Source organism: Mustela lutreola, chromosome 7 (genome assembly GCF_030435805.1).
Source record: "Mustela lutreola isolate mMusLut2 chromosome 7, mMusLut2.pri, whole genome shotgun sequence".
NCBI classification, from domain to species: Eukaryota; Metazoa; Chordata; class Mammalia; order Carnivora; family Mustelidae; genus Mustela; species Mustela lutreola.
In genome coordinates, this window is record NC_081296.1 from 58,287,031 (window position 1) to 58,359,119 (window position 72,089).

The 72,089-nt window shown below is 35.7% G+C and overlaps 5 protein-coding genes across 5 annotated transcripts; all 5 read left to right on the plus strand.

Annotated features, from left to right (window-relative positions):
- The first annotated feature begins 3,605 nt into the window (after positions 1 to 3,605).
- Positions 3,606 to 4,565, plus strand: LOC131837127 (olfactory receptor 4K15-like). Its single transcript, XM_059183387.1, has one exon. The coding sequence runs from the start codon at positions 3,609 to 3,611 to the stop codon at positions 4,563 to 4,565; it is 957 nt and encodes a 318-aa protein (XP_059039370.1). The 5' UTR covers positions 3,606 to 3,608.
- Positions 4,566 to 19,780: 15,215 nt separating this feature from the next.
- LOC131835259 (olfactory receptor 4K15-like) lies at positions 19,781 to 20,707 on the plus strand. Its single transcript, XM_059179620.1, has one exon. It carries the CDS (start codon positions 19,781 to 19,783, stop codon positions 20,705 to 20,707), a length of 927 nt encoding a protein of 308 aa, XP_059035603.1.
- A 20,546-nt stretch (positions 20,708 to 41,253) lies between these two features.
- Positions 41,254 to 42,225, plus strand: LOC131835260 (olfactory receptor 4K5). The gene has a single exon (XM_059179621.1). It carries the CDS (start codon positions 41,254 to 41,256, stop codon positions 42,223 to 42,225), a length of 972 nt encoding a protein of 323 aa, XP_059035604.1.
- A 13,697-nt stretch (positions 42,226 to 55,922) lies between these two features.
- Positions 55,923 to 56,858, plus strand: LOC131835261 (olfactory receptor 4K1). The gene has a single exon (XM_059179622.1). It carries the CDS (start codon positions 55,923 to 55,925, stop codon positions 56,856 to 56,858), a length of 936 nt encoding a protein of 311 aa, XP_059035605.1.
- Positions 56,859 to 70,257: 13,399 nt separating this feature from the next.
- Positions 70,258 to 71,865, plus strand: LOC131837128 (olfactory receptor 4K3-like). Its single transcript, XM_059183388.1, is given in 4 exon segments — positions 70,258 to 70,261; positions 70,743 to 70,934; positions 71,146 to 71,440; positions 71,442 to 71,865. Coding segments are annotated over 4 exon segments (915 nt in total).
- The last annotated feature ends 224 nt before the right edge of the window (positions 71,866 to 72,089 follow it).

The following is a 72,089-nucleotide window of genomic DNA, read 5'->3' on the forward strand; positions in this document are numbered from 1 at the left end:
TTGTACAATACAATATAGCAACAACCCAGTTATCAAATATTACCAGGGCATAAAGTTTTCCAGGCTAATACATTTTAAACTAGAGTTTACCCCTTTAAGGCAAAAGAATTAACAGTTTTGGAAAACAAAATACATATCACCCTCTTACCTTTGTAACTAGAAAGGGTTATTATCATCAAGTGCACTTATGATACATTTGGTGATAATTAATAGGGCTTTACATCAACTACTTTTTCTCATTTTCTAATCTTGATAATTCTACTTGCCTATTCTTCAACCATACCTTTAGGTTCCATTAGAGATTCCACTGTCAAGGACTGTGGAAAGAGCTTTGAGGAACTGGGATGAGGTTCTAGATTTGTTACTTGCTCTTTGTATAATCATGAACACATTAGTTAACCTTTCTGAGTCTCAGTTTCCTTAAATGAAAACTGTAGACAACAACCTCCGGCACACCAGATTGTTGTAAAAAGTTTAATGTTCACAATCCCACCCCCTTCTCCCCAAGTGGGATTATGGACATTGGGGAGGGTATGTGATTTGGTGAGTGCTGTGAAGTGTGTAAACCTGGTGATTCACAGACCTGGGGATAAAAATATATGTATATAAAAAATATATGTTTATAAAAAATAAAAAATAAAAAAAAAAAAAAAAAAAAAAAGTTTAATGTTCACATACCGCATGTAAAAACACTTTCAAACTAGTTTTTCCTATAGACATCATCCTTTTTTTCAGTTTTTTAAGAGACTGATACTTATCACTTCTAATTATCACATAAAATGAAAAGTGAGAGTCTTCTTTCTTAAAAAAGTATAAATTAACTGCTTTCCTTTCAATGAAAAGATTCTTGTGTTTCTAAACACAATTTAAAAAAAATGAATTCTCAAATCCTTATTTATCTCCTTAGAAGCTTTTCCTGCATTCTTCCAAAGAAGCTGCAAGAGAACATAAGCAGAATAAATTATCTAACAATCTATTTGCAAGTTGTTCATTATTTCAATTCTGTATCATGTTATTTATTTTTGTTCTCATTGTTCATTATCTCAATTTTTCCTTAATGAAAAAGTATGGTGTTGCCAGATATTTTTTAAAGAATGTACCTTATTTTATTAAGTGACAGAAATCCTAATCAAAGCCTACAAATTCTATATCCTGGATAAAATTATTTCTTTTGGAAGCTTTTTACATTGGTAAATAACATGTTACAGTTGACCTTCAAATGATCTACTCCCCCCCCCCTTTTTTTTTTTAAGATCATAGTCTTTTTTTTTTTCTTTTCCAGAATTCATTGTTCCAGAATTCATTGTTTATGCATCACACCCAGTGCTCCATGAAATATGTGCCCTCCATAATATCCACCATCAGGCTCACCCAACCCCCCCTCCAAAACCCTCAGTTTGTTTTCAGAGTCCACAGTCTCTCATGGTTCATCTCTCCCTCCAATTTCCCCTAAATTACTCCTTTTCAACCACTGTTAGTTACTAAATTAGATCTTTGCAATTCATTGCTATCATTACCTTATCTATCAGTATTGTATTCTGACATACTGGCCATCTCTGTTCACTTATTTCCACATAATACAACGTTAGCTTCAAGGGACTTCAAGCCAAAATAGCCATCACAACTTCAGAGAAAATATGTATTAAACATTTTTAATGGTGTAATTGTGGAGGTTAAGTAGTAGAAAAAGGACAGAGGCAAAAGGAGAACCACAGTAAAAAACAGGAAATTGAATGTAAACATGGTCTCTTGAGAATTCTCTAAGAACTGAAGCTGCCTGTTAGCAATCACAAGCAGATAATGCACAACAGCAGGACAAGGAAGTTAGTGCCAGAATCTGCATACTTTAGCTTCTTCTCTTAATTGTGGTTTTCATAATACAATTCTATTATTACTTTTTCTTTTTTTTTAAGATTTTTTTAAATGTATTTTTTATTTTCAGCATAACAGTATTATTTATTTTGGCACCACACCCAGTGCTCCATGCAATCCGTGCCCTCTATAATACCCACCACCTGGTACCCCGACCTCCTACCCCTCACCCCTGCAAAACCCTCAGATTGTTTTTCAGAGTCCATAGTCTCTCATGGTTCACCTCCCCTTCCAATTTCCCCCAACTTCCTTCTCCTCTCTATCTCCCCATGTCCTCCATGCTATTTGATATGCTCCACAAATAAGTGAGACTATATGATAATTGACTCTGTGCTTGACTTATTTCACTCAGCATAATCTCAGCCAGTCCCGTCCATGTTGCTACAAAAGTTGGGTATTCGTCCTTTCTGATGGAGGCATAATACTCCATAGTGCATATGGACCACATCTTCCTTATCCATTCGTCCGTTGAAGGGCATCTTGGTTCTTTCCACAGTTTGGTGACCATGGCCATTGTTGCTATAAACATCGGGGTACAGATGGCCCTTCTTTTCACTACATCTGTATCTTTGGGTAAATCCCCAGTAGTGCAATGGCAGGGTCATAAGGAAGTTCTATTTTTAAGTTCTTGAGGAATCTCCACACTGTTCTCCAAAGAGGCTGCACCAACTTGCATTCCCACCAACAGTGTAAAAGGGTTCCCCTTTCTCCACATCCCCTCCAACACACGTTGTTTCCTGTCTTGCTAATTTTGGCCATTCTAACTGGTGTAAGGTGATATCTCAATGTAGTTTTAATTTGAATCTCCCTGATGGCTAGTGATGATGAACATGTTTTCATGTCTCTGAAAGCCATTTGTATGTCTTTATTGGAGAAGTGTCTGTCCATATTTTCTGCCCATTTTTGGATATGATTGTCTGTTTTGTGTGTGTTGAGTTTGAGAAGTTCTTTATAGATCCTGGATATCAACCTTTTGTCTGTACTGTCATTTGCAAATATCTTCTCCCATTCCGTGGGTTGCCTCTTTGTTTTCTTCACTGTTTCCTTGGCTGTGCAGAAGTTTTTGATCTTGATGAAGTCCCAAAAGTTCATCTTCGCTTTTGTTTCCTTTGCCTTTGGAGACATATCTTGAAAGAAGTTGCTGTGGCTGATATCGAAGAGATTTCTGCCTATGTTCTCCTCTAGGATTCTGATGGATTCCTGTCTCACGTTGAGGTCTTTTATCCATTTTGAGTTGATCTTTGTGTACGGTGTAAGAGAATGGTCAAGTTTCATTCTTCTACATATAACTGCTCAGTTTTCCCAGCATAATTTATTGAAGAGACTGTCTTTTTTCCACTGTATATTTTTTCCTGTTTTGTTGAAGATTATTTGCCCATAGAGTTGAGGGTCCATATCTGGGCTCTCTACTCTGTTCCACTGTTTTTATGCCAGTACCATGCTGTCTTGGTGATCACAGCTTTGTAGTAAAGCTTGAAATTCTGTTATTTCTTTACCATCAGATTTAACCCATAAGTGTATAAAATGGAGTTATAGCTTTCCTTCATTAGTAAGGACAACTGAGAGAAGAAATATTTGTCAGAATTACAGATAAACCACTTCCTAACAGGACTAATTCTAAATTGTTTCAAATTAATGTTGAGATGACTCTTCAGTTCTGTGGTCCACTTTTTTTTGTTCTTGATAATAATCTATTAATGTTCTCTTTGTAGGTATTTCTCTTGTATCCTGAGACCATGGATCAAGGAAACTATTCTAGGGTGGCTGAGTTTGTGTTGCTGGGACTCTCTAGTTCCTGGGAACTACAGTATTTCTTCTTCGTGTTGTTTAACTTCTTGTACATCACCATTGTGCTGGGCAATCTCCTCATTGTCCTTACTGTGATTTCTGAACCTGCCCTGCACACACCCATGTATATCATGCTCAGTAACCTTTCTGTTCTTGATGTGTTTCTAGCCACTTATGCAACCCCCAAGATGATTCATGATTTCCTTCATGAATCTAAGACTATCTCCTTTGAGGGCTGCATGGCTCAGATATTCTTGCTCCATGTCTTTGCTGGTGGTGAGATGGTACTTCTTGTAGCCATGGCTTATGACAGGTATGTAGCCATATGCAAACCTCTCCACTATGCAACCATCATGAACTTGTGCAAGTGTACAGGCCTGGTGGTAGGATCCTGGGCCATTGGGATCATGCACTCCCTGAGCCAGTTAGCTTTCACTATAAACTTGCCTTTCTGTGGCCCAAACATAGTGGATAGTTATTACTGTGACCTTACATTGGTCATTAAACTTGCCTGCACAGATACTTATGTCCCTGAAGTGTTGATGCTTTTGGACAGTGGTCTCATGGGAGTGACTTCATTCTTACTCTTGCTGATCTCCTACATGGTTATCCTAATCACTGTACAACGTCATTCCTCAGTGGGCATGGCCAAGGCCCGCAGCATTCTGACTGCCCACATCATTGTAGTGACTCTCTTTTTTGGGCCCTGTATCATCATTTATGCATGGCCTTTCAGCAACTTCCCAGTGGATAAAGTCCTTTCTGTGTTCTCTACAGTTTTTACACCTATATTGAACCCCATTATCTATACATTGAGAAATAAAGAGGTGAAATCAGCAATGCATAAATTGAAGATCCGGTATGTGAGTTCCAAGCTGCTCTCCCAACTGTCTCTCACAAGATAGATTTGTTGAACTGTGTAGACAAGAAGAAACTTGAGGAAACATAGACTTACCTTTTTCTTGTGGCTACCATCATTTAAAAAAGTTATCTTATTTGTTTGAAATGATAAATGTATATTCTTTGTTATATATTTGAAGTAAAGAAACCTCACATGATTATGCAATTTCTAAGGTAAGAAGTTGCTTATGTTTGCTACCTAAAATCAGTGATAAGATGTTTCACAAATTATTATATAATTTTTAAGAAATTAATTTCATAAAAATTTAGGTGGATATCCATATTGGATAAACAAAATAGTGTTTCTTTTATGATCTAAAATACTGCAAGTAATCTATAATTTAGTTCCAGTAGTAAAAACAATCCCATTAGAATTCCTGTTTTCACACATTTAACATCAAAAGGTTTGTGCTATCAAAAAATCCAGTTAGCATGTAAAAAGTAATTTCACAAAAATAAATCCACCTTTATATTTTTTATATTCTTAAATCCACCTTTATATTTATATTTTATCTCACATACACAACTTAAGAAGCTTCACATACTATTTTGTAGCTTTATAAAATCACTTGATGTTAGTCTGGTACCATTTATTCTTTTACATTTTATTGGTAAAAACTATGTTGACATCAAAAGATGACAGCTCATGAAGCTTTAGACATCTGGCAATAAGACCACGAAAAATTGAATAAGACTCCCATCATCCATGCTCTGCATCAGGTATTTACTGGGTCCTGAATGGTGTTTGTACACTAGGTAAAGGGAGGCAGGAAATGCAAAGGTAAGTATTTTGGAGCTCACCAAATATTACGATCCAGAAACACATTATGATGTTACCTGAGTGTTATGTACCATCCCAATTTCCTCTAAGATGGTCTCAGTCTAAAATGTTAGGTTTAGCTGATACCAAAAAAAATCAGTGCAACATTTACTTTGTGGAGGAGTACTATTTATGTTATGAACTCACTGGGATTATGAACATAACTTGTCCCATGGTTGGGTGATTCATCAACCATGTACTTGTACTGTTGCTTCTTTTTTGGTATGACCGTTATGATTAAAGATTACCTGGACAGCAATGCCTACTATATGTCACATGCAATGTTTTTTGTCATAATGTGAAAACTATTTTAAATCTATAACTCCATAGTGAGGAAAAGTTATTAGAGTTGTCTTGTGTTCTTCCTTTAAATCACATATTATTCTTGGTTTTTCTTGAGGCTTGAAGCCAATTATTCTGCTCATTTTCACAATACCACAGTTTCTTTTACAAACACCCAGATCAGGCTCATCCATACCACTGCATACTTCAAGCAAAGTAGCAGGAAACAACATGCATTATAAACTGAACCCTTCTGTCCAAAAATAATAGGACAGGCTATGACATTATTCCATTAATCTTAACAACATTATTAAGGTAAGTCATAAACCCATCAGATACACTGAATATATTCCAATGAATGTACATTCCACCAGTTTTAGAAAAACCTTAAGTCCTGGACTAGGAAGCTGGGCATGATGTTTCGGAACCCTGTCTTTCAGAGTGTGAAATACAGCTTGCATTGTGAATAAGAAAAGTGCAGGTGAGATGATCAGCAGCAGGTGGCAGTTTACCAGCAGAGATGGAGGAGGCCAAGGGGATAAAAGCAGCAGGAACACTGAGCCATGTCCCCACCCAGGCTATATAACCAGGTAACAGGAGCAGAGGTAGGTGGCAATTGGCCTAGGACACCTCATTAATGGAGTAACATTGGAGGCAACTGTGGTCACTCGGGCTTTATATTATAACTATATTGATGTATTTCATACCTTGTATCATAAATATTGTCTAAAATATTTAAAAGTCCTAATACATTTGATAAGGGATTAATATCCAAAATATATAAAGAACTTACACAACCAATACCAAAAAACCCCAAGCAATCTGAACAATGGGCAGAGGACCTAAACGAACATTTTACCAAATAAGACATACAGATGGCAATGGCCACATGAAAAGATGCTCAGTATCACTAATTGGGGAAATGCAAATCAAAACCACAGTGAGAAATCATTTTATATCTGTCAGTATGGATAGCATCAAAAACACAAGAAATGTTAAATGTTTACAAGGATGTGGAAAAAAAAAAAAAAACCTTGGTGAAATGTAAACTAATGGACTGTGGAAAACAATATGGAGGTTCTTAAAAACATAAAAATAGAAATACCATATGATCTAATAATTCTACTACTGGGTATTTACCCAAAAAAAACAAGATCACTAATTTGAAAAGTTGGATGCATTCCTGTATGTTCACTGGAGCATTATTTAAAATAACCAAGATATGGAAGCAACCAAAGTTTCCAATGATAGATGACCGGATAAAGAAGATGTTATATATATATACAATGGAGTATTGTTCGCCATAAAAGAGATGAGATTTGGGGCACCTGGGTCACTCAGTCAGTTAGGTGTCCCACTCCTGATTTCAGCTCAAGTCATGATTTTAGGGTCATGAGACTGGCTTGCAATGGTTGTGGAGCCTGCTTAAGATTTTATCTCCCTCTCCTGCTGCTCCCCCATCCCTGTGTGTGCTCTCTCTATATATAAAAAAGAGAGAGAGAAATGAGATTTTAGAACTAGAGAGTATAATGCTAAGTGAAACACTTGGAGAGAGAAAAACGAATACCATACAATTTCACTTCTATGTGGACTCTAAAAGCAAATGAATGAAGAAACAGAGTAGAATCATACATAGAAAAACTGATGGTTGTCAGAGGGTGGGGGTCGGGGGTTTGAGCAAAATAGTTGAAGGGGAATGAGACATAAAGACTCCCAGTTAAGTAATGAGTAAGTCACAGGAAGAATAGGTACAGCATAGGGAATAGTCAATGGCATTGTATTAGTGTTGCATTGTAAAGATGGTAGCTACACTTGTGGTGAGCATAGCGTTACCTGCAGAGTTGTTAAAAAAAATTCAAATAATGAACCACTGAACACTAAAAACTAATGATATACTGTATGTTGGCTAATTGAACATAGTAAATAAAAACACTAGAAACGAAAACAAAAACAAATGTCATGGGATTCCTATAGTATAATGTAAATAACCATTCCTTTGCTGTTGTATAATGAGGGTTCCAATTTTGTTACCATACCAACACTTGAATAAACATGTTTTACTTATAAAAAAAATTGTGTCAGATCTCCCTGATATGAGGAAGTGGTGATGCAACATGGGGGCTTAAGTGGGTAGGAGAAGAATAAATGAAACAAGATGGGATTGGGAGGGAGACAAACCATAAGTGACTCTTAATCCCACAAAACAAACTGAGGGTTGCTGGGGGGAGGGGGTTTGGGAGAAGGGGGTGGGATTATGGACATTGGGTAGGGTATGTGCTTTGGTGAGTGCTGTGAAGTGTGTAAACCTGGTGATTCACAGACCTGTACCCCTGGGGATAAAAATATATGTTTATAAAAAATAAAAAATTTTAAAAAAAATTGTGTCAGAAACAAACTGTCAAATATGTTGCACCAAATTATAGTGTGGCTCAGTTTGGATTGCATAATTATATGAAACTATTTGTGAATTTTGATTTTATATAATATTCAGCTTCTTTATTTCTAGAATATGGCATTTTTTTGAGGTCTGATTTTCTTTTCACTTTCAGTAGATGTACTTTTATAATATAGTATGTTCTTTTATTAAATTATTTATTTATTCAAGTATGAGAAGTAAACTGAAGGGGATGATAAAGTAAGAATTTAACTATAATGGAAAATCTATTAATTGTTCATATTGTATTTACACTTATTAACTTGAAAATATATTCAATGGATTCTATGTGTTGAACACAATTTAGAACCATGCTTTATACAGCAAATGTCCAAAGGAGCACTCAGACTATTGAAGTATATTTTCCTTATCAACTTTCTTCAAAGAAATGAAGATTTAATTTTAATTCAAATGATACATGTTAAATACCTACTTAGTTAATTTAGGGTACTGACAATGATAAATTTTAAATTAATTAAAATTCACATATAGAAGAACCAGTCTTAGAGTAGTTTCCCAGAATAAATTTTAAAATTTACAATTACTGATTTGATCATATCTACACAAGTGTTTAAGACTTCTTTTGTCTTTCTTTAATGCCATCATAATTTGATGTTTCCTCCATATACAAGATTTTTTTCAGCATCTCTGTAATATTCACTGTCTTCTGAATTTTGAAGTACAAGTGTCCTTCACTTGTACTTCTGTACTGTTAGATTACTAAAAAAAAAAAAAAAAAAAATCAGTGCAATATACTATGACATGCTTACATGTTACAAAAAAAAAAAAAAACAACCCAGATTATATTTTTAAATTAATTTTTTTCTCTTTCATGGCTTCAAGGTTTCAAGTATTTCCCCATCTCTTCTACTTTTCTTTTTGGATGTTTTTTTTTATCTTTTATAGTTAGTTGTTTTTTTAAAATAAAAAGAAACAGGAAAAAAAGAAAATCCTTTTGTACTCATTTCTTCCTCTAGCTCTTGATCCATTTCTCACCTTTGTCCTTGTTCACAAGATACTAATGGGGAAAGCTCTGAAGACTCGTTCATACTGTCTCCCATAGCTCTCTTCTTTTTCTTTCTTGTGCCCACTCCAGTAAGGCTTTTATCTCCATATTCTACTCATATTGCTTCTTTAAAGGTTACTAGTGACCTCTCTACTGCTAAATCCAGAGATCATTTCCCAATCATCATCCTAGTTGATCAATCAGTTGTATAATTTTTTAGCATTTTTTTTTAATTTTTTATTTTTTATAAACATATATTTTTATCCCCAGGGGTATCCCTGGGGATAAAAATATATGTTTATAAAAAATAAAAAAGTTGTATAATTTTTTAAAAAGATTTTATTTATTTGACAGAGAGAGACATAGAGAGAAAGGGAACACAAGTGGGGGGAGTGGGAGAAAGAAAAGCTCTGCGAGAAGCTTGATGTGGGACTCAATCCAACAACCCTGGGATCATGACCTGAACCAAAGGCAAACACTTAATGACTGAGCTACCCAGGTGCCCAGTTGTACAATTTTTAATACAGCTGATCACACTCTCCCTCTTGAAACCCTCTTCATTTGGCTTTTAGAACACAATGCTCTCCTGGCTTCCTTCATATACTTTTGGAGGTGCCCGCTGAATCTCTTTTGGGGTTCTTCCTCCTTTTTCTGACCTCTTAGATTACACCAGAGCTCATTTCTTGAGACTCTACCATGTTTCTTTCTCCACTGGTGATCTCATTTAACCTCAAGGCTTTAAAAACTATGTACTGAGGAGACATAGCTTGGCATTTACACTGGACTCTCATTCAATTTCCAGACTTCAACACCCAGCCTCACTTGGATATCTGTCACCTGTCTCAAATTTAACATGTCTAAATCTGTACTCCTGATAATCCCTCAAACAACTGTTCCACCAGGTTAATGAAGAAATCCCTCTCTATTAATGGAATCTTCATCTTTCCAATTGATCAGTCCAATGGCTTTGGAATTATCCTCCCATAATGTCTCTTACCTCTTGTTATAGGTTAACAAATTTTACTGAGTCTATTTTCAAAATGTTCTCAGAATCTGACCACCCCTTGCAACCTCTAACCTCTACTGCTACCGCCTGATCCATGTTATGATCATTTGCTTGGATTATTACAAGTACTCATTCCTAGTAAGCTTCCAGGCTTCCCCACTTTTAAGTCTAATACATATTATATATATGTATGTATTTATATATAAATATATATGAATACATATGTGTTTATATATATTTATATATAAATATATAAATATTATGTATATATATTAGAATGTATATATTATATATACATATATGTATATATGCATATATATGCATATATAAAGAGGAACAAATCCATAGGAAAGTTCTAAGAAAAAATATTTACCTATATAGTGATATATAAGCAGCTACTAATGAGTAAGAAGTCTACCAAATAATCCAACTGAAGTAGGTACCTTTTTTCTGATACTGATGCTGGCTGAACAAATTTGTCCACTGTGCTGGAAAGGGCTGGACTTTCAGTTGGGAGACTTAGTTTTTAGCTTCGGGTTTATTCCAAAGTTCAACTTCCTTGAATTCCATTTCCACCTGTGCAGAAAGCACCTACTTAAATCAATTTGGATTAAGGTTTGGAGCCCCCATTCCCCTTCAGGAATATGTGGGGGCACCTGTATACACAATACTGCCAGTGCTCCATGGATCAAAGTTTAAAATGCCCTGGACTAGAAATCTCACTGACCTTTCCTGTTTTTTTTTTTTTATATTCTGATATCTCTCCCTCTTGGTACTTGCCTGTAGACAATGAAGTCTGAATATCCAATTCTTGACATTTGTATTCCCTTTATCCTTCTTTGTCTATACCCATTCTTGACTTCAGTAGCCACACAAGAAACTCTTGTAGTAGCCTCCAACTGCCACTATTCCCTTCCAGTGTTTTATACACTCTGGTTAATTCCCAACCACTGCCAGAATCATATTCCTAAACCATATTCCTCACTGAAATGGTGAGTAGCATTCCGTTTTCCAACAAATTAATTACAGAATCCTAAGACCTATATTTAAAATCCTCCAATGTATTGTCCAATAAAACTCTGACATAGAGTATACTTTAGCCAAGCTAGAGCACCTGTTTCTCAATTACTTTTAATTTTCTTTATTCATGCTTTTGTTTATGTTAGTCTATTTGTGCCGTGTAATCTTCCATCACTATCTCTGCCTTTCACAACATCATTTCTCATTTAAGGTCCTTTACAGATATATATTTTTGTCTGCTTCTGTCTCATTTTATTTTCCTCACCTTCTCTTCCACCCTCCCTTTTCCTTCTTTTCCTCCTGATCTTTCTGACAAAATATAATCTCTCCTGATGTTCCATACATCAGAATGTGTATATATGCATTATACCTATAGATTTATAATACATATATGTATATATGTACATACATTTATAATATGTATGGTCTTCTATTTAAATTTTATGTTACATTTTTAATTTTCTTTAATTGCCCTTCAAAATTACAAGCAACTTACAGATAAGCACTTTGTCTTGTGTATTTTTTAATTATTTGTGTTTTTGCATGTAGTACTTAATTTGTTAAAAGGATTTACTTATTAATTCAAGACAGAGAGAGTGAGCAAGGGTGCATGCATGCACACATTACTTGGAAGAGGGGCAGAGAGAGAGAAACCTCAAGCCGACTCACCACAGAGCAAGGAGCCCCACATCAGGTTGATCCCACAATTCATCAGATCATGCATGACCTGAGCCGAAAACAATAGTCAGATATATGCCCAACTGACTGAGCGACCTAGGAGCCCCATAGATACTCATTTTTCTTTAAATTTCTGAATTATATTTAATTGGAGAATACAGATAAAAACAAGACATATTCTGTGTGACCTAAGTGATTTATAGTTCTGCAATATTGTAGCATTTTGCTACACTTGTCTTTACAGTACTTAGAATGTGGCTTAAAACAATAAGTGTTACACAAAAAAAGTTAATAGTAGTGAATGGGGCAGAATTGAAACTTCAGAGAGAATGAGTTACTTTATAAGAACAGCCCAATTAAAACACTCAGCAATCTTGTCTATGGAAAATTTTCATAGAAAATGACTTCTATACCAGTTATAATACGGTATTAAAATAACTCATATATAGATATATTGGTAACATGATTTCTAGTAATGTGAATCCCTAGATAGAAATGACATTTACTCATCTCTAAAATAAAAAGGCTTGTTAGCGATGGCCCCAATGGGACAAAATTACACATCAAGGAGAAACATATTTTCAGCTTTAGTTCCTTTTAAATAAAATATATAAAGCATAAGGAGTATTGCAAGCCATATGAAAAGAACCTATTTCTCATATCACCATGATACCTCCAGGTATTTCTGTGGAACTTCTGAAATAAAAACAGTGGACAAATTCCATCGTCTCTTAGTGAGTCTGTATGTGAACTGAGGAATGAGTCATGTAAGTTTTAATACTTCTGCCACTTCAAATAGGTCTCTGCAAATGACCTATTTTAATACAATTTTCTAATTATATTGAAATAAGTCTGTATCTTCATGTTTGAGCTCCCTCTGAATGCTCTGAGTTCATTTTTCTATTTTTTCTTTTTTTTAAGATTTTATTTATTTATTTGACAGACAGATCACAAGTAAGCAGAGAGGCAGGCAGAGAGAGGGGGAAGCAGGCTCCCTGCCAAGCAGAGAGCCTGATGTGGGGCTCAATCCCAGGACCCTGAGACCATAATCTGAGCCAAGCATAGAGCTTGATGTGGGGCTCGATCCCAGGACTCTGAGACCATAACCTGAGCCAAAGGCAGAGGCTTAATCCACTAAACCACCCAGGTACTCTGAGTTCATTTTTCTGTATGGAAACTTCAGACGCTCTTCAGCCGACTCAACCACTGTTACCTCTAAGCTTACTTCCAGTTATATGGTACATAATGTAGTAACCCAGTTAATGGTCAATATATTTCTTAAATTGGATTGCTTCTTTACATACATAGGCACATACATTTTTTTTAGTTGTTGCACTGATTTCCATGCAAATAGTTATGCCAACATATTATTATTAGAATGCTTACCATACAATTTTTATGATGAAAATTTTGACTTTGTCACTTGCTTGCTATATTATTTGACTTAAGATTTGGCAGTGTAAGAATAGGGCTATATACTTGAAAGGTTATTGTGTGCATTTTAGATTTTATATATATATATATATATATATATATATATATATATATATAAAACATATAAACTTTATTTGGTGAAGATTGTGTCTACATGTATAATCTATATACATTACATTGTATCTATACAATGTATAGATATCTATATGTATCTATACAATGTATCTATATACAATACATTGTGTCTACATGTATAGGATATACTTTATATTTCTGTATGCATTTGTATGTTTCATTATTTCAGTTATTTTAATGGTATTTTTGGTTACTGTAATTAAAAATTATTGATGAACAACTTAAAAAAACTGTGTGTGCTCTGTGCCATTCTTAGTTTAGAGTGAACTATAGATATTATTTCAGGCTCTATTCTTTTAGAGATCCTATGCTATTTATATACAGGCTTCAGTGACTCAGCTAGTGGAGTAAAGTATCCAAAATTTATTGCTCAGAAAGAGTCAACTATGTACAAAGAAATCTCAACCTAACTTACATGCATTAAGAGAAGTTTGAGAGCCCATCTTCTTGCATATGCCTTTTAGCTTGCCTCTTATTAAACTTTTTTTCCCTTCAAAGATTTTTTTGTCTGTTTGATTTCTTTTACCTTTAATTTACCTTATAATAATTTGGGCAGAAGGTACATGCATTGTTTTTCCATTAGATTCCTATTAAGTTTGTAGGGTGCAGAGTTTATGGAATTCCTCCACATTAAATAGTCAAGGCAGAGATTTGAAGTAAAATTTCGTCGGGTTGCTAGTTCTATAGCCTAAGCACTGTGTGTCTTTCTTACAAATTATAGGACAAAGTGATCCAGGAATTCTATTTATATGAAAATACTCATGTTCCTTACTATTTATGAAATTTGTGAAATTAATAATAGTTTTTCTGCTGAATAAAGCTCTCCATTTAAAATGGATTAAGTAAATAGTGCTAGGCGTAGTTCCAGAGATTTTCAGTATCTCTACTTTTATCATACTATTTCTTAACTACAAAACAGGAAGAATGTGCTCATAATATGAAGACAAATGAATCAAATGGAGATCTTTATCTTAGATCTTGGAGGCCCCATCAATGCTCAGCAAATTAGCAGAAATTGAGAAAGAAATAGAAGCAGTGTGAATATGTTCTCCCACTTTTCATCTTTCCCTCCCTCCCTTCCTTCCTTTTCTCTGTCAGTCTCTCTCTGTTCTTTCAGCCAAGTCATGGTTTCAAGATGATAGAATGTATGTTGGAGTTTTAAAGGATTTATTATGTCTCAATGTCCAAAATAACCAATTAATTGCTTATACTCAATTACCTCTGTGACTTAGTTTGTCTATAAATGAGGACAGAATGATAATATATTTAATCAGCCATTATTCTGCCTGTTAAAACTGTAATGTGTTCATTCATTCATGCATATAATTATTCACATGATAATTTTTAAAATGTTTATTAATTTAGGTCATGATCATTTTTGTGGCCTTTTATAAACAAACAGGCCCTTTGTGAGACACAGGTTTAACTGTGAGGAGGAAAAAAGGCTGGATTCTTTTCCTTTTGGAGTTTAAACTATATTCAAACACTGGAGAGGTTATAATTCCAACTTCCTTATCTTAAAATAAATACTAGCTAAATGAGGAGTAAAACAAATTTTTATTAAAGTAATTTTTATTTTGAGTTGGTGGATATTTGGTCCTTCCTGATGTCTGAGAGTTTCCTGTGATCAGCAGATCTCTGGGATTTTAATCGTTCTGTGGAAAGTCTTTGTAGTAAGGCGTGGCTTATTTTAAGAGACTAAAGTTAGGGGTAATATACTTCCAATTGCAAGGAACTTGCAAAAGAGATTAGCTTATTTACAAGGTTCTTTAGCTTGGTATTAGGAAAAAAAGACCAGCTAGATGAGACAGAAATTTCAAGGAATTCAGAGGCATGCTGAGAAACCCTATCCATACCTTCCTTTAACCCTTTAGTGATAGTTGTAACTTCTATGACAGAATTTAATTTTCTTCAGTATAAGGCTTTGATATCCATAGAAATGCCATCCTTCACAATTACCCGACCCAACAGTGGCACTCCCTTTTGTCCAATATTTGCAGATGAGATCTTTCAAACTTTAACCCCCCCCTTTTTTTTTTTTTTTTAAATTTTTTATTTTTTATAAACATATATTTTTTATAAACATATATTTTTATCCCCAGGTCTGTGAATCACCAGGTTTACACACTTCACAGCACTCACCAAATCACATACCCTCCCCAATGTTCATAATCCCACCCCCTTCGACCCAACCCCCTCCCCCCGGCAACCCTCAGTTTGTTTTGTGAGATTAAGACCCCCCTTTTTTTTAAAGATTTTATTTATTTATATGACAAAGAGATCACAAGTAGGCAGAGAGACAGGCAGAGAGAGAGAGGGGGAAGAAGGCTCCCCACTGAGCAGAGAGCCTGATGTAGGGCTCCATCCCAGGACTCTGAGATCATGACCTGAGCCGAAGGCAGAGACTTATTAACCCACTAAGCCACCCAGGCGCCCCCAAATATTAACTCTTAATTACTCACCAAATTTACTTCTGCCATAGCCATAAATGTTCAAAATTTTTGTTTAGCTACTGAATTAAACAATATGCCTTTTGATAAATGTTAAAAACAATGTATAACATTATATAAAAACTTTTTAAGCAAGACATTAAGGGCAAAACTATTTGGGAAAAATTGTAGATCTTAGTTTATTCATATATTTTAACTAATTTTATCGAAAATTAAATAAATAAAAATAAAATGAAAAGAGTAAACTAAAATATTTGTGGAATATTTATTAAAAAAGGCAATACCTTAACACAAAAATATCTTTATATATACATATTAGGAAGATGAAGAGTTCAATAGTAAAATGGGTAAAAATATGGATAGGTAATTGAGAAGTAAAAATGTACAAAGGACCAATTCATGAATAAGTGTCAATTCCACTAATGTTCATTAAATGCACTGAAACATCATTAAGATACATTTTCCTGTGGCAATAAGTAAAAATAAAAGTTTTAGTACACCATCTTGTCAATAAAGGGTGAGGTGAAGAATAGTCTTTCTCATAGAACATTTTAGTGATATTAAGTTTTGGTACAATAACTAATAAACTTCTGAGTTCTAAAATTATAATGATATACCCTAAATAGTTATGCATAATCATAAAGTTTTAGCTAAATAAAAAGCAAGGTTATTATATGTTAATAACAGGGAAAATTAAAATCTTCTATAAAATAAAAATACCACAAGTACATTAAAAAATGTTATAAAAGTACTGTATTGACATGGGAAGTATTTATTATTAGTGGCTGGTTATAAAATGATATGCACTGTATATATAAGGATTTGTATTAACAGTTATTATCTCTGTGTGTTCTCATTAAAGATAATCTTATTTCATCTCGTTACTAAATTTTCTAAATTAAAAATAGAAACTTATAAATTAAAAAGAGCTTTGCTGTTTCTTCTTCAGTTTAAAAAGATTATATGCATATTCCAAGAAAGAAAACTCAGCAAATACATAGATGAATAAGGGATAAAACTACTATACTCTCTTACCCAGAGATAACCACTTTTAATAACTTACAGTAGGTCTTTATAAGCTTTTCTAGATACATGAGAGTAATAAGAGATCATATAGTTGATTTTAGCAAATGTGTTTCAGACCCCTATTGTACTTTTCCTTAATACCAGATAAAGTTACAGCTTTGGACACTCAAGAATATTATTTTGTCTACTATAAGTTTCATTAGGTACCTCCACAAAGGAACATGATAAACTTGTATTCTTAAGATGTTGTTAAAAAAAAAAGTCACAAGGAGAGAGACCATGGAGTTGGTGAACAAAAGTAAGTAGAGACAGGAACAGAAGACAAGTATTTTACCACCTTGAACATTTTGCCCAAGGGGAGGAAGCTTCTTCCTGCCCTGCAAAGGCTTCTTGGCTTCTCTTCCAGAAATGGGAGTGCCACATATAACAAGTTTACTGTGTACCTTTCATAAGATAGGATTTTAAGAAATTTCACTCCAGAGAAAGAGCCATCTACTTTTATTAATTACTTGGATCTAAAATAGGGTGTACATACCCACTAAGTAAGCTGCTTGAGTTTGAGAAAAAAATATTTAGAGTTCTCCACATTTACAAAATATCATTCTTTCTTAAATTTCAGTTATATTTTATAATGTATGTAATATGTTAGTATAGTGATGTATGCATATAATTTATAGGTAAATAAATATACCTGGCCATAACTACTGCTATTAGAGGAGTATAGTGAAAAACACAGGGACACCAACCTTTCTAAAGGTAAGTGTCCTTATGTTGTGGCATTCAGGTATTCTTTTTCTTTCTTTTTTTTTTAAAGATTTTATTTATTAATTTGACAGAGAGAGAGATCACAAGTAGGCAGAGAGGCAGGCAGAGAGAGAGGGGGAAGCAGGCTTCCAGCTAAGCGGAGAGCCCTATGTGGGCCTCAATCCCAGGACCCTGAGCTCATGACTGAGCTGAAGGCAAAGGCTTAACCCGCTGAGCCACCCAGGTGCCCCTCAGGTATTCTTTATTATGCATCTTACTTAGATTCTGCAGAATTTCCTTTAATAAATAACATTTTTAACACCTTAATTTTATTTTTTTTCCTGTTCCAAGATTCATTGTTTATGCACCACACTCAGTGCGCCATGCAATATGTGCCCTCCTTAATACCCACCACCAGGCTCACCTACCCCCTCACTTCCCTTCCCTCCATCATCATTCCAACTTCATAAGTTATCAAAATAGAGCTATTTTTATTTTTTCGTGTGTGTGGTTTATATATTTAATAGCAGTTTTTTTTTAATTGTCTTTCAGTGTTCCAGAATTCATTGTTTATACACCATACCCAGTGCTTCCTGCAATATGTGCCCTCCTTAATACCCACACCCAGGCTCACCCAACCTCCCACCTGAACCATGAGATGCTGTGGACTCTGAGAAACAGAGTAGAGCTATTTTTCAAAGAAAAGAATCAAATTAATTTTAAAGTATTTATTTGAGAGAGAGACAAAAAGAGAGAGTGAGCATGAGTTGGGGGTAGGGTGAGAGGGAGAGAGAGAATCTCAAGCAGACTCTCGGCTGAGCAGGGAGCCTGAGACAGGGTTTAATCTTGTGACCCTGAGATCATGACGTGAGCTGACATCAAGAGCCAGATGCTTAATGGACGGAGCCACCCAGATGGCCCAAGAATCAGAGCCTCTTAAAAAGAAGTCTTTTTCAGTTTCATACAAACCACACAGGCATAATTAGCCTACAGAAGAAAATAAAAGCAGTTCTCTTTTAACTGATGTGAAACTAAAAATTTTATTTTTTGTATAGTAGGATCAACAAGTATTATTGAATACTATCTATGAGTAATGTACTGTAAAAAAATCAAAGAATTAATAAAATGTGTTCCTTCAGAATCATAAAATGTGTTTATATAAATTGAGAGAGAAGATATAGATTGATAATATCAGCAAATACAGTATCCTTTTCTGTATTTGATGCTGAGGATCACATATTAAATTCACAGAAATTCAGAGTCACTGGGTAGAAAAAAGCCATTACACATTTACAAAGAATCTAAATTAGGAACTAATTAAAAAGCTAAAAATATGATATTGATTATTAACTCAAATATTCACACACTTCCATGTAAATACCATCAACATGCATGAAGTAGTTGTTCTTTTAAGTAGGACAAGTACATACATTAATAATTTATATAGTATGTTAGTTTATACCTGAAAACATTTTCATCATTGAGGGAACAAAGGCATAGTACCTAACATCTACTGAATATCTCTTATGTGCCAGGTACTATCCTAAGTAGTTCATCTATTATAGTTTTCTTCACCCTTATAATAATCCTTTGAGGCATATACTATTATTTCTCCTAATTCACAGAGGCAAAAACTAAATCATAGAGAGTTTAATTAACTTCCTCAAGGTCATAGCACTAGGAATCATAAGAAATAGCATTTGAAATCTGTCAGTATGACTCAGACTGTAAGTTTCCCATTTATCAGGAATTTTACTTATTTGTTTAATTATTTAATAAGTACATGTTTATTTTTTCAAAAATACAAACAGGAGGGAAAAAACAGAAATAAGTTGATTTTATTACCTATAGGGAGTGATTTAAAATGAGATAGAAGCTATGGAAGGGAGAGGACACTATTATCAGTATGCCTTTAGTTATGGAAGTGACACGTAAACTTGTGTTTTGAAACTTGACTATCAGGTTGGGGTTCAGAGATGAAAGCCAAGGTTAGAGAGTCATTACAAAATAAATGACTGCATATAACATTTATCTGTGTGCTTATGAGGATCTAAATAGATAAGTATGCTGAATGGAATCTGATAGCCCAGGCTTAGCTTTGCTCATTCACTGGCACAATATGATGATGTTTTCTCCATTTCACTTGACAGGAACATTTCTGATCCCATCTCAGAAGTTTGAAATCATGGACCAAGGAAATAAATCAGGAGTGACTGAATTTATATTGCACGGTCTTTCGGGTTCTCAAGAGCTACAACTGTTCTATTTTGTGTTTTTTACACTTTTCTATTTCTCCATTGTGCTGGGGAACCTCCTCATTGTGCTCACTGTCATCTCCGAACCTGCACTACACACACCCATGTACTTCCTACTTAGTAACCTCTCCTTCATTGATGTGTGTCTCTCCACCTTTGCCACACCCAAAATGATTATTGATTTCCTTATGGAGCACAAGACCATCTCTTTTGAGGGCTGCATGGCCCAGATATTCTTTCTGCATGTCTTTGCTGGTGGTGAAATGATGCTCCTTGTGGCCATGGCATATGATAGATATGTCGCCATTTGTCGACCCCTGTACTATGCATCCATTATGAGTCTGCGCAAGTGCACAAGCCTTGTGGTGGGCTCCTGGCTCATTGGGGTTTTCCACTCAGTGAGTCAGTTAATCTTCACAGTAAACCTTCCGTTTTGTGGCCCCAATAAAGTGGACAGTTTTTTCTGTGATCTTCCCTTGGTTATCAAACTTGCCTGCACCAATACCTTTACTCTTGAGGTACTGATGCTTTCAGACAGTGGTCTAATGGCCATGAGCTCCTTTGTGCTCTTGCTGATCTCCTACACAGTTATCCTGGTTACAGTACGGCGGCGTTCCTCAGCAGGCATGGCCAAGGCAAGGGCCACCCTGACTGCCCATATCACTGTGGTGACCCTTTTCTTTGCACCCTGCATCTTTATTTATGCCTGGCCTTTTAGCAGTCTCCCAGTGGATAAGGTTCTCTCCATATTTTATACTGTTTTCACCCCTCTTTTAAACCCCCTGATCTACACCTTAAGAAACAAGGAGGTGATATCAGCAATGCAAAAGCTAAGGAGTCGACAAGTGTGTTTCTGAAAGTCTCCCAGCTATTCCTTGTGATAAATAACACCTATAATAAAAGCCGGGTTAGTGCACCTTACTCTGTCAACTACTGTTCTGAAATATCATAGCACCCATTTTCTTTCTCTTTCTAGCATTTTCTAATAGTAAACAATTTTAGATAAAAGAATTGGACTTCCTATTTTTTACTTATGAAATAATTTTTATTTCAGACTAAAATTATTTATAGTAAGTCTTTTAACTATAAAATGCATCTCTCAAATCAATGCTTTTTCCAATCAACTTAATAGAAAAATGTACAAAATACTAAAGTAATGTAAAATATTTAAATCATTTTTAAGTTTCAGGATAGTGACTGATTTGTAGTTATTCCCCAGTCATCATTTACCTGGTATCACCAATGAGAGGTAGGTATTATCATAAATTTTACCATGCTTTTATAATTTCTGGTTATATATATCATTCTGTCTCTCTCTCTCTAGAGAGAGTTTATAAATGTATACAAATGTATACATTTGTAAATATATACAAACACCGCATTTATATTCTTTGCTATTCAAACTATTGCCATCTGAACTAAGAAACTAAATAGATTAGAACTTTTTTTTGTATGCACAGATCGTATTTTTGCAATGTGAACTCTCACAACAAAGTATCCAAACATAGGGACCAAAGAGCAAACAGATTATGTTGCAGAACTCATCATCCAAACTCAGAAACCAAGTTAGATTCATAAATTTACATTAACCATGCTACAAATATTAAAACTTGAGGTCACGGGGTTTTTCTATATCAGTATATTAAAATTTAGAATTGACATTCAAAGTTCAATGACTATACATAAAAATGGATATCCTCCCTATATAAGTAGACAGTTTTCATCAACACTGCTCTATATAGTCTCACATATTTCTTACATCATTCATGCTCTCTAATCCATACCAACCAACAAAATGTAATTTAGAATACATTTTTCTAAAGCTTTCTAAAAACAGAGAATCATCTTGACTTTTTAAAGGAAGACTATATTATCATTCTTAAATTTAATATTTAATTCTTGTAGTCTAACTCCTCTTTCACCAATCAATCTTAGAACACTGAGAGTCATGCATCACACAAGTGAGTCGAGCACAATCATAATCAGCAAATAGAAGAAATGATACAAAACAACCCTCAATTTCTGACTTCTAATATTTAAAAGAAAGCCATTCCCTGAAGACAAATTATGTTTTTGAAACAGAGTGTGTAGAAGAAACAGCAGTATGGAATAAGATTTAGTACCAAGTATGCGTTAAACAATTTTTGACTCATTTTTTCCTTTCATGATTTTACCACTCCACAATGCTCTGTTGATTCCTTTGTGAAACATAGAATTAAAAAAAAAATAAATATAGGACTGTGTCATATGATGGTGGTGATGATGATAATGAGAAAGCCAAACATACTTAATGATCATAATGTAACACGTAAATTGCACCATTATATCTCATTTGATTCTCACAAAATATCTGCAGATTAGAAACATAAGATCACACCTTTACTACTGACAATATTGAAAGGTAGTTCTCAAACAATTACAAAAATACTTATGAATTCTAGACGCATTCTTTAAAATAAATAAATGACCTCATGGCACCTTAAACAGATGCTTTGAGAGAGGAAAACTGGTGGAAAGTGATTGCAGGTCATGAAAATGATGGGCAGTACACTTGGCCGTTATTGGAAAATATTGCAAGAGCGTGAGGTAGAATTGAATCTTTTCAATCCAGGACTCTTAAAAGATATACAGAAGAGGATACTACAAAGCACAAGGAAAAGACCAAATTATCCTCGCTGGTCTAGCCTATGGATAGAAAAATTAATTCCTTTTGGAAATAGGGAGTTTGGAGTCTGTATGTATAATCTCTGCACAGTCAGAACTTTAGCCTGAAAAATCAATATTAGCTATTGGAACCCAATGGGTCATTGAAATTTGGCGGTCATTTAAAAAAACACAGACCAAAAACCTTTATAAATGGCTGCTTCCTTGAAACTGGCCACACAGGGTTTAGATACATAAAGTTCAGCTGAACTTGAGTGAATTGAGTCAAACTCACAAACGCACACAGAGACTATCTAAAATGATGGCAGTCAGTTGAGCAAACAGCAGACTAACTTCTCACTCCCTCAAATCAGTAATAAATATATTGGATGCACATTATGAAGCAAATATATTCAAAATGACTAACCATACAAAACAAAATATAAAAGGAGAAATAGTGCTATCATAAAAGAAAAGCCAGTGACTTCTGTTCTTGGGAAGGGGTGTAGACACAATTTTCCATGTTCTTCCTGCTCAATATAATTACAAAAAACTGATTGATATAAACTGATTTATATATAAGACAAACATGGTAACACTCTGAAAGTTGGAGAGAAGAAGGCAGACTGCATAGGGACCCAAGAAATTACATGACATGAGAGAAGACACCAACAACTCAGGAATACTAAGGAAAATAGACCAAAAAAGGCCTCAACAAAAGCCGGTTCATTCTAGCCAAACAACCAGGAAAGGGGCTGCCTAACATGATGAAATATTTAACATCTTCTCTACTTCAGCCAAACACCACAAAAGAATCTTTGGTCCCACCTCACCTATAGCAGCAAAAGCCAAATGGGTAGCCTAAGGCTCCTACTGCTGGCCAAGATGTAGCAAGCTAGCCCAGCCACCCCCAAACACCTGAGGAGGTGTCAGAGAAGGCCAAGTATGAAACCTGAACTTTCATCTCTGTCAGACAGGAATCCGCACCTCCTCCCATGGTGTAAATGAGTAGAAGTGACATAGGTTAGGCAAACCTATCCCTCCCAGCCAGGGAAATCACTGGAGGCCTAGTAAGGGTCTAGAGCTCTCCTTCCCTCCCAGCAGTAACAAGAAGTGTCCTTACCTTCCTTTGGGTGCTGATGGAACCAGAGTTGGAAAACAGGACTTCTACGCCAACCTGGCAGTAACGAAGTGGTGTTCCTCTGTCTTCATTTGTCAGGAAAATGTAAAAATAAGCCAAGCAAAACAAAAAAAATTGAAAAAGTTTTGGTGTTTTGAAATATAACACACATAATGTTGAGATTTCAATTAAAAATCATTAATCATACAGAGTAGAAAAATCTCAACTTGAATGAAAAAAAGAAAATCAATAGATGCTAACAAGAAGGGGGTAGTGGTATTAGAATTATCCAGATTTTAAAGAAACTATCCTAAAAATGAGCAATTATGAATGCATTTAAAATAAATGATAAAAAATTTGACATCTCAGCAAAGAACAGAATACAAAGTCTTACCAAATAAATAGAAGATACAAAAAAGAACTAATGTAAATTTAAAAAAATGTAAATTAAATAAAGTATAATTGATTATTAATGATTGCCAAATGTAAATTAAACAACAACAACAACAACAACAACAATCCAAATTCATTGGATGGACTCACCAGCAGAAAGGAAGAGACAAAAGAATGCATCAGTGAACTGAAATGGGGAATAAAAATTCCTCATTTTGAAGAATAGAGAGGTAATAGATAAAACAGATCATTCTACTCTCAATAAGATGGAAAATAGTTCTTCTTACTTTAATGAATGGGGAAAAGATATTAATATTGACTTGCTATATATGTTAAAATTGTGAGGGCAGCCACTGAAGTAAAAATAAAATATATGATTTTCAAACTAATGAAGGAAACAAAAATGAGACCAAACTCAATTTAATAAAAGGCAATAATGAAATAGAAAAGAAACACAGTAAAAACAAAGCATAGTAGTGAAAATAAACACAAGTAGGAGAGAGAATTGAGACTTAATTTACCTTAGACATGTTATCTAGTTCACGTTCTTTGATGGTCATACTTCTGATTGAACCAAGTTCATCTGGGTTCATCTGAGTTCATCTGAATGAGAAAGAATTACTGACATTTTTCACCACTCTTAAAAATAGGCATTTCAGGGGGAGACAAGATGGTGGAGAGGTAGGAGGAGGCACCATTTCAACCTGTACCCTTAAGTGAGCTGATTACCTACCAAAGAACTCTGAATACCCATGAAGTCAGCCTGAGATCAGAATTATATGTGTCTGGATCTCTGCAGGGGCAGAAGACTCCAGTGGGCAGTAAAGCAGAATGGGAATGTCGGTCTGATATTGGAAGATAAACAAAAGGGGGAGGGAGCCACCAGAGGCGACCGATTGGAAAGTAATACCCCTAATAAGAGAGTGCCCTGCGTCTGGGGACCAGCAAAACTTGTTGACTGGTTGAAAGCACTCAAAAAGAGCAAAGGATTGTGGTGCAGGAGGGAAATTGTGGCAATCGGGGTGACTAAGGAAAGGGGCTTAAGTCCCCAGACCCAGGACAGCCTCCCCTGGTGCTGAGCCAGAGAGAGTGCAGCGGAGAAACCAGGTCTTAGTCCCTGAGCCACCAGTGCTCCGGAGAACACATGGGGTCTGGCTCCTGTGAGGGGCTGGGAGCCTCACCAGACAGCAGAATGCCCATCTGTGCTAACAGAGCCTGAGACGTGTGTGCCCCTCATCCTCCCCTGAGAGAGGTGTGTGAAGACGCAGCCCAGTGTTCTTAGACCTGTGCCATTCTACCAGAGCCTGAGAAGCACGCAGACCTCAAACTCTCCCCTGAGAGAGGTGCAGGAAGGCCCAGCCTGGTGTTCTCAGACCCGCGACCTGCTATCAGAGCCTGAGACATGTGCGCGACCCATACCCTCCCCTGAGAGAGTTGCATGCAAGTCTGGCACTCTTAGACCTAGAAAGAACAGGCACTCCCAGCCTGGGCCAGCAGGAAAATCTCAGTGTGCAATCGCTGCTTGGAACCTCTCTGGCGGCCTGCAGCTGCCCAGACAGCCACAACTGCCGTGGTTTTGGGTACAAGCAGAAGATCTTGCATCCCCTGGGAATGCGACTCAAAACCTGCTCTGCCAGCGGCCAAGGGGGAATTTATATGGACCCTGCAGCACCCACAGGGGACCAGACTGAGGTTTCTCTCTGAGAGGAAGGTCAAGGTGCAGTTTGCTTCCCTCTAAACCTACAAAAACCATCAAAAGCAGTCAAGGCAGAGAAAAAAAAAAGTGAACAAACATAAAAACCTCCAGAGAACAAAAGCCTGAAAAAACCGGTTTCCTCAGAGCCCACCCCCTTGAGGGGGGGCGGGAGGACTTAACTCAGGGAACATCATTGACTGAAAACCACGTGGCAGGCCCTTCCCCCAGAAAACCAACCAGGAAAGAAAAAAAAAAAAAAAAGACTACAAGAGAACCACTACCACTATTTCATAGGACAATTTTTATTTTGAATGTGTTCCCACTATTCCGGATCATTTTTTTTTATATAGATAATTTTTTAACCTATTTACCATTACAGTGAGATGTCCAGTACACCAAATTCAATAATGACCTTCTAACCTGAACTTTTTGATACATACAACTGTGTTTTTCTTTTGCATGTCTATTTTTAATTTTTTTTTTAATTTTGGCTTAGTTTAATCTAGTTTATTCCTTTTTTATTTTTATTTTCTAATATTTATATAGAGTTAAACTTCAAGGTAACACCCTTTCCCCAATCAATGCTTCCCCTATAGGTAAACCAATTTTTAATCCCTCTTTATCTTAGGGAAGTTGAGTCCTTTAAAAAAGATATCAAGATACATCCAGGAAGAATCAAAACAACCTTTCTCACCCACACTGAGAATTTATAACCACTCTCCCCTCTTTTTCTTCCACCACTGTTTCTGTGTTTTTGTGTTTGTCCTGATATATATAAATCTTATACTTGGGGTTCTTTTTGACAAGTTTCTTCCTTTATTTGTATATATTTATTTTTTCCTCTTGTCATATACTTTTATCAGTCTTTGTTTCTCTGTTTTTGTTTGTATACTTCATAAATCTTACCTTGGGCCCATTTGTGCTGAACCTTCTCTTTTATCTTCCCTTTTTTCTCTGTCTCTCTCTATTTTTTTTTCTTTCTTTTTAATCTCGTTTGGGTGGGGAATCCCGATTCCTCAGAAATGCTCCATGGTGCACCTTGACTGCACCACGGTCAATACATCCAGCTACATCTGTTCGGTCATCTCTCACCAAAATGACTAGGAAGAGGAATGCCCAACAGAAGAAAAATACAGAGGATGGGCAACAGAGCTAACGACTATCAACATAGACAATATGTCGGAAAGAGAATCCAGGCTAACAATTATCAAGGCAATAGTTAGGTTGGAGAAAGCCATTGATGACCAAATGGAATTGATTAGGGCAGAACTGAAAGCCACCAGGGCTGAGTTTCACAATCCTCTCAATGAGTTCCAATCTAATCTAAATTCTCTCAAAGCTAGGGTAACTGAGAGAGAAGACAGAATTAGTGATGTGGAGGACAAACATATAGAGAGAAGGGATCAGGAGGAAGCCTGGAACAAACAGCTTAGAAGCCACGGAAACAGAATCAGGGAAATAAATGATGCCATGAAACGTTTCAATGTCAGAATTATTGGAATCCCTGAAGGGGAAGAGAAAGAAAGAAACCTAGAAGATATAGTGGAGCAAGTTCTCCATGAAAATTTTCCCAATCTCATGAATGGAACCAGCGTTCATGTACTAGAGGCCGAACGGTCTCCACCCAAGATTATAGATTCCAAAAAAACATCAAGTCACCTGATAGTCAAATTGAGGAATCATAATTGTAGATATAATCTCTTGGAAGCTGCAAGGACAAAAAGGCTCCTTACTTACCGAGGAAAACCAATCAGAATAACGTCAGACCTGTCCACAGAGACCTGGCAAGCCAGAAAGGGCTGGCAAGATATACTCAGGGCACTAAAAGAGAGGAACATGCAGCCAATAATACTTTATACACCAAGACTGACATTCAAAATGGTTGGAGAGATAAAGGGTTTCCAAGACCAGCAAGGCTTAAAAGACCATGCAACCAGCAAGCCGACACTGCAGGAAATATTAAGGGGGATTCTATAAAAGAGGAAAAATCCTAAGAATAGAATTGAACAGAAATATAGAGACAATCTACAGAAAGAAAGACTTCAAAGGTAACATGATGTCAATAAAAACGTATTTATCAATAATCACTCTCAATGTGAATGGCCTAAATGCGCCCATAAAATGGCACAGGGCTGCAGATTGGATAAAACGATAGGACCCATCCATATGTTGTCTACAAGAGACCCATTTTGAACCTAAAGATACATCCAGACTGAAAGTGAAGGGATGGAGAAGCCTCTTTCATGTCAATGGGCCTCAAAAGAAGGCTGGGGTAGCGATTCTTATACCAGATAAATTAGATTTTAAACTAAAGACTGCAGTCAGAGATACAGAAGAACACTACATAATTCTTAAAGGAACTATCCACCAAAATTATCTAACAATTGTAAATATCTATGCCCCCAATATGGGAGCAGCCAACTACACAAGATTACTGTTAATCAAGATAAAGAGTCATATTGATATGAATACACTAATCGTAGGAGATCTTAACATGCCTCTCTCAGAAATAGATCATTGAAGCAGAAAATCAATAAAGAAACAAGAGCATTGAATGACATCTAGGAACAGATGGGCCTCATAGATATATACAGAACATTCCACCCTAAAACAACAGAATACTCATTCTTCTCAAGTGCACATGGAACCTTCTCCAGAATAGGCCACATACTGGGTCACAAATCAGGACTCAACCAATACCAAAAGACTGAGATTATTCCCTGCACATTCTCAGATCACAATGCTTTGAAACTGGACTGCAATCACAAGGAAAAGTTTGGAAGGAACTCAACTACCTGGAAGCTAAAGGCCACCTTGCTTAAGAATGCTTGGATCAACCAGGAGATCAAAGAAGAACTGAAACAATTCATGGAAACCTATGAGAATGAAGACACTTGGGTCCAAAACCTATGGGATACAGCAACGGTGGTCCTAGGAGGGAAACAAATAGCCATCCAAGCTTCCCTCAAAAAATTTGAAAAATCCAGAACACAGCAGCTGTCTCTACACCTTAAAGAACTGGAGAATCAACAACAAATCAAACCAACTCCACACATAAGAAGGGAAATAATCAAGATTAGAGCAGAGATCAATGAAGTAGAAACCAGCGATACAGTAGAATGCATCAATGAAACAAGAAGATGGTTTTTTGAACAGATCAATAAGATCAATAAACGATTGGCCACACTAATTCAAAAGAAAAGAGAGAAATCCCAAATTCATAAAATTATGAATGAAAAGGGAGAGATCACAACAAACACCAAGGAAGTAGAAACAATCATCAGAAGTTATTAACAACAGTTATATGCCAATAAGCTTAGCAACCTAGATGAAATGGATGCATTCCTGGAAAACTATAAACTCCCAAAACTGAACCAGGAAGAAAACGACAACCTGTATAGATCGGTATCTAGTAACAAGATTGAAGCAGTGATCAAAAACCTCCCAAAAAACAAGAGCCCAGAACCTGACAGATTCCCTGGGGAATTCTATCAAACTTTCAAAGAAGAAATAACACCTATATTCCTGAAGTTGTTTCAAAAAATTGAAGCAGAATGAAAGCTTCCAGACTCTTTCTATGAAGCCAGTATTACCCTGATGCTCAAACCAGGCAAAGACCCTACCAAAAAGAAGAATTTCAGACTAATCACTGATGAATATGGATGCTAAGATTTTCAACACGATCCTAGTAAACAGGATCCAACAGCACATTAAAAAGATTATCCACCATGACCAGGTAGGATTCATCCCTGGGTTACAAGGATGGTTCAACATTCGCAAATCAATCAATGTGATACAACAAATTAATAGCAGAAGAGAGAAGAACCACATGGTCTTCTCAATCGATGCAGAAAAAGCATTTGACAAAATCCAGCATCCATTCCTGAATAAAACACTTCAAAGTATAGGGATAGAGGGAACATTCCTGAACTTCATAAAATCTATGAAAGACCCACAGCCAATATCATCCTCAATGGGAAAAAGCTTGCAGCCTTCCCTTTGAGATCAGGAACACGACAATGAAGCCCAATCTCACCACTCTTGTTCAACATAGTATTAGAAGTCCTAGCGAGAGCAATCAGACAACAAAGAGAAATAAAATATATCCAAATTGGCAATGAAGAAGTCAAACACTCTCTCCTCGCAGATGAAACAATTCTTTATCTGGAAAACCCAAAAGACTCCACTACTAGAACTCATACAGCAATTCAGCAACGTGGCAGGATACAAAGTCAATGTACAGAAATCAGTGGCTTTCTTATACACTAACAATGAAAATACATAAAGGGAAATTAGAGAATCGATTCCATTTACTGTAGCACCAAGAACAATAAGATACCTGGGAATAAACCTAACCAAAGAGGTAAAGGATCTGTACTCAAGGAACTACAGAACACTCATGAAAGAAACTGAAGAAGACACAAAAAGATGGAAGACCATTCCATGCTCTTGGATTGGAAGAATAAACATTGTTAAAATGTCTATACTGCCTAGAGAAAACTATACTTTTAATGCCATTACAATCAAAATTCTACCAGTATTTCTCAAAGAGCTGGAGCAAATAATCCTAAAATATGTATAAAGGCAGAAGAGAACACGAATCACTAAGGAAATGTTGAAAAACAAAAATAAAGCTGGCCGCATCATGTTACCTGATTTCAAGCTTTACTACAAAGCTGTGATTACCAAGACAGCATGGTACTGGCATAGAAACAGACACATAGAGTAGAAACAGAGTAGAAAGCCCAGATATGGACCCTCAACTCTATAGTCAAATAACATTTGACAAAACAGAAGAAAATATACAGTGGAAAAAAGACAGTCTCTTCAACAAATGGTGCTGAGAAAACTGGACAGCTATATGTAGAAGAATGAAACTCGACCATTCTCTTACACCGTACACAAAGATAAACTCAAAATGGATAAAAGACCTCAACGTGAGACAGGAATCCATCAGAATCCTAGAGGAGAACATAGGCAGTAACCTCTTCGATATCAGCCACAGCAACTTCTTTCAAGATATGTCTCCAAAGGCAAAGGAAACAAAAGCAAAAATGAACTTTTGGGACTTCATCGAGACCCAAAGCTTCTGCACAGCAAAGGAAACTGTCAACAAAACAAAGAGGCAACCCACGGAATGGGAGAAGATATTTGCAAATGACAGTACAGACAAAAGGTTGATATCCAGGATCTATAATGAACTCCTCAAACTCAACACACACAAAACAGACAATCATATCAAAAAATGGGCAGAAGATATGGACAGACACTTCTCCATTATAGACATACAAATGGCTATCAGACACATGAAAACATGTTCATCATCACTAGCCATCAGGGAGATTAAAATTAAGACCACATCGAGATACCACCTTACACCAGTTAGAATAGCCAACATTAGCAAGATAGGAAACAATGTGTGTTGGAGAGGATGTGGAGAAAAAGGAACCCTCTTACACTGTTGGTGGGAATCCATGTTGGTGCAGCCACTTTGGAAAACAGTGTGGAGACTCCTCAAGAAATTAAAAATAGAGCTTCCCTATGACCCTGCAATTGCAGGGGTATTTACCCCAAAGATACAGACGTAGTGAAAAGAAGGGCCATCTGTACCCAATGTTTATAGCAGCAATGGCCATGGTCGCCAAACTGTGGAAAGGACCAAGATGCCTTTTAATGGACGGATGAATAAGGAAGATGTGGTCCATATACACTATGGAGTATTATGCCTCCATCAGAAAGGACGAATACCCAACTTTTGTAGCAACATGGAGGGGACTGAAAGAGATTATGCTGAGTGAAATAAGTAAAGCTGAGAGAGTCATTTATCATATGGTTTCACTTTATTGTTGAGCATAACAAATAGCATGGAGGACAAGGGGAGATGGAGAAGAGAAGGGAGTTGAGGGTAATTGGAAGGGGAGGTAAACCATGAGAGACTATGGACTCTGAAAAACAGCCTGATAGTTTTGAAGGGGTGAGGGGTGGAAGGTTGGGGGAACCAGGTGGTGGGTATTAGAAAGGGCAGGGATTTCATGGAGCACTGGGTGTGGTGCAAAAACAATGAATACTGTTAATAAAATAAAAATTTTTAAAAAATTATATAAAATAAAAATATAGGCATTTCACTGAAGAAAACTACATGTATTATTATTTTGTGAAACAAGTTAGAACTCATTAATAACCACAGAAAATCCAAAAATACCCACAAAAATACACCTGTGAACATGTGCCAAATTGGAGAAAAATTAATATATTTTATGTATGCCCAAAGAAGAACAATCTGTAAAGGGCTCAAACTCAAGGAGAAAGTTTGGTTTCTCTCACAGCTTAGTAAAGAAGTTCACTGGTTTCGCCAGGTGAGAGGTGATTCAAACTGCTGGGCAATGCTATTCCACCCATTGTCCTAGCAGGGAAACAGGTAATCAGTAACTGGTAGGGTGTGTGTTCACAAGGCCTCTAAGTTCTGGCATGGGCAAAATCCTTTCAGAGTGGAGAGCCTGGTTTCTGTGTGGAGAGTGCTGTGGAAAGGTTATCACCAGAATGGGGTCTGCAAGGTCAGAGAGGGACTGTATTTTGGGTCAGTGTCTGGGATTTTCACTGGATGTCCTCACACACCACTGACCCCAGCCCATGCCTGAACTGGTAGGAGAGTCCCTTTCATCTTATAATGTGTCTCTAGGTCCTCCTCTGAGAAAGGTTAATGTCATGATCCCTTTAAAGGAGAAATACTTAAAGGAATTCTCATGATGGGACATATAAAAAAGGATGAATTGAAAGGTGAGAAGCAATATACAGATAAATAATACTAAGTGCAAATGTGAAAAACCATTTTGTGGGATAATTTGGAAACATCTAGTAATGTTGAAAATTGTATCCTTTATGATTTAGCAATTATTCTGCTAGGAATACATTCTGGAAAACCTCTAGCATGTACTTATTCACACAAATGTTCATTTTAACGTTGTTTATAATACCAAGAACTGGAAACAAGTTGTGTGTTTATTCACAAAAAAAATGACAGATAAGCAATGTATTATACAGTAAGAAAAGTATAGCATTAAAATGAACTAAAACAATATGCATGACTATTGATAACTGTCCCAAATAACTTAGTTAGTGGAAAATAACAAGTTGCAAAAGAATTAAATAAACATGCAAATATAGGTTATTATGTATTTCTTTGTGGATACAACCTTGTGAGTAAAACTATTTAAAAAAAGTCATGGGAAGGTTAAATATCAAACTCAGGTTAAGAAAAACTGGGATGGGGACGCGTGGGTGGCTCAGTTGGTTAAGCGGCTGCCTTCGGCTCAGGTCATGATCCCAGTGTCCTGGAATCGAGTCCCATATCGGGCTCCTTGCTTGGCGGGGAGCCTGTTTCTCCCTCTGCCTCTGCTGCCACTCTGCCTGCCTATGCTCGCTCTCTCTCTCTCTCTTTGTCAAATAAATAAATAAATAAAATCTTAAAAAAAAAAAAGAAAAGAAAAGAAAAACTGGGATGTGCTGCTGTATAAGATACTTCAACTAACAACTGTAGAAGAGGAAAAAATCATTTTCCCTCCCCCCATTCTAGGTTTATTAGCTAGGGTCCTGTACATTAAACTAACAAGAGACAGATTAAAAAAAAATAATGTAAGAATTATTAACATAGGCATTGCACATACACAAGAAGTAACTCAAAAGGGTCATTAGAGGGCGCCTGGGTGGCTCAGTGGGTTAAGCCGCTGCCTTCGGCTCAGGTCATGATCTCAGGGTCCTTGGATCTAGTCCGGGCTCTCTGCTCAGCGGGGAGCCTGCTTCCCTCTCTCTCTCTTTCTCTGCCTGCCTCTCCATCTACTTGTGATTTCTCTCGGTCAAATAAATAAATAAAATCTTTTAAAAAAATAAAAAATTTTAAAAAAGGGTCATTAGAACTTGGTCTTAAAAAGCATTTTAAAAGGTCTATATATTCTATTTTTTGTCAAATTTTTATTTAAATTCTAGTGTAATATTGTTTTCAGGAGTAGAATTCTGTGATTTGTCACTTATGTACAATACCTATGCTCAGCACAACAAATGTCCTCCTTAATGCTCATCACTCATTTAGTCCATTTCCCGCCCACCTGCCTCTATCAACACTCAGTTTAGAACTATAAATTTTAAAGAACTGACGTGACAAAAGAAAGGTCTCTGAGTTCCTCGGGCAGCAAAACTGTGGAAAGGCAGATATTTGGAGGAACTAATAAAAGATAAAGTCACTAGCCTTTTAGTAAGTTTTGTTTTACTGATTCCTTTGGTGCCCTCTCTGGACTGAAAAGGATCTAAACTTGTCTCTGGTGATTAACTTCTGTCCTTCCTGGTGGAGAGGGGACAAGGGGGTACACTGTTATAAATTTATGTCCTGCTCTTAGGCTAATAGGTAGAAGGTAGAGAACTCTTCTTGTATCTGCTTCTTCTCAGTTGCCTTCAGCCCAAATGATTCATATGACAAAGTGGCATATTTTGGGGTAGCATATTCTAATACCTTTCACAGTGTTTTATTCCTAACAAAAATAAAGGAAATATGGGAAAACATTAAAATTTTACAAAGTTGAACCATAAACAAAGGCATTAAATTAGTAGTTTCCTTTATTTTCAATATACTTGAAATATTTAAAATCATTTTACACATGGGTAAACTGAGATCAGAGAGTTAAGTCTTTGTCCAAATAACTTATTCTTAGTTTTTTTTTTCAAAGATTTTATTTATTTATTTGTCAGAGAGAGAGGGAGAGAGAGCGAGCACAGGCGTACAGAATGGCAGGCAGAAGCAGAGGGAGAAGCAGGCTCCCTGCCGAGCAAGGGGCCAGATGTGGGACTCGATCCCAGTAAGCCGGGACCATGACCCAAGCCGAAGGCAGCTGCCCAACCAACCGAGCCACCCAGGCGTCCCCTTATTCTTAGTTTTTGACAAAACTGAGAACAAGAATCCATGTCCTCTAAGTTCTAATTAGTCACCCTTTCCTCTGTATCAACCACATGTTCAAATAGCAAGGATACAGCATGTTCTTCCATTAAAGCCAAAGCATTTCTCATGTAGACAAGAAGAATGTACTTTCGCATACATTCCCTTTAGTGTAGCTAGTTCAACTGTATGGAATTCACAGAACATATATTTTTTAATTTTTTATTCATTTATTAGACAGAGAGCACAAGTAGGCAGAGAGGCAGGCAGAGAGAGAGGGGAAGCAGGTTCCCTGCTGAGCAGAAAGCCCGATGTGGGGTTCGATCCCAGGACCCTGAGATCATGACCTGAGCCAAAGGCAGAGGCTTTAACCCACTGAGCCACTCAGGCGCCCCACACACAGAACATATTTTATTCTATACACACCCAAGGGTTAAATGATCCTGCCTTTTCCCCCTATGGTCCTTTTTGTAATTGTCAATAATGTGGATGTTACTTACTTTGTTCCATTAGGAATATGTAGTGGAGACTAATAATAATCCCCATTGGAAGATAAAATTTGGACATCTATTACTAGCTAACCAAAGCTTCAACTGATCAATTAGATAAAACCATGGTACTACTCCAATTTGACAAAAGAAAAAAGCATCTATAAATATCACTACGTGAAAGAAATTAACCCCACAACAGAAAAACTGGAGAATTCAATTTACATCTCTGACATGCATCATATCAGGTAGGCTATATCTGAAAAAGATATACATTAGACATAGACTGTGTCCAGTCTATCAATTCAATTATTATACTTAGAGAAGAGAGCCTTAGAGAAGATCTATAAATGGGAGAAAAAAAGGTATTAGAAGTCAAAGGAAGTAAACCAAGGTGAGGATGTCCATGCGTCTTAGCATGATTTAGAGAATTTGTGAGAAATTATGTACAGAGGTGGAGTTATTTTTAGAGATTATTATAAACTCTGTACTTTAAAATAAAATGCATTTTGACATGCTACCACCTAAAGAAACTAAATAAAAATGCAAATCAAGGCTCTATATTTCTTTGTGGACATATGGCTATGCAGTAAAGCTATTTTAAAAATTCATGGGAATGTTAAATACCAAGCTCAGGTAATAGGCTTGTAGTCGTATATCTTTGCATTAATGGTTTATTTTACTTACTCTGCATTTAAAGTAGATTAGATAAAATTTACTTAATTTTATAAAATTAGAGTGAAAATTTCTTCTAACTACCTTATTTCCATTGCTCTTTAAAAAGCTGGTAAACAAAATATGGTTTACTTTTAATACAACAAATAATCCATTTTCTCTATGCTATGATTCAAAAGGATTATTTTGTCCCCTTTGCTGTGGCTGGTTTGATTACTGGCACTGATTTTGATGACTTAAGTATTAGCCTGTATTATTAATGAGATAAAATATTCTTGTTCCATGTAGAAATGAAGTTTACGCAAGTGGCTTATGGTTTGCAGAGTTTGAGGTCTATCACTAGGAAGATCTCTGTGCATAGTTAGATTATAATATGAAAAGTTGAATAAATGACATATATGAAGTGGAATATACTTCAGTTAACACTGAAACACATTTGTGAAAAATATCTCATGTACATCTATATACTAAATCCTATGAAAGGTACATAAAAGCATGAGAATACAAGGAGCACCGAACATGGCAGGGGAAGAAGATATACACAAAAACTCTTACTTTGGGAGAACACATAATCTACATACAAGCAAAGTGATACAGTGGCAATAGGAAAGAGAAATATCAACTTAAGCTTCTAGGAAGGCTTTTAGAAGAGATGGCATTTGCACTGGAATATATTATCTGTGAAGGGCATCAGAAAATGAATAGAAAAGGTCTCCCAACTTAATAAAATGTTGAATAGTCTGGTTTTGTCTAGAGCATAGCAAGGGGTATAATTAAAGCCATAAAAAGATTGGCTATCATGCTAAGGACTTTAAATTTTACTATTTTACTTCAAGGAGGGATGAGATGTTACAAGTGGGAGAATGAGATCCAGGAAAAAGTAAGTTTATAACCTGGAAGAATAAGAGGGAAAGTTAAACAGTGAAGAAAAGTTTAAAGGGAAACAAAAAGGAGCTGAACTGAGGAGAGAAATTGTGATGAGATGATGATGTGATAAGATGGCTGTAATATTCACATCCAGTAAACTGTCAGAAACATGTTTGATTACTGTAGTGTAGTGAGAAAATTCGAGGTCATCACACAGTGCTGAATGGAATGTTTGATTACTGGAGTGTAGTGCTGCAAAATTCGAGGTCATCACACAGTACTGAATGGAATGCCCAAAGGAAGAAAGGGAACAAAGAGAAGAAGAGAGACTAATGAGAACATAAAGTCAGAGGGAAAGAGTATAAGGTATGCAGAAGGGGAAGGGACACATCTGGAAACCTAGGCTAGGTCCTCAGTGGAAATCTATTTGTAAGGGCCAGTGTGTGGGTGAAAGAATAATAATATAAATAATTAAATAATATTAATTAAAATAGATAACATAAAAATTCCAAGGAGGTATACCAGGAGTTGTTTCACTTAAAACAAAATTACCTATCATAACCAGGTCTTTGAAAACATTTGATCAAAAAAATTTTCCTTATTGTGATGGCAAAGGGCATAATTGAGTATGGTAAGGTCTGAGTAGGTAGGAAAGCAACTTAAGAAGGTAGAAGAATTAAGAGTTTTTTGTTTGTTTTTCGTGGGTTTTTTTTTTTTTTTTTGGCTTCTTTCTTGAATGAGTCAGACTATGTCCGTTTTCAGTAGATGCAAAGTTTAAATGACTGTGGGAGAGACTAAAAATGCAAGCTAAAGATAGCTTAACTTAGAGATTTTAAAGTCAAGGTAACCCCTGATACTCTGCAGTGTCTTAGAAACATTTTGATTATCACAAGAGGGAGGTAAGTGCTATTGGCATCTAGTAGGCAAGAACAGGGATGCCACTGAACATTTTACAGTACACAAGACTTCTTCCTAACAAAGAATTGTCCAACCCCAAATGTCAATAGTGCCCAGGTTGAGAAACCTGGCTTAAATGAAGAACTAATACTTCATAGTTGGTGGAAAGATAAGAACCAAGAGCATATATTGAGGAACTATTCAAGTGTAGCCCAGTATAAGTGGTATGGGTTTCACATCATTCAGATCTAAAATGAGAATGTAGCCTCAGAGAGAGCTAGCCCTGAACTTAAAGGTCTGAGTTCAAGTTCTAGTTCACTGACTTTCCAGGTATATAACTCCAGTGAATTTACTTATCATCTCTGTTACTCTGATTTATTACTGCAAAATGGGACTGTGTTTACCATGTAATATTATGGGAAAAGTCAATTAATTTACATATATTGCTTGGAGATTACTAAATTTACCTGATCCTTGGTTTTCTCCTCAATAGCTCTGGAATAATACCTTCCCCTCAGGTCAGTTGTACACATCACTTGATGCAACATAAACACAAACATCTAACTCAACTGATGCTGCCTGGAAAGTTTTCTATATTTTAAAATTATTATTTATCACTCACTAAAAAATCTATCTCATTTGTTAATTTATAGACATTATATCTATACAATAAACATTTTCATTAGGTAGAGTTCATTTTACATAACAAATCCATAAACCTGAGGAAGAACAACTTTATTTTAGAAATGGGGAGACAAAAAGAATCACACAGAATAAAGAGATAATATAACCTACAGTATATTTCAGAATCTTCTCAATTATTGCTCAATTATTATTCTCTATTATAATAAATACTGATTCATTATTGCTAATGAATTCACTTAATTTTTATGAATCATCTTCATTTTTCACTCTGACTCCAGAGTCCATAAAAAGTATATCTGAAATGTGGACTAAATGTATTTCTCTGAATATTTTAATGAGTACATGAAATGATTCTGTACTTGAGGGCTTCACTGTATGGAATGTAATCACGTTGTCTTGGTAGAAACTTTCTAGTTTTCTCTTCTTCCCTTATGGGTTCTTTAGCTAATCTAGTAGTTAAATTGACATATGACAGATTAATAAGAGAAAGACGAATTTCATTTTGTTTGCACAGGAATCCCATAAAAAAAATGAGACTCAAAGAAGTGACCAAAACAGGAAGTTTTTGTACCTTTTAGACAAAGAAACAGTAAGTTTGTGAAGAACTGACAAGATAGAGGGGTTTGGGCTTGCGGTATTAAATTAGTGAAGAAATAATAATAGTTGCTTATATAGTCTTCTATAAACTCCCAAACTCTTTATATCTGGTGATAAGGATGCCTTCCTCCCTCTTGGTACAGGGAGGGCACCTTCCACCTGGGAGATTTACCTCCCGCTTTCAGGGGCACAAAGGATGCTCAGAGTATTCTTCTTGCACTGTTTTTTAAGTAGCTTTAATTCAAAATAACCAATATGCCAAAGTGGTATATTTTGGGATAGTATTTTCTGCTCCCCTTCAACATCCATTTAAATGAATGGCTGTGTTGATCAAAGGATATAAAGTTTCAGAGGTAAGATGAGTAAGTTCTGCAGATCGTGTACAGCATGGTGACTAGCTATTAATACCATATGATATACTTGAAATTTGCTAAGAGAGTGGATCTTAGTTGTTCTTACTGGAAGCAAGAAAGGAAGACAGGCAGGCAGGAAGGAAGGAAGGAAGGAAACTATGTGAGGTAATAGGTTACTTAGCTTGACTACCATAATCATTGCACAATGTATATGTATATCAAAACATCACATTGATTTATTTTTCAGTTATAACTCAATAAAACTGGTAGGAGAAAATGAAAGACTAGGGGGTGTACCCTAGGGAGTTGGGAAGACTGGCTTCATGTATGAAATAAACAGGCAATGAAAGATATATCTGTGCCCTTAACATGGGGTTAAAATTACATCACATTCAGTTTCCTTACTAAAACTGTGGTCAAATTAACTGTCAGATCTAGTATGATTTCCTAAAATAGAACTTCTTGAAAGCTTTTCTAGTTCAATCAAATTAGACTTATAAAGCAGGACTGCATCCTTATAGGAAAAAATGAGATGCCAGATTATTTTTTAATTTTTTAATTAATTTATTTTTAAAATATTTTATTTATTTATTTGACAGAGATCACAAGTAGGCAGAGAGGCAGGCAGAGAGAGAGAGACAGAGAGAGAGAGAGGAGGAAGCAGACTCCTCGCTGAGCAGAGAGCCGATGCAGGGCTTGATCCCAGGACCCTGGGATCATGACCTGAGCTGAAGGCAGAAGCTTTAAACCACAGAGCCACCCAGATGCCCTGATGCTGGATTATTTTTTTAGGATTATTAAGATTATTCTGGTTCCCCTGAAAAATAATTTTAGGAGCATGAGACATTTATAACTCATCATTTTTATTTATTTATGCAAAAGCCCCTACAACAACTATTCTTTCATCAATTATAAAGGTGTATTAATAAGGGCATTGATAATAGTAAAGCAGGGAAGTATAAATCGGCCTAAATATAATTTAATTAAATTAATAAATATAATTTTTTCCAGTTTTACTGAGAAATAACTGACATGTATCACTGTGTAATTTTACAGCACGATGGTTTGATTTAAATATATTTTGAAATAATTATCACTATAGGTTTAGTTTATACCAACATCTTATACAGATACAATAAAAAGAAAAAAATTCATTTTGTGATGAGAACTTTTAGGATCTATTCTCTAAACAATTTTACAGCCTAAAACTAAATGTGATCTGCAAACAAAATGCATAAAGAAAATTTAGGTACTCTTCCTAAATAATCAAGCAGAAATGACTTTTAGATAATTAAAGTTATAATATGTATTTTAAGAAATTATACAGATGAATAATTGACAAACTGGGTTGTCTGACTATAGACCCAGATAATATATAACAGTATCTCTTTAGTAGGGATTGTCTAAATTGTGTAGGATTCCTCCAAAAGCAGTAAGGTAAAATTTTGTTAATATGGGAATATTTAATATATTAAGAACATTTATTGTGTTAGAATTACTTTGATAGAAGAATTTCATCAACTTTTTTAAACTTCAAAGCCTTCTATAAGTAGGCATTTTTCACTTCCCATCTTTTTTGAAATGTGGAATTAAAGCTCAGAAAAAGTAGTCTAAAGTCAAACAGTCAGTGTGACTTGACATCACATATTAAGCTATGTATATCACTTGAAGAGTTAAAGAGAATGTTACACTTCAAGATATATTACAATTAATGATGGAAAATGACCAGAAGAACAACAGATGTAAATTATTTTTGTCAATCTACAAAGCCTGTGGAGCTGGCTTTAAGTCATTCCTCTTGCCTTGTGATCATAAGTAAGTTCATGGATAAGCCTGTTTACTACTATGTAATAGATTATTAAGACTATCCAAAACTCAAGGGGTTCTAATGAGAAGACAAAATTATTTATTTAGATATTGTTCTAAGCTCCTTCCTACCCTCCACATATATTATCATGATCTCTTCCACATTTCTTATTCAGCAAGTACACGTTATATCTGGGATCTCAGAATCCTTTGCTTTGAAAGTCTGTGGTTCAGAATTCTGATCCCTTACTATTTCCCCTCCTCTAGGATTGTTGCAGAGACCATCTGCAGCCTGGATCCATGGATAAGGTCAATTCTTCAGTGGTGTCTGAATTTGTATTGTTGGGACTCTCTAGTTCTCAGGAGCTCCAGCTTTTCTTTTTTGTTTTCTTCTCTGTGTTATATGCGGTCATCGTGCTGGGAAACCTTCTCATTATCATCACAGTAACTTCTGATAACAGACTGCACTCCCCCATGTACTTCCTCCTGGGAAATCTCTCCTTTGTGGACATCTGTCAGGCTTCTTTTGCTACCCCTAAAATGATTGCTGACTTTCTGAGTGAACATAAGACCATCTCCTTCAGTGGCTGCATTGCCCAGATATTCTTCATCCACCTTTTTACTGGAGGAGAGATGGTACTACTTGTCTCCATGGCATATGACAGATACGTAGCCATATGCAAACCCCTACACTATGTAGTCATCATGAGTCGAAGGACGTGCACTGTCCTGGTAATGGTCTCCTGGGCTGTGGGCTTGGTGCACACATTAAGCCAGTTATCATTTACCGTGAACCTGCCTTTTTGTGGACCCAATGTAGTAGACAGCTTTTTTTGTGACCTTCCTCGAGTGACCAAACTTGCCTGCCTGGACTCTTACATAATTGAAATACTAATTGTAATCAATAGTGGAATCCTTTCCCTAAGTACTTTCTCTTTCTTGGTTAGCTCTTACATCATTATTCTTGTCACTGTCTGGTTTAAGTCTTCTGCTGCAATGGCCAAGGCCTTTTCTACACTGGCTGCCCATATCACTGTAGTAATATTGTTCTTTGGACCTTGCATCTTTATCTATGTGTGGCCCTTTACCACTTACCCTGTAGATAAACTTCTTGCCATATTTTACACCGTTTTCACTCCCATTCTAAACCCCATTATTTACACACTAAGAAACAGGGATATGAAGGCTGCCATGAGGAAGATTATGACCTATTACCTGAGGCCCAAGAAAATTTCTGAAATTCCACTAGTAGCAAGGAATTCCCTTTATTAAGATGCAATTCCTTCAACTTCCTCAAATTGATACTCTGTCTATAAATATTATCAATGTGTTCTTGGGGCATATCTCAGTTACGGTGGAAGTGATGAGGAAGATGATATAGAGAGTATCTAATGGATATTAACTAGTCCCTTCCCAAGTATCACCTAAGCAAAAGCTAAATATAAAAAAAATAGGAGAAGGTATATCATGATTACTTGTTCTGCAAATGAACAGAATGACAATATGTGGATAGTATTAATGCTTTCGCTGCTTTAGTTGCAGCACGAATATGATAGGAAAAAAAAAGGGAGTACCTGATTCTTTGGTGGGTATAAATTCAGGCATTTTTCATGGTCCTAGCAGTTTCCTAATTGTATGCTGAAAAATCTATGTAGATGAATAATGTTTTTAAAAATGTGAAAGTCAATTTTCCCAACCAGAAGATAGCCTTTCCACTGATTCAAGTGTGTAGACTTAAGTGGAGATTTTTAAATTATGAAACCCCTCCCCTAACATCAAGTATGCCTATCCCATATTGTTTTCCAATGACAATTCTTTAAAATGAATCAGGAGCTTGCATTTCAAATCTTTCGCTTAATGGTCTTTCTATAATCAGTTAAGATAATTTCAGTTTCCTCTGAAAACACTGACGTTTTTGTCTATGCTATAAGTAGCTACTCAACAGTCTTTGCATTTAGACAAAATACAGAGTTCTTAGTGACACTGAATCAATGATAAACATACAATCTAACTGCAACCTGGATCCTGAAAGACCTCTGGATCTTTACTCTGAACCTCTCAGGACCATTATCAGATTTATTAATGTTGATAATTGTTTTTAAGGGCTTTTTTGGATGCTTCTCAAAGTTTATTTTATTTTTATCTTTTAAATTATCCAACAGATAGTACATCATTAGTTTTTGATGCAGTGTTCAATGATTCATTAGTAGTTTTTAAGCTTTCCCCACCAACACTCCTCAATTCATAAAAGGTAATTAGACAAACATAGATATTAGTCTCTTCAAGGATGAAAACATGAGTTTTGCTTTTTGTTGTTTGCCTACTTACCTTCCCAATTCCATATCATCTTTTCTGAACCCAACTGTAATAAAGCATCATTAAGTAAAATATTGAAAAAACCTTGGGAATTTCCTCTTCTCCCATCTCACTCAATTTTTACTCTCTCCATAGCTTTCTAGTTCTTCTGAGAACTGATATTCTTTGCTCTTTTCTACTCTCAAAGCTTACCTTCCAGTAAGGGTAGTTTAAAAGTAATTTACACTTCAGTGTAAATTTAAATACATCAGCTACTTCTTCCAGGAATGTGTACACATTGATTTCTTTCTAATTTTAGGATATCATTCCATCAGTAGTGAGAGGGGAAAGTCAGCAGCTTAGATCTGAAACAGTGGCAGAAAGAAGAGATCTTACCAATGTTTCCCGACTCTAAACCATGCAGGCTGCTTTGTTTTTCTACTCAGGGAATGAGGTCCAGCCTTATGATTCCCCTTCTTCTTGAATAAAAGACTATATGTACTGTATGATTTTCTTTTAATCAGCCTATAGTACCAAAGTATTAGGGTGGCAGAACTCATTAGAAAGCTTATTAATTTCATTCTTTTTTTCAATGATAGATGATTTGATGCTAGATTATATGAAACAGATCTTTCTTGTTAGGTATTTTATAAAAATGTTTTGTTAACCATGGTAAACAATGAAAATAAATGTGTTAAGAAATTCAGAAAGTATGTAATCTGCTTAACTGGACCAGTTATTAGCTAATCAGGCACTCATAACATTTTGTGACTATGAGATTCTTTTGAAAATATGATAAACATCATAGCTATCCTTCCCAAACAACAGCATAAACACTTAAACATAAGACTGGATATACATTAATATTTTACTTTAGTAACTGATTTCTGGTTTTCAGTTAAAAAAATGACTGTAGAGTGATCTTTAACAGAGGAAGTATATGCTGTCTATGATACTGAATTAATCTTAACCTTTTACTGGAATCCTTGAAATAAAGTAAGTATTAAGGAGTCTGGCAGCATTTGGGTAGCTCAGCTGGTTAAGCATAACATGTTTCTTGATTTTGGCTCAGGTCATCATCTCAGAGTGCTGAGATCCAACAATTCAGCCTGGAGTCTGTTTCTCTCCCTCTCCCTAATCACATGTGCTTTCTCTCTCTCTCCCCTTCTCTCATATAAATAAATCTGTTAAGAAAATGGAGTCTGAACTTTCATAGCTAATATTTACAGAAGAGGAAATGCTTGAGTGAAAGAACTTCAAATTTTCCCAAATTCTTTGGATTTTTTTTCCCACATGGCATGATTTATGTTCCTTACAAACTATTTTTGCAAGTTCTCATTCAAGAAAAGATGAAGTGGTATTTATATTTCAGTGAAGTTCTTCCAAAGAATGCCTGGAAAGCCAGCAAGTTTTCTCGTAATAGAGAAAAACACACATTTTTTTTTTTTTTTGAAGGGGCGGGGGGTGGAAGGTTGGGGGTAGCCAGGTGGTAGGAATTATGAGGGCATGTATTGCATGGAGCATTGGGTGTGGTACAAAAACAATGAATTCTGTTACATTGAAAAGAAATAAAAAACACATATACACACACATTTTATTCTCAATTATTGGTATAATCCCTTGACAAGCTGGATATTCAAAGTCCTTCATTTTGAATGTTGACAAAGTTGACCACTTTCTTAGACACAATGTCAGAGCTGTTAGAAGAATTTCTACTAAGGCATGGCAGGGAAGAGAGCAATAATTAAAATAATGTGTGGAATTTCCTCTCATCAAAAGAGTAACACGATCAGGTAAGCTGCTGAAAATAAAATACTTCATTTAATAGAGAAGAATCACGTTTTTTTCCTTTGTGTATTTCTTGACAAGGAAGCTCTATAAATTATCAATTTGTTGTCTCTTGACATGAAGTCCACCATTCATTGGCATGTTTGTGGTATCTGACCTGGACTCAAACCTTTCACCTTTGTCATGAAAGGATGTTGGATGAACACTACAGAAAAGAGAGGCCTTTCTTCCCGCTTCCAGTGTCCTTAATTTCTTTCTTCTACACTGCAGCTGCCATGGGCTACCCAATGGCACTCACCCTCCAGTAAGTTTTGTTGCCAGTCTCAGCCTTTCATTTCCTGCTCCTCATCCCTCCATTTGGGGACCAGCTTTGTCCAGAGGCCTACTCATAAGCTCTCCGGAGAGTTCTGAAACTCACCCTTGGGGAAGGGGTCCCCCTTCAAAGTCTATTGCTTCCCTGGTTCTGTCCTTCAGCCCTAGAACATTATTTGGAGTTCTCTTTCATCCCTTTTTTGTACTACTACCAGTTGCTAAGTCTCCATGTTCAACATTCCTTGTTCAAAATACCAGTGTAGTTTTTGTCTCCTGATGGCACTCTGACAGATACCGAAATGTTTAAGTATTTACAAGATATTGAAAAGCCAGAAGCATCTAAAAGTGATTCATAAAATATGACACATAATGAGGAAACTCAAGAGCTGGCTGAACCAAAAAATGTTAGCGTTTTCATCTATTTATATACTCATAGTGTATGATATCCTTTGTCAAGTATTTTTTTTTCTCCTAAGACAACAAATGAGGTATTTACTAACTTAAAAAAAATAAAATTTCACTCTCTGCTCCAAGCCAATGTGACAATTTCCATAGCAAAAGTTCGGTTTTGTTTTTGCTCATTCGGTTTTCCCCAGTCGTTCATGGATTTCATTTTAATGTGATAGGAAACCTTGTATAGTGCTCTTTAATGAGGGAAAATGGAGCATTCAAGTGTATGTAACACTGAATCCTTAAAGTTTGTATTAAAGTTTTAATCATCAGTCTTCTTTTCCTGAGAAGACCCTACTGAAGAGCTTTCCATTTGAAAAGATAAATCTGCTTGTTATCTTTACCCTGCAGGTTAAGACGATCGCCAAGACAGAAGCAGCACCACTCTGTGTTAATGCATTTTTGTGTCATACATGCAATGATAAAAACAAACAAAATATAAAGCCAAGAGTTCATAGACTTTAACAAACTTTTTCATAAAATATTTCAAATTACTTTAGTTCCAGTAAGACAAAGAGACATTCATAATACTAAAACAAACGCTATTTTAATTTACTGTCAGCTAGTCAAGGTAACTAGCAATACATTTCACCTGGAATTGAGACACTAAGAGCAGTAGAATCCCATGTTATATTTTGTTTAAAACAAGTCTTAATATAATTTGGTAATACATTTTTTTCATGGAGGTATTTTAAAATGATAATTTGAAATATTCCTTTTTTTTTTCTGTCCGGTTTACAGATCTCTGTGGACTTTTCTCAAACCCCTGAGAAACTGATAGAGACATAAATTTAACTGCAGAAAAATGGGGAAATAAAAGTACATTTTAGAAATCTGAAAATAACTTTTGCACTGCTTCTCGTAAGACTTGTCAAATCCAAGCTCAGACCATATTATTATTATGTGCTCTTGAGCAGATTACTTGCTTTTGATCAGGTCCCCTCCCTAAAATCTTCCAATTCCTATGTATTACTCTTAGGGCAAAAGAAAAGCAATCCTCATTAATCTGATTAATAAAGCCCTTGGCTCTCTATTCATATCACCACGCTAACCCACATCCTCGTTTAAGTAATATGGTTCTCCCTGATGGAAGTAAACTCCACAAGAACAGGGACTTTGTCTATGGCAGGTGAACATATCCTGAAAGTGTTTTTCATAATGTGACTTTTTGTAGAAAATATGGAGCCAAAAGCCAGGGCAGACTTGTTTGTTCCTTCTGCTCTCAGACTGTAAACTACTTCTGCTATGTGTATGAGCTAAGTGGACGAGTAACACTTCAGACAAGGAATAGAAATTCAATGCATAGCTCAGAGAATAGAAGAGCTGAAGTGATGGAAGAGACTCTAGAGAGATGAGACAATATGGCCAGTGGTAAGTGTACCTCAAGATGCTAGCTCAGGGTAAAAAGCGAAGCTTTAGTTCCATTAAAATAAAACTTACTGGAAATAATTTGATTCACGTTCACCATAGGGTAAAAGCAAAGAATTAGCACTATAATTTCCAAAAGTGCACAGTAACAGAAACCTCCAGGAGAAACACATTGACTACAAGGCACATCATGATGGTCTTTAGAAGACTGAAAAGGGAGAGAAGAATCTGATAACATCAAGATTCAGTATTTCATCATAGGTATTTTTACTTTTTTTTTTGACAAAATTGTATTTCATCATAAATACTCCTCGTTGGAGAAGATCCTTGACATATAATATGCTGTATTTCCAGTATCTTGAAATTCCAGACTATATCAGAACTAAATACATGAAGGATGCCACAAAGTAACTGAAACACCAATGAAGAAAACCTCTCAACTCTACTTTGTGACAGAGTTTTCACAATTAAAGAAAGAAAAAAAAAAAAAAACACATCAGTCACTCCCTCACCTCTGAAACATTTGCTGTTGACCCATTTCTATATTGGTTCTCCTACTTTGTCACAATATAGTCCTTAGTAAACTTAATGGTCCTGGTAATCTATACATCATCATACTAGTCCACTACATTAAAAGCACATAGTGATTGGACCTTTGAGCAGAAATTACATAAAAGAGGTAAGAGATAATCCCTAACATTTCAGGGATCTGTTAAGTCATTCAAGTTTTAAAGGTTTGAATATTCTGAGGTATGATACCAAATCCCCTCAGAACATACAAAAATGTGATTTTGTTTTGTACTTCTTACCACTGAGAAAGAGACACAGTGCTTACAGGCTCACTGAATCTTGGAGGCAGCATAAAGCTGCCTTGCAAACATGGCTTTGATGCCATTTTGGGTTAAGTCACACAGGATTTCCAATTTCCAATGAATCTTTTGTATCTAGTCCAGTCTTGAGTGAAAGCTGCCCTTACTACTAATGCTATACAAACCAGGAAAACCAGTCAAATAGAGGTAGGAATGATAAATAATAATACTGTGCAGATTCTTTAGCAAAGCCACTTAGAAGAATGACCATGCTAACTCCTCGGATCCTAGAAAAGAAGCCCTGCATCCTGCAGCAGAGAACTATACTGTGGTTGAAAAGCAAATCCTAGGATGCTGCAGGGCCCTACCAGAGATCGAGTTTTCTAGTGTCAGAAAGAAAGTGGGTTTTCAAGTGACTATGTGACTAGCACTGCTCATTATGAACCAAGTATCAACAAGTCACGATTTCTAGCTGTCACAGCAGTAAGCCAATATGTATTACCTGCTTTCTCTGGGACCAGGCTGAAGCAGGGGTATAAAATCACAAGTAATCAGCACCCTTAAGTAGTCCAGAATTCTATATTACCTACTTTTGTTGCATTAATACCCTTACTTCAGATCAATTTTATGGTCTCATAGAAAGGTTTCTATAAATGATCTGATTGTCTTGATGCAAGCACAAAATGGACAACTGCTGCATTCTTGTCCACTCAGATGACTAATGGGAACTGGTGAGGGAAAATTCTATTACTGGGAAAAGCCATAAATATTTCACTCAGTTATCAAATTTGGGATGGAAAATCAGTCCTATGTGGAAGTAAATATGAATTCCTGGACAGTGAAAAACAGTTTTATTAGTTTAGTAGATGTCTTAAAAGATCAAAATTGGAATATGTGGTAGAGAAAAATGAGAACAGGTCTATGTGGGTAGGCACAAAGTGTGTGGATTTTTATACCTCACATCAGTGTCCATCTGAGACCAAAGCCATGTAATCCCTTTTATGAAGATTAGTCTCCTAAGTTCTGGGTACTACTCCTGATGAACACTTGATCAGCAGAAGGAACTGCACCTGAAAAGCTGATATGATGCTAATCCGCAGTGAGACCACATCCATTCAGTGGCATGTCAAATATATCAGACCCCTTCTTCCATGTGGGGGGCAGTGATTTATCCTTATTGGGATGGACTCCTACTCCAGATATGGGTTTTCCTTCCTTGCCTGCTGTCCCCCTCCATTATCCTAGGCCTCTAGATTTGACATCTTCTTAAAAATGAATAATAAATATTTTCTTAAAAACAGTATTTTCTTTTAAAAAATATTTTACTTATTTATTGGTCAGATAGGCAGAGAGTGAGCGAGAAAGAGCATGAACAATCAGGGAGGGCATAGTCAGAGAAAGAAGCAGGCTCCCTGCTGAGTAAGGAGCCTGATGCAGGACTCCATCTGGTACCCTGGGATCATGACCTATGCCAAAGGTGGGCCTTTAACAGACTAAGCCTCCCTGGTATCCTCAAAATAAATATTTTCTGAAAAAAATTTAAATTAAATTTATATTATATGTAGATTTATAGATATTAAATTTTTGGCAAAACCAAGCCTTTCTAATCAAAAAAAGAAATAGAGAGCCCAGATATGGACCCTGAACTCTATGGTCAATTAATCTTCGACAAAACAGGAAAAAATATACAGTGTAAAAAAGACAGTCTCTTCAATAAATGATGCTGGGAAAACTGGACAGCTATATGCAGAAGAATGAAACTCGACCATTCTCTTACACCGTACACAAAGATAAACTCAAAATGGATAAAAGACCTCAACGTGAGACAGGAATCCATCAGAATACCAGAGGAGAACATAGGCAGTAATCTCTTCGATATCAGCCACAGCAACTTCTTTCAAGATATGTCTCCAAAGGCAAAGGAAACAAAAGTGAAAATAAACTTTTTGGACTTCATCAAAACCAAAAGCTTCTGCACAGCCAAGGAAACAGTCAAGAAAACAAAGAGGCAATCCACGGAATGGGAGAAGATATTTGCAAGTGACAGTACAGACAAAAGGTTGATATCCAGGATTTGTAATGAACTACTCAAACTCAACACACACGAAACAGGCAAACATATCAAAAAACGGACAGAAGATATGAACAGACACCTCTCCAATGAAGACATACAAATGGCTATCAGACACATGAAAAAATGTTCATTATCATTAGCCCTCAGGGAGATTCAAATTAAAACCACATTGAGATATCACCTTACACCAGTTAGAATGGCCAAAATTAACAAAACAGGAACAACATGTGTTGGAGAGGATGTGGAGAAAAGGGAACCCTCTTCCACTATTGGTGGGAATGCAAGTTGGTGCAGCCTCTTTGGAGAACAGTGTGGAGATTACTCAAGAAATTAAAAATAGAGCTTCCCTATGACCCTGCAATTGCACTCCTGGGTATTTACCCCAAAGATACAGATGTCGTGAAAAGAAGGGCCATCTGTACCCCAATGTTTATAGCAGCAATGGCCATGGTCACCAAACTGTGGAAAGAACCAAGATGCCCTTCAATGGTCGAATGGATAAGGAAGATGTGGTCCATATACACTATGGGGTATTATGCCTCCATCAGAAAGGATGAATACCCAACTTTTGTAGCAACATGGACGGGACTAGGAAGAGATTATGCTGAGTGAAATAAGTCAAGCAGAGAGAGTTAATTATCATATGGTTTCACTTATTTGTGGAGCATAACAAATAGCATGGAGGACAAGGGGTGTTAGAGAGGAGAAGGGAGTTGAGGGAAATTGGAAGGGGAGTTAAATCATGAGAGACTATTTGAAAAACAATCTGAGAGGTTTGAAGTGGCGGGGGTGTGGGAGGTTGGGGTACCAGGTGGTGGGTATTATAGAGGGCACCGATTGCACCGATAGCATGGAGCACTGGGTGTGGTGAAAAAATAATGAATGCTGTTTTTCTGAAAATAAATAAATAAATAAAAATATACCTCCCTGTATTTTTTATTCCTTTCATATTTCCACTGTTTTAAAATTTTTTTTCCAGTTTTAATTAATTTTTTATTTTTTATAAACATATATTTTTATCCCCAGGGGTACAGGTCTGTGAATCACCAGGTTTACACACTTCACAGCACTCACCAAAGCACATACCCTCCCCAATGTCCATAATCCCACCCCCTTCTTTTTACATGTACAACCTGTATATTTATGATTAACTTTTTCCAGATACTTTATATTTTATCTTTGTGAATGGAAACTGTCCTTCACTGTATTTTCTTTGTAATTTTATAAACTGTTGCTCATTAGGGGCATCTGATTCGCTTAGTCGGTAGAGTATGTAACTCTCCATCTCAAGGTCATGAGTTCAAGCCCCACTTTGGGCATGGAGCCCGCTAAATAAATAAACCTAAATAAATTAATAAAGTTTTTCTCATTTAATATATTTTTCTAACTTTTTTGAGGATCACACTTTTGCCAAATAATCAAGATATTAAAAATATAGAAAGTAGGGGCGCCTGGGTGGCTCAGTGGGTTAAAGCCTCTGCCTTCAGCTCAGGTCATGATCCCAGGGTCCTGGGATCGAGCCCCACATCGGGCTCTCTGCTCTGCGGGGAGCCTGCTTCCTCCTCTCTCTCTGTCTGCCTCTCTGCCTACTTGTGATCTCTGTCAAATAAATAAATAAAATCTTTAAAAAAAATATATAGAAAGTAAAATATTAAAATTATTTACTAAACTTACTACAATTATGCATATAGTATATTTGGCCATAGCTTAAACTCCTAAAAATATTTACAGATTCACTTTAAGTCCCTTTTATACATTTCTTCACACCATTTCTTTAGTTTACATTTCAGTTTAGAATCTGTATTACTGGGTATTTTAAAATTATTTTCATTAGTTTGTTCATTTTTTTGGCTTATAAAACTATACACATAATAATTTTATCAGTCTCTGATTACTTTCTCCTGACATGTTTTATAATGACACATAAATTCATATAAAAAATTAATATACAAAAATAATTTAAATCATTGAATATACTCTATCATGTTAAAAAATTATATTGCTTCACTCTCAAATTCATAGATATGTAGGTGTTTTTCCAGTATTAGCTCTCTCTTTCAATCAATGCTGCAATATCAATGTTCATGCATTGCTGGGTATGTGAACATTTTACTACAGTATATATACACACACAGACATACAGAGCATATACAAGGAAACTTACTTTCAATTTCCTTTTTTAAAGATCACCATTTGAAACCCACATCTACATCACCAGCTTTGGAAATACAGAAAACTTACTATGTATAATGTATTGGAAGAACTGCTGACACATGTTTAGAGAAATAAAAGATTTTTCATGGAAAAGAAATGAAGAGCACCTTCAAGTGTTTGAAAACCTATCCTGCTGAAGTGAGAACACATTTGTTCTACTAAACTATTAATGGTAGAATCAGTTGTGCAATTTAACAATAGACGTAACTATCTTGGGAAGTTCTGAGCTCCCTGCAAATGGAGGAAACCATCCTGAGGCTAGGTGATCCTTTTTAGAATGGTTTCATTATTTTAACAAAAAGTTAGTGGTTGAAAAAGTATTTTCTGAGTGGAAGTCAGTGAAAATCTAGTAATATTTTGCTTTCCTATGTACCAACTAGTTGGTAAAAAACTTTTTTCTTTTCCATTCCTGGAAAGAAAATTCTGTAAAACATAATTACTCCCACTGCAGGGTGACATCAGATCTCCGAGTGAATTCTCACTTCCCCAGTGAAATCTGTTCCATAGAACAAGGATGAAGGCTTTATATTGCCTTACCTTAGGATACTGCACTTGTATAGTAAGGAGGAAAGGAGGAGTCTCACTACCTGAGGTGCTTGCTTCTGCACAGCTTCGTGCAGAGACCAACTTAAAATGCATCAAGTCAAGAATATATCACAAATATTTTAGGCATGAAGACTCACAACAAAAGTGAGGAGCTTAGAAACTGTGGGACACCGTATTTGGAGAAAATAAGGAAGAACTGAAGGACTGGAAGGAATCATTAAAAGTGTAAACATTATACATGCATTTGACCACTGTGTTTGGACTAGATAATTTGTAAACTGTCCTCTAGATGCAAACTCAGCAACTAGAAGATCGAAAGGAAAAGCCACTGTTGTCTAAGTCAAGCTGGAAGCTCTACCTAAAAGAGGCAAATAATTGGCTCTCTTCTTCTCTGTTGATTTCCCACTATACTGGCTTAGGGCGGCTCTGATATAATAGGATCAGCATCTGATAAACAAAGGGAAGTATGCTAAAACCATCATCTGTCCCTTCTTTGCTTCCTTCATGCTTTCTATTCGAGAATATTTAGCCATTTGTTAAGCAAATATTTGTTGACCATTTATTTCCCTGGAATAAAGAAGGAGTAGCTACACAAAGTAGGTCATAAAGGTTATCTTTGCTTTTTATCGCTAGGTTTATAGGTAATCAACTATTATAAGATGAAATAATGAAAAGAAAAAAATATGCATGTTTATGGTTTTGGAGTTCTATTGCAATACTTTAGATGGGTACTGATATAACATCAACTTTTACATATCAGACTTGGTCTTACATTGGGAAGAGGAGATTTTCTTACAGTATATTTTCTGATCTGAAAACATTTGTTATCTCTAAGTAGTCTAGTGATGAACACACAAATGACCCATTAATGGAGAAACTTCTGGGTGTTCTGTGCATAGCCCAAGGAATTGAGTGACTTGTATAAACTTCACATGTTTCCATAATATAACAGCCTCTGCATTTAGAATTTTAGAGATGAAAACAGCCTTGGAAATAATGTCCTATCTCCCAAGGTCTGTCACATAACTACTAAGTGGTATATATTATGTATCTCTTCTATTGGGTACCTACCTTAATTATTAAAAAAAAAAAAATGAGATCTAACACCGAACCTAGTATACTCTCCTTGGATTAAGAGATCACAGGAAATTCAGTGTGGAAAGGATTTTCTAGTTAACTTCACGTATTTTGAAAAATGAAACTGACAAACCTTAACATTCATTAGGTATTAGAAAGATGGAATTTGTAGAAAATTTTATTTTTAGGGTATCCTTTTTTCAAAGATAAAATGATTGTTTGAAATTGTATTAGTACTACTAACTTTATCTAACATGTTTTAACCATTATGCTTCCCCTTCTCTTCCTCCTCTTCTTCCTCTCACTCTTCAGTGTTATCTTACTAGGTGATCACAGTTGGCAGGCTTTACAATAAATTGAACACTGTAAGTAGTCCCTCATGGCATCTTCTTAAATTTGAAAGTTTAATCTTATCTTTTTAAAAATTCATAACTGTAGTCCTTTAGCACTTTAGATCTTAGAAATAGGAATCATCTTCCTTTTCAATGTTTATTTGCCGCCTCCTCTCCCCTTTGCATTGTAAATATGTGATCAGACATTCGAGCATTGGCTCAACTCTTCCTCATGGAGATAAGAATTCCATAATAGAAGTTTATATGGAGGTCAGTTCATGCCTTACTGATCTGTTTATATTCTTAAGTCACTTAAGTTTTGGCACTCTTCTTAAAACTAGATATCATAATTCACATGCAAAGATGGGAACCCTTGAAAGAGTAGGACTTAGTGCTTCAACAACCACAATGAAAGCTTATAACATTTTTTAATTGATTTATGTTTACCTGTACAATTTTACCTTAAAAGTTTTAAATATTTATTATATTAGTTATATTAATCATGGCCAAATACAGCATACAGAATCAATCAGTATAATGATAAATTCCTACTGTATGTTGTGGGTATCTAGGACTAGAGGCAAAAATGATTCCTGAACAACCAGAGGTCATGTAGGATTTTTTTTCTGGGATCAAATGGTCACAGTGACAAAACAAACAAACAAAAACATTCAAGAGGCAATTTAAGCACTAAGCTTCACTCTTCTGAAAATCTGTCATGCACTCAAAATGCACCAATTATATGGAGTATTTCCAAAAGGATAATATCTGAAAGGTGTCACAGATTTTGATAAATACTGGTGCATCAGATGTGTTTAGGAAGAGATAAAAGATAGAGAGAATACACTGAAAATACATGGGTGGTTCATTCAAAATTAATCTTTATGTGACAGATGGTGGACTCTGGTAAACAACTGTTACACGGATAAAAGAAACATTTTTGATCTTTAAAGAAACTTCAGAGCATCAACATTGGCTTTTCTTTTCATAATATGGCAAATTGCTTCCATTAAGCCTCTTAAAACAATGTCAAGCAATCTATGATTGTCAATTCCAATAATATTAATCTACTTAGCCTTCTTTTTCAAGGCATGAATAACTATTCCATGCTTTGCTTCTGATCTGTCATTACCATCTTCATTTTTATTGTTCCTTAGTATACCCTCCTCCAGCCAGGCCTTTCAATTAATGGCTTTGTGAAAATGTCTTCCATGGCTTTGTGAAAATATCTTTCCATTCTACCTTTATATCTTTCTTCCCATTATTCCCTTGGCTTGAATCAGACATTTCTATTCAGTTTTGGCTGGCAAATTCAAAACTTTTAAGAAGTTTTAACTTAAGTAATAGCTATCCCATGACACCTTACCTCACCATTTTGGCATAATTTCTTTCATCTTACTAATATTTGTGGTGTTAATGTATCACATTTTTTTTGGTATTATATATATATATATATTTTTTTTATTTTTTAGTATGTATATCTACTAAATTATGAAACCATCCATATCATACCCTTTTTTCCATATTTCTACTTTTCATTGCAGTCACAGATGTTAGACAATTGATTACTTATATAATTTCATTAAACTAAATTGACTTTTAATTGAAATCTTATCATATTTATTTTGTATATATACTGGATATAGTACCACCATTGTGATCTTTCCTGATTTGCCTTTATTTAGGTAACGGGAGAGTGGCTTCATGGCTAACACAAATGAATCAGTGGTATCTGAGTTTGTGCTTCTGGGACTTTCTAAATCTTGGGAACTTCAGCTTTTCTTTTTTGCCATCTTCTCTTTAGTATATGTGACATCAGTTCTGGGCAACATCATGATTATTGTTATAATTTCCTCTGACTCCCATTTGAACTCACCTATGTACTTCCTGCTCAGTAACCTTTCCTTCATTGATATCTGCCAATCTAATTTTGCCACTCCCAAGATGCTTTTGGACTTCTTTGTTGAACACAAGACTATCTCCTTTGAAGGCTGCATGGCCCAGATATTCCTTCTTCATAGTTTTGTTGGGAGTGAGATGATGTTGCTTGTAGCTATGGCATATGACAGATTTATAGCTATCTGTAAGCCCCTACACTATAGCACAATTATGAATCGGAGACTATGTATAATTTTTGTGTTTATTTCCTGGTCTGTGGGTATTCTTCATTCTGTGAGTCACTTGGCTTTTACAGTGGATCTGCCATTCTGTGGCCCCAATGAGGTAGACAGCTTCTTTTGTGACCTTCCCCTGGTGATAGAGCTGGCTTGTATGGATACTTATGAAATGGAAATTATGACCCTAACTAACAGTGGCCTGATATCACTGGGTTGTTTTCTGGCTTTAATTATTTCCTACACCATCATTTTGATCACAGTTCGTCGCCGGTCCTCCAGCAGGTCATCCAAGGCACTTTCTACATTAACTGCTCACATTACAGTAGTGATTCTTTTCTTTGGGCCTTGCATTTACTTCTATATATGGCCTTTTAGCAGACTCTCTGTGGATAAGTTCCTTTCTGTGTTCTACACTGTTTGTACACCCCTGCTGAATCCGATCATCTACTCTCTAAGGAATGAAGATGTTAAATCAGCCATGCGAAAACTGAGAAACCATCATGTGAACTCCTGGAAAAACTAGAGATCACCATGAGGTAATCCTGAATGGGAATAAAGAGCCTCTACTGGATCATAACACCATGCCAATTACTTTTGCTAATGATATTCTAATCTATATAAAATGCTCCTTATTTTATTAAACTTGTGATTCTCTTCAACTGAACACATGACATTTTTATACCTTGCACTCAAAATATATAAGCAAACTGAGCTTTTGATACTTTCAACTTAATTATACTTTTCCATATATTGACATAGTAAAAAGAAATGTGTTTTGCAACACAGATTTTACCTCATTAATATATATTTGTTAGCTTATCTTTTCTTTCTGTATTGAATATTTTGGTAATTTATAATTTGGTTATATATATAGTTGATGCCTGAACAACATGGGTTTGAACTGTAGGTCCACTTATATGTGGATTTTTTTTTAATAAATACAGTATAATACTGTAAGTGTATTTTTCTCTTCCTAACGATTTTCTTAATATTTTTCTTGACCTTTATTTTAAGAATATATTATATAATATATATATAACATATAAAATATGTGCTAATTGATTGTTCATGTTCTCAGTAAGGCTTCCAATCAACAGTAGGCTATTAGTAGCTAAATTTGGGGACAGCTGAAAGTTATACTTGGATTTTCTACTTTGTGGAGAGTTGGTATCTCTAACACCTGCATTGTTCAAGGATCAAGTGTATTTGGTTATGTATCATCCTTCTCATCTCAATTTTTCTATTTTCCTCTAGATGATTTAATATGCATTTATACTCATTATAAAGCATTTTCTAGATATTTATCGTTATCAGCAGCATCTGCAGACCTTCCTTGAAGTACGATGGAGTTGCCTCCTGACAAACCCACTGTAAGCTGAAAATGCATTTAATACATCTAACCTATTGAACATCATAGCTTAGCCTAGACTACCTTAAATATTCTTAGAACACTTACATTAGCCTATAACTGTGAAAAACCATTTAACAGAAAGCCCATTTTAGGATTAGCCTACAACTGGGAAAAATCATCTAACACAAAGCCCATTTCATAATAAAGTATTCAAATCTCAAGTAATTTATTGAATACTCTGCTGAAAGTGAACAATAGAATTCTTGTATGGATATCAAATGGTAGTAAGTATATTGGTTGTTTATCCTCATATTATTTGGCTGACTGGGAACTGTGGGTGCCCAGCATCATGCTACAGTATCATACCACGTATCATTAGCCCAGGACATGATCAAAATTCAAAATTCAAAGTACAGATTCTACTGAATGCTTATCACTTTCACATCATCAAAAAGTCAAAAAAGTTGTAAGTCAAACCATCATAAGTTGAGAAATGTCTATGTATCTTTTTTCCAAGTTTACTTATTTTAAGTAGAAATAATTGGTTATAATGAATTCTTCATTATTCACAGAAAAAGTTTAAAAGTTCCATGTGTTCCTAAAGTATGCCGATACGCAAAGTGACCAAAATTATTTGATGACCAAATTTGAAATCTATCCTTTCATATTTTTTAAACCCAGAAGAGGGAAAGTAAAATTTGTGCATATCTAATAATATTTAAAAATCTCTTATTAGTATTTCATTCATTAGCCAAATTTTTCTTATGTACTTCTCCCTGTGATTTACATCATGAAAAAGGCCTTGTAACAGGAAGACTAAATGTATTCTAACACTGAAGAAAATAATTGCTTAACATAAAAAAGAAATTTCGTAATTGTCTTCATTCTGGATTCAGTATTTCACTTGTAATACATAAGTTAGTGGCTATATGCATAGAATTTAACTCTGCATGCTAAATCCTAGTGCAGAGTTTCAGATATAGACACACAGTCTTTTTAGACCATGATAATGCTTATAAACTTTAGGTTTCTTAGAAATTCAGACTTTTTGGTTCATTCATACAATGTCAAATATGATAATGATCTTTTATACTTGAGTACTTTTTGTATATTTTTACACAGTGTCAAAAATTTTAAAAATACACAATAAACATTAATGCAGTCATGATGTTTTTGATACCATTTTTTTCTTTTTAACTCTACCTTGCTGGTGAAAATGGAGGGTACTGATAGCACTCTTAAAAAATCAAGTCATTTTTCTGCTCTGATCTTCAACCAGGGAAGAAAGGTTATGGCACAAGGGGAAAATGGAGAAGAGGGGGAATAAGAACAGCAGCAGCAGGAGGAGGGAAATTAGAATTTAATGAGTGACTATTTGACTTGCTCAATTCTTTGTACTGCCAGAGACACATTTTTTCACTTTCAGAATCTTCGCTATTAGATCTCCTTGGGTTTTGAATGATCAGGCATAACCTATCACATCAAGTTTGACCAAAAAACCCTAAAGTCATAAAGTTAAAAAAAAAAAGATTGATAAATCTGACAACATAATTTTCCACAGAGGTTTTGTTTTGTTGTTGTTGTTTTAAAAGCCTATTATAAAGTTAAAAATAAAACTATGTGAAAAGCAGGATTACTTGTAGGGGTTATATTTTTAATTTGTAAAGAACTCTTTGAAGCCAGTAAGTGCATGCCCACAAGGCAGGTGAGAAATTAGCAAAGTATATGAATAGGGAATTAATTACTAATGTAATGAAAATGATTTTTGGACATATTAATAAACAAATAAACAGTAAAACTATCTTATGAAAAAATACAAGTGTAAGTATAGCAAAATTCTTTTGTTTACCTATGTGATTGGCAAAGATCCAAGAGTCTGATAGTATAACATAGACAAGACCAATAAAACATGAACCTCAAATCTCAAACGCTCCCAAGAAAAAAGAAACCTCAAGTATTGTTATTAAATCTCTAAATTGGTAAAATATATGAAGGAAAATATAAATATCTATTAAAATTTAAAACTTTGAATTGGTAATTATACTTCTAGCATTTTATCTTACAGATACACACACACACATGTAAAAGCAAATATGGACTTAGTATGTATTACAAGCACTGATTTTAAGAACAAAAGATTTTATTTTTTATTTATTTTTTAGGTTTTATTTATTTATTTGACAGAGAGAGATCACAAGCAGGCAGAGATGCAGGCAGAGAGAGAGGGAGAGGGGGAAGCAGCCTCCCTGCTGAGCAGAGAGCCTGATGTAGGGCTCGAGCCCAGAACCTCGGGATCATGACCTGAGCAGAAGGCAGAGGCTTAACCCGCTGAGCCACCCAGGTGCCCCAAGAACAAAATATTTTAAAAATCTAAATATAAAAATCTAAATGTCAATCAATGTAGACTTCTAAAATATATTATTGGTATGTCAATAAAATAGAATGCTGCCCAGCTATTAAAAATAACTAGAGACCATCTTATGCTGTATTCTAGTTATAAGGAAAAGGAAGGAGTGGCCCAGATTAAAGGAGGGCTAGAGAGCACTTCATCATGGACTTTTGGCATAGGAAGTGTTGTTAGATATAATTTAACCCAGACTCTTTATTTTTCACTAAGGAAATTCAAGCCCAGAGAATATAAATGACCTCCAAACAATTTAATAACAGATATCTAGATATGGGTGCATAAGTATTTATGTAATGATTGTTTAATGACTTTTTCCCCTTGTAATGCAATAGATTGTGTTTTGTGCTTAGATTGTATAGTCCAAGAAAAATACACTCTCATAAGCTAATATAGCTCTGATCCAGGTGGTATTCCTCCCTTAAATACTCTTGGGGGAAGAATAAGAGTCAACCAACACCCATCATGATTGGTTTCATTCTCCTTAGCATATATTCAGTCACATCCTTCATATTGACCAAAACAATGCTTTAGTTTTGATAAGAAATGTAGAATGGATCTAAACTAACAGTGGCTACGTTTTTGCATGTCTAGTAAGTGCCAACAACTGCCAGTGTCACATTTGATCACAGTAGTATTATATGGTAGGCAGTGTTATATTTTATCTATACTTTATAGATGATAAAACTGAGGCTAAGTGAGAGGCAATATTTTAATATCTGTATACCTAACAGCCACTTCCTATGCATTATAACAACATAAGTAAAAGGCTTGAAGTTGAGACCTTGCCCTCTTCCCTTAATTATTTCTAAAGACTTGATCTGAGATCAACAAAATTGTAGCAGCAATTAGAAATCTATAAACCAGAAAGGGGCTCTGAAAGCTAAACTAGATATCGTAAAGTCTAAACACTATATTCTTTACTAGAAGAGGTATCTTAAGTTGTCAGTCTGTTACCAGGTTTAAATATTTAAATTGTTAAAGACATTTTGTTAAAAATTCAAGTAAGACAAAATATTACAAAGCAAAGGTACTGCCTCCACTCCACTCCATACCATTTTCAGAAGTAACTGCCAAAATTTTTACACTATCCTTCAAGAGGTTTACCATGGATTTTTGTGTCCATTCATTTATATGCAACATACAAAATCAGTTTTTGTGCGTTTTTTTCCTTCTTGTGTAAATGGAAGAGTATTTTCTTTCTGTTTGTTGCTTAACAATGTGCCTTAGAAATCTTTCTATGGCCAATTATAGATCTGCACACATCTTTTTAAATCCTCCAAAGTATTCTATAATTTATTGATCTACTCCCTTATTTACAGACATTTATTTTTTCCTTTTCTTTTTGTCATTGCAAACACTGCTACAGTGGACATAGAATATATGCAAAGATATGTGCATTTTAAATCTTATTAGCCACTATCAAATCACCCCCTCAATGAAGTACACCAATTTATACACCCAGCAGTAGCATATGAAGGCACCCATTGCCTCCCATTCCTGCCAAAATTAAATACTGCAATTGTGATAACCAATCTCCAATGATCTGAATATCCTGGCTTTCATGTTTTCTTTTGTCCCTTCCATACCAAGTTAGAGCCGACTTGTGTGTCCCACAGAATATTGTAAAACTAACCACAAGGAGGTATTTCTGAGATCTGATCACAGAAAACTTTTTTGTCTTTACACTGCTTACTCTGGAGGAAGTCACTTACTATATCATGGGGACACTCAAGTAAGTCTATGGAGAGGTATGGAGGCCTCTTTCCAAGCTCCAGCACCAACTCCCAGCCAGAGAAGTGTATCATTCAGTCCCAGCCAAGCCTTTCATTGTAAATTTATGAAAATGAGTCACCCTAAGCTGGAACTGCCCAGTCAAACCATTACTGAATTCTTAGCACACAGAAACCATAAAAGATAATAAGTATTTTTTTAATTGAAATGTAACTGGCAAAAAATATTACATTAACTTCAGGTGTACAACATGGTCAACAACTCTGTTATGGTATGCTCACTAGTAGTGTAGCTACCCCCTATAACCATACAGTGCTATTACAATACTGTTTACTATACTACAGATGCTGTACCTTTTATCCCCATGACTTACTCATTCCATAACCAGAATCCTGTACCTCCTACACCCCTTCACTCATTATGCACATCGCCTCACCTCATCCGCCTCTGGCAACCATCAGTTTGTTCTTTGTATTCATTAATATGTTTCTGCTTTTTGTTTAATCATTTACTTTTTTAGACTCCACATGTAAGTGAAATCATATATTATTTGTCTTTCTTTTATTGCACTTAGCACAATACCCTCTACATCCATCCATGTTGTTGCAAATGGCAATATTTTTTTCAGACAAAGAAAGTACTACAGCATTATATATGTACAAATAGGAAATATCTCCACAAAGTATTATTTATCAGAAAAATCAGCATGTAGAGTCATGGACAAAGAGTGTTACCATTTGTGTTTAATGATATAAATGTAGGAGATGTTATATATTTATGTTTTTTATAAATTATCTCTATCTATCTATAAATTATCTTTGGAAATATCAATGAAACTCATAAAGGATGCTGCTTTTTAAGAGAGAAAATGGATTCCCTGCAATGGGATATGAGGGTTGGACAGATATAACTGAACAGATTCAGAGGTATTTAAAGATAAGCCTATCGATTGGCGGCATTTGAAGGTAAGTGAGAATCAACATTGACTCTCAGATTTCTTGCTTAGGGAACTAGTAGGAAGATATACACTTCAAGAGGAGTTTATTCACTAATTTTTAAAATATTCATTATATATAAAATATGGGGAAGATGACGATTAAGTATTGTACATAATGGACTTGAAGTGGATATACTCAGTATGTAATCAGATATGCAATACAGAGAAAACATCCTATTTAATATCATAACTACTTCCAGCACCTTCTTCTCACATTGGGATGATATAATTACCAAAAGCCTTTTATTTAGTGAAGTACCTTGGCAGGCCACTTTTCTGCAAGTTTTTCTAAGTTTTGAGCAGGCAGCTAAAATAAAAGATAAATGGGAATAGTTTTAATGGAATGAAGAAATCCGAGATAATTTTAGAATACGCCAAGAAGTATACAAATTAAGGTCACAAAAGGAAATAGAAAGCACCCTTGGCAGAGATTTTTAATATAACATACAATATAGAGAAGTCCTGGCAGAATTCAATGAGGAATTCAGGAACTAGCAGTAGGAACTTTTGCCACCCTTAGCCTGAAGCACAAAAGAGGGGGATGAAACTAGTAAGAGCTGGAGCCATAAAGGGGACAATAGGATATTGAGTAGTCAAGGATATAATTACTGCTAGAATTTTAGTGATGTGGCAAGAAGTAGAAAAAAATGGTATCAAACCGTTCCAAAATTTATTGATTGAAAATAACAAGCATTTTAAAAATAAACAAATAAAACAGCAAGCATTTTATATTAGTTTACAAACCCAGTGGATTCTTTCTCTGGTGTGGGTCAGCATATATAATCTCTGCTATGTTGTCTGGTAAATCTGGAAATTGGAAGATCAACAATGACCTCATTCACACATTTGGTGGTTGGCAAGTTAGCAGTAGGAGCTAGCTGACTATCAGCCAAAGGCACCTCAGTTTTCTCTACATGGCCTTTCATTTGTGAGATGCAATGCAGCCTCCTGGACAGAACAAGACACATGGCCAAGTCCATAATTGGTTTAGAATAGTACTCAGAATAAAAAGGAAGCAACTATTGACTTAGGAATGAATCTCAAAGGCATTATGTTGGGTTAAAAAAAAAAAAAAACAGCATATAGAGGAAACACATATGATCCCATTTATGTGATATACTCAAAACAACAAAGCTTTATAGCAGTTCTTAAAAATAAAAAGTAACCATCTCACGGGCAATTACCTATTCAGCTATTCACTGAATCAATACGATTATTTGGGCATTTACCATTTGCTAAGTTATGTGCCAAGTTTAACAGTGGTCTGAGAGATTTGGTTCTTGCACACATGGAGCCTATAATCTTGGGGTCGAGAGGACAAACAAATAACAACATGTACACAAACAAACGTAAGTGAAAATTAAAACTGTAATGATTGTTATGAGGGTAGCAAATAATGTTGCAAGATGAAAAAAATTCAAAATTAGGAGGAGTATATAGAGAGGGAAGGGTATGCAGATAAATCTGCTCTGTAGAATGATATTTCATCTGATACTTTAAAAATGAGGACACAGCGGTACCTGGGTGGCTCAGTTGGCTAAGTATCTGCGTTCAACTCAGATCATGATCTCAGGGTCCTGAAACTGAGTCTCATCTTGGGCTCCCTGCTCAGTGGGGAGCCTGCTTCCCCCTCTCCCTCTGCTGCCCCCCACTTGTGCTCTCTTGCTCACATTCTCTAATTAATACACATTTTTTAAAAAATGAGGATATAGAACATGAAAGCCAGAGAAAAAAAATATTCAGATAGAAGAAAGAGAAAGCAAAACTCACTGATATGAAAAGGAGTATTCCAGGAAATGAAAGCATGGGTTTAGTGACTGAGCAGAGTGAGAAAACATGAGGTGAGGTTAACATGTGAAATGTAAAATGACACGCACTCGGCAAGGGCACTGATTTTATTTCTAGAGCAATGGAATGCATTCACCATTTTTTTTTTATTATTATTTTTTATTTTTTTTTATTTTTTATTTTTTATAAACATATATTTTTTATATACATATATTTTTATCCCCAGGTCTGTGAATCACCAGGTTTACACACTTCACAGCACTCACCAAATCACATAATGCATTCACCATTTTAAAGTTGTATGACCAATTCTGTTTTTATTTTTAAAGATCACTCTAGAGGAATGACTGGAAAATGTCAATGGTACAAGGCAGAGACTATTAGAAGCCCTTTGAGACACTTAATGGGAAAAGAAAATAAAGATTTAGACAGTGAGTTAAGATGGAAATAATTCGATAAATTGGGAATATTTGGGGGGAAGGTAAAGCAGGGTTTAGAAAGGGAATAAGGAAAAGGAAAGAGATAAATATTTGACTAGAATCACAGGACATAATTGCCATTAGCTGGCATGAGGCAGAGTAAAGGACAAATAGGTTTGGAGACAGAAAACTGAAATACCTATGAGACATTAAAGAGAAGATGTCAAGAAGGAATTTAGTCTACTAGTCAAGAACTCAGAGAAGTCAAGGCTCTTCAGACTCATCAAATTTTCTGGGCATTTATTCTGTTTCTCAACATTAACTATTTCTTTCTGTCACCTGCTCTTCTCTGTAGACCTTTTCAGCCCTTCTAACTGCTCTTAGGTATCTTTCCACAGTGTCCAAAAGGAAGACAGGTGTACAGTTCTACCCACTTATGTCAAACTAAGCTTTCTTTCTGATTCTATTGTATGGTTAGATACTGATCAAGGACAACTGAAAAATTTTGGGGTTTTGGTAGCATACTGTATAGCATGGAGTTTAAAAAAACTTTATCATAAATATTTCTGTGAAAAGAAAGAAGTGAAGGATTAGAGAAAACAAAATTCCAATTCTCTTAGGCCCATTGTCAGATTTACATTTTCCAGAACTTGTGACCTAGTACTTATGGGCACAGTCACTCTAAACAGTGGAAAGCCACATGGAAAGGGGATCCTAGGTGGCTCAGTTGGTTAAGTGTCCAACTCCTGGTTTCAGGTCAGGTCATGACTGTCAAGCTATGTTGGGGGCTCCATGCTGGCATGGATTCTGCTCTTGATTCTTTCTTTCCCTCTCCTTCTTCCTCTGCCCCACCCCCACCCCCTCTTTCCTGGAAAAAAAAATGTATAGAAAAAGGAAGCCACATGGAGGGAGAAAGATTATTAAATGAGAGTGAATGTAGCTGCTGCAAGCTTCTGGGTCACTAAATGTCCCCCTTGTGATATATGCCTCATGTGTAATCATGGGCAACACTTTAAAAATCCGTTCCATTTTGTTTTTGGGAAAAGCAACTGAAATTGTGTTAATAACTCCCACTGCAAGATGATTTCACTTCACAAAGGAAGTTCTTTAATTAGCTATTGCAATTCATGGTAGTGGTTATCCAAGATGTATGCGTGTGTGGTATGATACTTAAATATTTGGTTTTAGAGGCTTTGTGACTCAGTCTTTATAAAAATGTTTGGAGGTTTCCCTTCTTCAACCTGTTATTACTCCCCTAGAATTTCTCTCATAATTGGTATGTGGAAGATAATCACATCAGGTAAAAAATTTAGTTCACATGACATCATTCAGAAAGTTAAAGGGATTCTGGGTTAAAGTGATCACTAGAATTAAGAGAACATGGGCTCTTGAGCATAAGAATTTGGAGTCTGGGGACGCCTGGGTGGCTCAGTTGGTTAAGCAGCTGCCTTCGGCTCAGGTCATGATCCCAGCGTCCTGGGATCGAGTCCCACATCGGGCTCCTTGCTCCGCAGGGAGCCTGCTTCTCCCTCTGACTCTGCCTTCCACTCTGTCTGCCTGTGCTTGCTCTCACTCTCTCTCTCTCTCTTACAAATAAATAAATAAAATCTTAAAAAAAAAAAAAAAAAAAGAATTTGGAGTCTGTTTATGAGATTCTAAATCAAACACAGTATCGAACCATCTGATTATTTTTACTACTAACACAGGTGATGGATTGAGACGCCCAGGTAAGGTGAGCATACTGATACATAAATCTGAAAGAATAGAGATGAGGATAGAGAATAGAATGGGACACAAAACTGTCATTGTAATGACCAGGCAGACCTCCTCTGATAGATTATCAGTGATCAGGCCTCTAATTAAGTGACATACAGGTGTGTTTTGAATACACAAACCCCTGCTGTCTGGCTATGCCCTGTGACACTAACTTTACTGCTAGGATTTAGCTGTTTCTACTGTGTAGGGTAATAATAGTATTTCCTTTGGAGCACTGTTGTAAGAAGAAATGAGATAATGGATGAAGTGCTTAGCATGGTGCTTTGTATGAAGTTGACTAAGAAAATTCTGGTTGATATGATTAACAGATGCTCTTTCCTCCCAGCATTTTACAAGTACAGAATGCTATATATATATATATATATATATATATAGAGAGAGAGAGAGAGAGAGAGAGAGAGAGAGAACATTTTCCAGCTTCTATTCTTTTGTACTCTCTTGTACGGTATATATTTATGGAATTATTAGTCATGTAATAATGTAAGGCAACTAAATCAAGTCCGACATATCCAAAAACCTTTATCCAATTTAATTACTTATATACAGAGACAAGAAGATAATTTCCTCGTATAAATATGGTTATATTTATTGTGAAGTTATCTTCTTTCTCCTCCATGTCTTTCATCAGCTCTTTTGTATCTCACATGATGATATATGCCTCATTATTTTTTGGTCTTTTAAAATCTCCTAGATTATTAATCTGCTCAGAACCAGGTATTTTTCTGTTTAGATTGACTTTACCAAGTAGAGGTAAAACTTTATTATCTGATTTTTAATACAATATTATGCCCACTCAACTATAAGTTACCACTTCATAGTTTACATATCTCTTTTAAATGTATGCTGCAACAAAGTTCAGAGTTGTGGTGAACGGCACAAAGGCAAGAATCCTCTCTGTTGTGATCATTATTATATCTGCAGGCCTATAGAATGCTTGACATGTATCAATGCTTGACTTGCTCAATAATTGAGAATTAATGAACAAACACTATTACAAAGAGTTAGTGTGGAGCCAGGAACTAAGTCCAGATTTTCTGATCTCAAACAAGTGCTATTAATATTTTACTGTAGAAATTTTCACACTCTGTCTTCCTATGAAGACTGGCTGATATCATAACTGTGAATAAAAATATGATTATCTCTTAATATGGAAAAAATCCTTTTAGGATGGTTTTAGAGAAATTCTGCCTATAAATCTAGAACTAAACCAAGTCAATTCAATACAACTAACGAGACATAAACAGGGATGGCTTAAGATCAGAAAACTTTGTTTTAATACATTTTTAAAGATTTTATTTATTTGTCAGGGAGAGAGAGAGAGAGAGAGAGAGAGAGAGCGAGCGCACAAGCAGGCAGAGTGGCAGGCAGAGGCAGAGAGAGAAGGAGGTTCCCCGCCAAGCAGAGAACATGATGCAGGGCTTGATCCCAGGACCCTGGGATCACGACCTGAGCAAAAGGCAGCCACTTAATCAACTGAGCCACTCAGGCATCCCTTTATTTTAATACATTTCTCACTTGGCAACCTCTTGTCAGGTGTTTATACACAGAGAAATGATACAGAAAAGTTTCAATAGGCATACGAGTCTATGGGGGTATTATTAAAACAGTAATTAACAAGTTTTACATTATTTTTTATATTTATATTTTAAATGGACTCAATATTTGAAAGTCATGCCATAAATAAATAAATAAATAATCTAACTAGTTGTCACTAAATGTTACACAGGGAGGTCTTCCCAGCTTGATATTTGGGTATGAGCTTCATTTGAAAGGATTTGTCCTGGAAAGCACCGACCATTTCAATTTTATTTTGAATGATAAAATTAGTATATTCATTCAAGACTATATAAAACTGCCTTTCAAATCTGCTTATAGATTACATATATATGAAGATATAAAATTTGTAAAGCAATTTTTGTAATATCCACATTTCATTCTAGAAAATAAAAAGTTTAGTTTAAAATGCATGTCCTTATTGTAAGACTGAATTTATAGTTCCTGAAAACTGTAGATGTATTTAAGCCTATGAAGTAGAATATTGTGTAGAAAAGATAATTATGCATTTGTCAATTCCATAATAAAGTTAAAAGCCAATGTCCCATTCATTTAATTTCTAATAAAACTGACAAAATTATACTGACATTTCCCAAGAGAATGCTTATTTCATCTAAATAAGTTCTTGCACATTCTTGCTATCCTGCTCTTAGTATCAAGGCTTGCTCTTAGTTTCCCACAATCTTTGAGAAAATATAACCCACCTAGTGAAGCTTTTTTCTGACCACCTGGTTAGTCCATATATCTTTGTTCTGCTTAGTTTTTTCCATAGCACTTGTCACTAACTGACATAAATGTATATGTTATTTATTTTTAATAGCTTCTCTCATCCCTTCTACCCCCTTTAGAACACCAGCTACATGAAGGTTGAACACTTTTTCTTTTCTTTTCTTTTTTCATTGCTTTGTCTCCAGAGTCTATAAAAGCTCACGGTACAGAGAAGGCAACCTATAGTATTTGTTGAATGAATTAATTACATCAATTACTCTATTAGGTAGGTTTTGGAAAAATACTTTTGTTATTGTGATAGTAACATCATTAGAGAAAGAAGAGGTTATAAATTCAGCAGCAAACATAAGTAGTACAAATATAAATTTAATCAGCAAGCATGCTAATTAAAATTGCTTTCAGTCTCATATTTGATGAACAGGTAGCTAGTCAGACTATTTTTAGTACTGAATTAAACTATTCTAAAAGAAAAATCACATTGAAAAAAGTAAATAGTACAGCTGTGATACTAAAAGACTATTGGTTTGCCTGTTTATCCATTTGTTTTTTTTTTTCTCAGTCTGATTTATTTCACATAGCATAATTCCCTCTTATGCCCATGCATATTGTCACAAATGGCATGATTTCATCCTATTTGTGGCTGAGTAATATTCCATTGTGTGTGGTGTGTGTGTGTGTGTGTGTGTGTGTGTATCATCTTCTTTATCAATTCTTCTGTTGATGGATAATTTTTTCACTGAAATTTTATTTATTTGGTTATCAGTGAGGTTGATCATTTCTTCAAATGGTTATTGGCTATTTGTAGTTCTCCTTCTGTGATACTTGTTTGCATCCATTTCCCATTTTAAAAATAATAATTATTTTTGATTTAAAAGAATTTATGCTTCTGAGGTTCTGGGAAGATAATTTTTCACTGCTAAATCACAAAGTTCATTGCTATAAAACTTAATTGTTTTAATATAGAATAGTGAATGCAATCTGTTGCTCACACTAATTTGACTTGTTACAAATTAACTTTTTTCTCTCTTATAACTGCAGATATCTCAAATACATGGCCACATCACACCCCTTTCTCGGTTATCATTTACTAAAGTAACTTGGCCTACCTTTTCTCTCCCTTCACGATTCTGTAAAGGACACCAGGCTCATTTTCTGCAATTTATAATCTGAATGCGTAAGTAAAATGTTTGTGTCTTTAAAGGTATTACGGGGATCCTGCACACTTCTACAAAAACACTTTACAACACAAAGGAAAATATTCAACTTCCTCCTTCCTTCCATCTTGACTTATGTGTTAGATAACTAGCTCTGTTTTATCCTCCCTCCTTCTTCCTCTCTCTCTCCCCCTCATGCCAGTTCATTAAGTGCAAAAGTAAAGAACAATTCATATACTTATGTAAATGATCACAGGGAAAATAACAATTCCTAATAGTAATGTGAATAATCATTGTCCTATAGTCTCACTATATTATTTTTATAATTATTAGAACTGAAGCATCTACTCCATTTGCAAAGTTGTAAAATGCTTATCCTTATCCTTTTTTTAATTTTTAAAAATTTTTTAATAAACACATAATGTATTTTTTGCCCCAGGGGTACAGGTCTGTGAATCTCCATGTTTCCTTATCCTTTTTAATTATCTGTGTTTCTTGCAGATAATTTCAGCAGCCCAGAGTCAGTTAATGGATGGAGCAATAAATCAGTGGTTACTGAATTCATTTTGTTGAGGCTTTCTAGTTCTCGGGACATCCAACTCTTCTTTTTCTTTAACTTTTCAGTGTTTTATGGAGCTCCAGTGTTGGGAAACATCCTTATCATCCTCACAGTAATTATAGACTCTCGCTTACATTCCCCAATGTATTTTTTTGTAAAAGATTTTATTTATTTATTTGACAGACAGAGATCACAAGTAGGCAGAGAGGCAGGCAGAGAGAGAGGGGGAAGCAGGCTTCCGAGCAGAGAGCCTGATGTGGGGCTCGATCCCAGAACCCAGAGATCACGACATGAGCTGAAGGCAGGGGCTTAACCCACTGAACCACCCAGGCGCCACCCCCCCACACCGGCCAATGTATTTTCTTCTTAGCAATCTCTCCTTTATTGATGCGTGTCAGGCTACATTTGCCACTCCCAAAATGATTGCAGACTTCCTCAATGAACATAAGACCATCACCTTCCAGGGATGCATGTCACAAATATTTTTCTTGCATATTTTTGGGGGTAGTGAGATGGTGCTTCTTGTTGCCATGGCCTATGATAGATACATTGCTATATGCAAACCTCTGCACTACATGACCATCATGAGCCCAAGGGTGTGCACTATTTTAATGGGGGTCTCCTGGACCACTGGCATTCACTGTCAATCTTCCTTTCTGTGCACCCAATAAGGTAGATAATTTCTTTTGTGACCTTCCCCTTGTGATCAAGCTTGCCTGCTTAGACACATATGTTTTAGAGATCCTGGTGCTCACCAATAGTGGCCTGCTCTCACTTATCTGCTTCCTCCTTTTGCTCATTTCTTACATTATTATCCTTGCTACTGTCCACCACCAAGCCTCTGGTGGCATGTCCAAGGCGTTTTCCATCCTGTCTGCCCATATTACTGTTTTGGTTCTGTTCTTTGGTCCATTAATCTTCATTTATATTTGGCCCTTTGAAAGCTTCCCAACTGTTAAATTTATTTCTGTGTTTTTTACTGTCTTTACTCCTGTCCATAACCCCATGATCTACACATTGAGGAATAAAGATGTAAAGGAAGCCATGGAAAATCTAAGGAACTGACATGTGGGTTCCAAGGAAGTCTTTTAGATAACTGTGAAGCTGTAACACAAATCCATACTTAATGTCCTTTGCAAAGTGTGTATGCTTTTATTATTGTGTTTCTGTCACAATTAGTCTTTTGCTACTAGAGGACCTTCATCTGGTGATCTAAAGCTGGTAAATGCAGTGCAAAATCTCATATGATACTAGTTCTAATACTCTAAGGCTCATCTCATCTTCCCTGA

Excerpts from the sequence above, each read along its gene's own strand:
- LOC131835260 (XM_059179621.1), top strand. The coding sequence starts at position 41,254 with ATGGATAAGGTCAATTCTTCAGTGGTGTCTGAATTTGTATTGTTGGGA.
- LOC131835259 (XM_059179620.1), top strand. The coding sequence starts at position 19,781 with ATGGACCAAGGAAATAAATCAGGAGTGACTGAATTTATATTGCACGGT.
- LOC131835261 (XM_059179622.1), top strand. The coding sequence starts at position 55,923 with ATGGCTAACACAAATGAATCAGTGGTATCTGAGTTTGTGCTTCTGGGA.
- LOC131837127 (XM_059183387.1), top strand. The coding sequence starts at position 3,609 with ATGGATCAAGGAAACTATTCTAGGGTGGCTGAGTTTGTGTTGCTGGGA.